Consider the following 72089-nt stretch of genomic DNA (forward strand, 5'->3'; position numbering starts at 1 on the left):
AACTTATAGCAGTGAGATAAGTTGGGCTTTGGGCCTTAATGGGAGATGAGAGTAGACCACTAGAGTATTTCTTACAGTTTACCACCCCCCTTATGTTGCTCAGATCCACTTGCTACTTTTGTAATAAGTTCACTCAGTACCCAGCAGTTCCAGGGTTTCTGTTGGTTTTACTACTTGAGAACACTTAAGTTAGAGGGGAAACTAGTTGTTGCAGCTCCAGTGGATTGTCCCCCTTCTCCAGCACCCATGTTTGTCTAGGAGAATTGCCTAATGGAGTGACTCCAATTCTCATAGTCCCTGGTTACCATGGCTACACCAGGCATAGCTTCTGTCCCTGACTGTTTACTATTAAAACTGAGCATAAGCATTAAGAGATACCCACAATGAATCATGTGTGACAGACTCTCCTCACTGCTTTCTCTAACGGCATTACTAACTACTACTAACCAGTGTCTCTGCTGGTAACAGTCATTGCTTTCCTGCTGGTCTCTCGGCATGAGGAGACCTAAGACTGAATGGAAGCTGCAGTGTAAAGTACCATTGTACCATTATACTTGACCAGTGTCCCATTGGACACTGTCCACTGGTGAGGTATTACTTCCTGGGAACCCAGACTTCTTGACTCACAGAATCTAAAGTTTGAGGGACAAGAAACACAACTTTTTCCTAATGTACCACCGGAAATGACAGTAAGCAGGGCCTCTGGCCAGCCCATGTTTTCTAGACCCATGTACTCTACCTATTTGCCACGTAATTGTCACTGGCTTAGGATAGCTTTCAACCTGTGAAGTATTTCCAAGCTGGAGTCTCAGATGAATGGATGCATGATAAGACCATTGGGCTCTGGTTCAAGGCAGTGTTTTATGGGACCTATGGCAGTGGACAAACATTCTTAAGTCTCTGGGTCATGGTGTTGGATGAAGATTTGTGGATAGGAAAGGCCAATCTATATCCCAGCAAACAGCAGTCTCATTCAAGATGAATTCCTGGTCCTTGCACGAGAGAAGTCCTCTGCGATGCACTTCCTTCCAAATGGTTTATTGGACTCCTTGAGGGATGGTCCTCTATTAAGGAGTCGGTTCTAGTGTATTTTACTGACAGGTTAGACATTTGATGGTACCAGTAGCTGGATCATCCATGGTGAATGGAAGTCTATGCTGCCATCTCTGCCATTCTGGATGTTCACATGCCCACTGTGCCAGCACTATCATAACCCATGAGAGAGGCCAGCTGACATTCATAGCTGAGTGATGAATGTGCTTTGTACTATTTTGGTAGTGGATACTCAAAGGGGATTAACATGGCACAGAAAGTTCTCAGACACTGTATGTGTGTATACCTTTTCCCTTCTAGATCCTGACAAAAGTGCTACCTTGTTTATCATTGCCCATGGGTCGTCCTTTCCACAGAAGCTAGATGATCAGATACCTTGCCAGGAACTTGGCCAAATTGGAAGATTTCTCCTCGCTTCTTTTTCTTCTTATTTTTTTTTATTTTGGGGGGTTGAACTCAGGGCCTAACACTTGAGTGCTGGTGGAAAGTGTTCTCTCGCTAAGTCATGCTCCAGCCCTTTTGTCATTTTGTTATTTTTCAATAGAGTCTTGCGTTTCTTCCCATACCAGCCTGGACTGCAATTCTATTTATACTTTGCACATAGCTAAGAAGACAGGCATATACCACCACACCAAGCTTATTGGTTGAGAAGGGGTCTTGAGAATTTTTGCTTAGGATAGCCTCAAATGGTGACCCAGTTTCTCATCAGTCCACCAAGCCTGACTCTCACCCCTTTCTTTAAATGTCACCCTAAGAGGCATATACTGTTTTGGGCTTGGACTCTTATGCTGGGTCATGTGATTTATGGGGGGGAAAATGGTGGTCTTTTCCCTCCTCCATCATCTGGCTCTAGAAGCTTCCCCCACATGGCCATTGTTGAGTTAGGAGTACAACATTCAGATCTTTACCACAAACTGGTACAGATTACATGTGTGCTTTTTCCCTGTGGACACAGTAGCTGTACCAGTTGGGACCTGGTCCTGTATCTGCCACTTGAATTTTACAATGGATTATTGCTAGACTTCTGACTGAGTAGTCAGAAGGCTTTGACAGATCACTGTTTCATATCCTATTAGCATATATTCCATCCCAATCGGTGCACAGTAAAATACAAGAACTTCTCTTAGTTGTTTGCTCTCGATGGTAGGGGTCTTGCCCCAGAATCTTAGGAGTCGAGGCTGAGACTCTTCTACAGAGATTCTCAGTAACTCTTCCTGGACTCCTTTCTCCCTCATATCCTTCTGTTCCCATCTGGTATGCTGAGTGATACAGCAGGGTTCCTTGTACCAGGATGTAAAACCAGCTGCAGAGCTCTGTCACCTGGCAATTGGGTAGAACAATCATCTGAAATGCTAAGGAAGCAACTACTGAATACACCTGCTGAGGTGTTTCAGGCTCTGTCCTGAGACAACCCCACTCTCCTTCAGACAATGGGATCCAGGTCCAAGAACTGATCCAGGTCTGGAAACTGGAGTAGTGATTCACTTGGTTTCTTTTTCAGTAGTGGAACTGGAAAGGAGAGCCTGGTATCTTCTTGGCAAGTCCTCTGCCACTTGAGCCATGCCTCCAGCCTTGTGTTTTGTTTTTGAGATAGGGTCTCATTAACTTTGCCTGATCTGGCCTAGAACTCAAGATCCTCCTGTCTCTCCCTCCTGAGTGGCTGGGATTACAAGATTGACCCACCATGTCCAGTTGAATGGCTTTCTACTAGAGCAGTTACCCTCAAGCCTCCAAACTATCCATTCTCGATTCCTTGTCATATTACAAAATTGATATGTATTAAGATATGAAGATGGCCTTTATCCTGCCTCTAGGAACATTGTTATATTTCTGTGGATTTGGTCCCTGAATATCACCACAGACTTGCTCCTTATTGTGATAATTATGTTCACCTTGCTTCTGACAATTATTACTCTGTATTATCAGGACCTTATCATCTTATTTATGAAGCCCAATGGGTCCTCTGAAACAACCCCCAGACCACAGTTGGCTGGTGGGTGTTCTGTCTCTATGTAGTGTGCATACAGCAGCATGCCCATCGCTCTAGGAAGTTTGATACACCTGTGATGGAAACTGTAACATTTCCACTTCACTTAGCATGGGCTATTGCTTCTACCAGGTTTCCAGGAGCCATCCTAGTACCTAGGTCCCTGTTAGGACAGTAAATCTTGTATTCTGGAGTAAGTCCTCCCATTACCAACAAACTCTCCTTTCTGTGTTAGCTAGTCTTCTCCATGACTGTAGTGCTAGGTATGAAAATGAGCCAGTATTTTTTCTTTATGTGTGCAAAAGTTTGCTGTAATCATTCTCTTCCCTTCAATAAAGGATTACCTAGCTGGAATACAGGGTCACCTGTTATATCCCAAGTCAGATTCTGAGGTAGAGGTGAATGGCAATACCACTGTCTTCCAGAAACCTGCCATCTATAATAATCTATTGTATTATTTTTGGTCTAACTTTAAAGATCAATATAAAAAAGCTCCATGTATTTTTTCAAGGCATGGTTTGTTTTCAATACATCAAATATGTCCCCTAATTTGGTCTTGCATTTAGTGTTCATAAATGCCAAGATTGATGGCTTAGTATTTGTGCTAACTTAAAACTGTAGGTTTTATTGTGAAACACATTCAGTAGGGGAGGCAGGAGGTAGGAAGAGTACATGTTTCTAGTCTCCATAACAAAATGATGATAATGTTGATATTGTTGTTTCTTATTTTTCTAAGTGAATTTCTTTCTGTAAAAACCTTATTTACCTGGGCTTCTTCTCCAAATGCTGTTTACCAAAGTGAGACAGAGGGTAGCAAAGGTAACCTATGAAGCACGTATATGCTCAGCTGGGGGTGTAGTGTATTCCACAAGGGCACCAGTTCTTCTTAGTACCATAGTATACATGTTAAGCATCATGGATTTGCATATTTACAAAGGGAATTTTCCAGTAGATGGCAGTAAAGTGTCTTCCTTTATCAAAACAAGACTATTACAACAATTATTTGCCAGATAGAAATAACATGTCTTAGGACTGGGCACCATTTTTGATTCACTCAATGGTACCATGGAGACAAATGGTGACACTGCTTCCTGGATGTCATGTCCTATGCTCACTCATTGCCATTTAATCTTTAGGACCCTGTGAAGTGGGTGCTGGTAGGAACTTGACCAAGGCTACTGACTCTGGCTATAGGAGTTTGGCGATTCCAAAGTTGTCTGTCTCTTTTAATGCTAGTTTCTTTCCTTCTACACTCCACCCTGATGGTTCAGAAAACTAAGGAGTAGATACTTGAAGTGACTTGACCATGGTGACCAACGCAAGTCAGCTGCGCATCTGAGAGCCTGACTCCAGCCAGCCTGCACTATTTTTACAATATATACTAGATCCACCGCCATGCTGGGTGACACTGGTGACTGAAGAGAACAGCACACATTTTACTCATCTAAGAAAAACGTGACTTTTGAGTTAGCAAACAACAGCAACAACACCTGGGAAAATAATGACTTTCCTCTTGACCTTTTAGAAATAATATTTGAGCTCAGCACTGGTAGCTCACACCTATAATCCTAACTACTTAGGAGGCTGAGATATGAGAATTGCAACTCAAAGCCAGCTCAAAAAAGCTAGAAGTAAAACTGGCTCAAGCGACCCTTGAGGTTCAATCAAGCCCAGGACTGGCGCGTGCGCACAAGCGCACACACGCGCACACGCGCACGCACACACACACACACACACACACACACACACACACACCAAAGTTACAGCATCAAAAATCTAATTTTAAATGTTAAAAGTTTTTCCAGGCACCAGTGGCTCATTCCTAGCTACTCACTAGGCTGAGATCGGAAAAGAGCAATTCAAAGCCAGCCCTAACAGGAAAGTTTGTGAAACCCTGATCTCCAATTAACCACCAAAAATCCAGAAGTGGAGCTGTGGCCAGGCCCTGAGTTCAAGCTCCAGTAGTGGCAAAAACAAAAACAAACTTTTGATAAACAGGTAAATGTAATAGTTGTAGATAAGAATGCCACTTGATCCTTTTAATCTCTGAAGCAAAATAACTGCAAATCAGCATTTCCTAAATGGCCAAATAAAAGCCTCAACATTTGCTAGCACCTACCTTAATCAAATTGTTGTATATCTGAAAATAGGGAAAAATTCATCCTTCCAAGGTTTCTAAACTTGGCATCATAAAAATGGCCTCTTCATGTTTAGGAACAAGCAAACCTTTCATTCTTTTTTTTCTTTTTTCTTTTTGTGTTTTTGTTTTTTCCCCGTGCTGGGTCTTGAACTCAGGCCTGAGTGCTGTTCCTGAGCCTCTGTGTGCTCTAGGTTGGCATTCTACCACTTGAGCCATAGTGTCACTTCCAGCTTTTTCTGAACAGTTTATTGGAGATAAAAGAGTCTCATGGACTTTTCTGCCCAGGTTGGCTTCATTCTTTCTTTAAAGAAAAGGCTTTCTTGGGCTGGGAAACTGGCTCAGTGGTTGAATGTTTGCCTCGCACACATGAGGCCCTGAGTTCAATTCCTCAGCACCACATAAGCAGAAAAAACTGCAAGTAGCGCTGTGGCTCAAGTGGTAGAGCGCTAGCCTTGAGCTGAAGAGCTGAGGGATGGCGCCTAGACCCAGAGTTCAGGCCCCATGACTGACAAAAAAAAAAAAGGCTTCCTTTTGAAAGGGCTAACAGATCAATGTCCTATAAATATGAGGTTGTCATTTGTTTTTATGGGCTAAATTAAATTTGTGCACTGTGTACAGTCTTGTGGCCATTCTACTCCATGTCTGAGAAAATGTGTATTAAAAAGCGCCATGAGGACAGGAAATAGTTTTGCTTTACCAGAAATCATCTAAACTCCACTCATCTAAGAGGGGGAAGCCTGGGGGTTACTATACAATTGCTGTCCACAATGTGTAAGCTGTCCTTGATGATCCTATTTCCTCCAAGTCCTACCAGGTTTGTGTAGAATGGAGTTCACTGGTACATGCACCATGCAGGCCATGTTCCTAAGCATGTTACGAGTACATGAGCAAGCTTTATCACCTTAACTACTTAACAAAGTAGTGACTGGGCACAGGTTTCATCATTCCATTCTGAAAGACATTCATTTTACCATATTTCATTCCGACCACAGTTATACTGATGGCATCTGTTACAAAAGGTCCAACCAATACTATCCCTGAAATGAAGCTTAACAGCAGTTGTTCACTTAAGTCAGGGATCTTTATAAGAGTTAAATAAGTGGTATGGGTCAGGTGCAGGGGAACAGAGGTTTGTTTGCACTGAGAAATGGGGTTGACAAAATTCAAACCAGGAGTGAAAATACCAGAGGGATATTACCAATGACACTATTTTGCTCTCTGAACAGGTTTTTTTTTTTTTTCTTAAAAGAATCTCACATAGGCCTTTCAGAAATAAAGTAGTAACCTCTCCCAGTGCTCAAGAGGTAGAAACTGGGAGGTTGTAAGACTCCCAATCTCAAAATGCTGGGCGTGGTGGTGTGTGCCTGCCATCCCAGATGCATGAGAGGTGTAAAATGAAGTATCACATGCCAGGCCAGCCTGAACAAAAACTTTGAGGCTCTATTTGAAAATTAACTAAAGCCAAAAGGGCTAGGGGGTATGGTTCAAGTAATAGCTCACTTGCCTAGCAAGCTCCAAGACCTGCCATAAAATAAAAAAGGAAAAGAAACATTTGTAGCAGATATATTTAGCACATACATGACCAAATTATGCCCAGCTATCTCAGCCTCCTGAGTAGCTAGAATTACAGGCGGTGAGATACTAGCGCCCAGCATACAAAAAGGTTTTATGATGAAAATTTTAAAGATGCAGCAAAGCTATGTACTATTGGGAAATAGTGATGACAGAGAAGTCCAGAAAATTGCCAAAAGGTAAGTTTCCTTTTGAGGGGGGGAAAAAGTGCAAGAAGGAAATGTGCAAACAAAGCCCACTGAGCTGACCATGGCCTAGGGGTTCTTCAGCTGCTCCTGCTCCTCCTCCCCAGGAACATCCAAAACACACCGGACGGAAAGGACAAGCCGAAAGCTGTTTTAAAACTTTATTGAAATCCATTTTTACTTACAGCTTCTTTTTATTTTATTTCATTACAACTTCTTAATAGGAAAGTGTTTGTAAAGCCTGAGCCAGGTGATATCTTCTCAATATTTTTTTCCTTAAATTCCTGAAAATGTGACTTTTGAAGTTTGGGGAAGGTAAAGTTTGGTCAAAGGAATACTGAGGACTCGCTTAACATGCCTGCTTCCTTAGACAAGAGACTTTCCATGAAAATGCAGAACAGTGTTGCAAGGTACAGTGTTCAATACTGAACTGTGACATCCTCCAGCCAAGAAAGATCAGGTAGGGTGAGAAGAAAGAAAGTCTCAAAAATCTGGTGGTGAAGAGGAGAACCTTCCTAAGTTAGGAAAACCTGACAAGTTATCCCCAGGCTCTGTGTTTCTTAATGTGTGTATGTGATCAGCCTTAAGAGCTCTTTCTAGAACACTGAATTTATGTCATCACTTTCCTCTTTCATCTCTTCCTCTTCTACATCCTGCTGTGTAATAGCTAAGGCCTATGCATATTTCCTAATTGGCCAAAATAAGGGTTTCTAAACACCATCATTTACCTATTGAAGGGGAGGGGTGTATTGTGTATTTGACTGTGGTCTCAGTAGAAAATAACATGTACCTTAAACCCCATTAGTGTCTTTAAATCTATCTTTAGAGCAAACCCTATACATGCAAATGATTATGAATGGTTCCTTATGTATTCAAGTTACTAATTTCTAAAGCATCACAAAAACTTCATATATTATCTAAAGGTATTTCACGTTGAATGAAACTGGTATGTACTTAATTCAGATACTTCGAACTTTAACGATTGTTATTCATTCTCTGTTGTAAATATGAGTATAAAAATACAACTTTGTTTAATTAATAATTGGTTGATAGCTGTCCACCCTCTGCAGAAGTGTATCTGAATATCCAGGGGAATAGTACCTGAAAAAGAAAATTTGCTATTAGGTACTTAATGGAAAGATTTTGCACCGTGAGCATAAAAGATTCTATATAAGGAATATATTGAAGTAATTTTCTAAATGAAGCCTCACTTATACATGTATGATTATGTTATAATGCTTTATGCATAAAGGTAGAAACTAGAGGAACTAATAACACTACTAGAGAAGCAGCAGAATATCTTAAGGGCATGTTTTCCAAGCAGGAACCTCAATCCAGTGGCAACATTTAATTACAGAGACACTTTATTATATCAAGTGACTATGTTACTATAAAGACCATAGCTGATTTTTTTAGATAGTGCAAACTATCATTGCTGATCAACTTCTGCATTCTGGTTGTCTTAAAAAATCATTTGTATATTTGTTTCTGTTTTTGCACTACCAGGGTTCGGATTCAGGTACTGGAGCTTAGGTGCTCTTATTGCTATGGCACACCTCTAGCCCTGATTTTGTGTGTGTGTATGTGTGTGTGTGTGCTAATCATTTTTGAGGTTGTGTCTCATTTCCTGCCTGGGCACATGCATGGGCATGATCTCTGCCTTTTTAGGCTTCAGGGCAGCTAGGTTAACAGGCCTGATCCAACACAGCCAGCTCAATGTTGAGAAGAGTTCATGAACCTCTCTGCCTGGGCTAGCCTCAGACCTCCTAAGCAGCTATGCATTAGCCACTAGCACCTGGCTAAAAATCATTTCTCTTTTCTTTCTTTTTCCCCCCTACTACTGCCTTTTGAACTGTGGGCCTCCTACTCACTTTACTTTCTTGCTATATTGCTGTTCTGCCATTTGAGCTACACCTCCAGCTCAACTTTGTGCTTTGGAGATAGACTTTTCTATCCAGGGTGACTTCAAACCATGATCCTCCAGATCTCAGCCTCCTGAGTAGCTAAGATCACAGATATGAGCCACCAATGACCTGTCAGTCGTAGGGCTTGAACTCTGGGATTGGGCGTGTCCCTCAGCTCTTCAGCTCAAGGCTAGTGCTCTACCACTTGAATCAAAGTGTCACTTCCAGTTTTCTGGTGGTTTATTGGAGATAAGAGTCTCACGGATTTTCCTGCCCAGGCTGGCTTTGAACCATGATCCTCAGATCCCAGCCTCCAGAGTAGCTAGGATTACAGGTGTGAGCCGCTGGCAGCTGCCTACCCATCATTTCTTTCTTTCCTTCTTTTTTTTTGGGGGGTCCGGTTGCGGGGCCTGAACTCTGGGCCTGGGCACTGTCCCTCAGCTCTTCAGCTCAAGGCTAGCGCTCTACCACTTGAGCCACAGCGCCACTTCCGGCTCTTTTCTTTTTGCTTATGTGGTGCTGAGGAATCGAACCCAGGGCCTCATGCATGCAAGGCAAGTGCTCTACCACTGAGCCACCTTCCCAGCCCTCTTTCCTTCTTTTTTAAATTCAGTTTATTCACAGTCCAAACTAAAGTATGGAAGTACTGTACCCCGGGATTTTCACTGTACCTTTGGCAGTTTTAAGAGCAAGGAGGACAGTACAGGTTAATTTTTTTTTCTTTTCTTGGTCAGTCATGGGGCCTGAACTCTGGGCCTGGGTGCTGTCCCTCAGCTCTTCAGCTCAAGGCTAGTGTTCTACCACTTGAGCCACGGTGCCACTTCCAGCTTTTTCTGCTTATGTGGTGCTGAGGAATTGAACCCAAGGCCTCAAGCATGCAAGGCAAGCACTCTACCAACTGAGCCACTTTCCCCGCCCTAGTAATAATTTCTTAATATCTGGTTTAACCAGATCTGACCACCCCCAAAGGAACAAAAAAATTTGGAGAAATATAGTTAACATTGAAAAATTATTTTATAAATGGTTTATAAATATCCCTATCATAAAAACATAAAAATCTAATCATTTCATTGGTTCTTTAGCTTATATAGTGCTATACATGTACATAAAATAGTTTTAAAGTAGTAGGTATGTTGATTAACAATTATGAGATGCTTGATATGCCAAGCATACATATTAAAAGTATGCCAAATAAATTTGTCGTACCCACTTATTGATAAGTTTCTTTGAGGATTTGTTTTTTGAGGGGGGCAGTTAATTTTTTTAGCTTTAAGTATATTTTTAGTTATGAGGCCCTTGCCAGATATATAGCTAGCAAAGACCTTCTCCCAATATGTGTGCTTTCTATTTATTCTGGTAACTATGTTCCTTGCCATGCAGAAACTCGCAAGTTAATGCAATCCCCTTTATCCAGACTTTCTTTGACTTATTGTGTTTCTGGATCTTTACTTAGGAATTTTTGACCTGTGCCAAGAAGCCCTAGGGTTTCCCCTAGCCATTTTTGTAATATTTTCAGGGTATCTGGTCTTCCTTTGAAGTCTTTGATTAAAAAGAAAATTGCTATGCAATCTAGAATATAATAGATTTTAAAAATAAAAAGAATGTAATATTTTTTTTTTTTTTTGGTCAGCTCAAAGCAAGTGTTCTACCACTTGAGCCACAGCACCACTTCTGGTTTTCTGGTAGTTAATTGGAGATAAGAGTCTCACAGACTTTCCTGCTGCTGGGGCTGGCTTTGAACTGTGATCTCAGTCTCCTGAGTAGCTAGGATTACAGGTGTGAGCCACCAGTGCCTGGCTCAGATGAGTTTCTCAGTGAAGAATTCCACAGTGCAATAGTTTGGGTGGGAACCCAGAAAACTTTCATGTATCTCTGAGTTCTGTGTCACCCACCTTACTTAACAAATATGGAAGAAGTTGGTATGAGGCAGATTAGGAAAGAATATAGGCCTGGGTAAAGGTAACTTTAAAAAGGCAAATTATCACCCTAACATTAGGTTTTATCTAGAGGAAAACTTTCAAAGACTTTACTTTGTATAGTGTTTGGAAAATTTAAAAATTACAATTGTAGCTGAGTGCCAGTGGCTCACGCCTGTAATCCTAGCTACTCAGGAGGCTGAGATCTGAGGATCGTGGTTCAAAGCCAGCCTGGGTAGGAAAATCCATTAGATTCTTATCTCTAATAAAGACCACCAGAAAACCTGAAGTGGCACTGTGGCTCAAGTGGTAGAGCACGCACCTTGAGTTGAAGAGCGGAGGAACAGCGCCTAGGCCCAGAGTTCAAGCCCCACGACCGACAAAAAAAAAAAAAATTCATCTGAGTTAGTCATAAATGTGAAAGCTAGCCTCACCATCCAAAGCTCCTCAGAAGGTAGCTATTATAAAATATCTACCTTAGTGTATGAGATATTAAAAAATCTTTGGGCTGGGAAGGTGGCTCAGTGGTAGAGTGCATGTCTTGCATGCCAGAGGCCCTGGGTTCGATTCCTCAGCACCACATAAGCAAAAAAGAAAAAAGCCGGAAGTGGCACTGTGGCTCAAGTGGTAGAGCGCTAGCCTTGACCTGAAGAGCTGAGGGACAGCGCCCAGGCCCAGAGTTCAGGCCCCATGACCGGACCAAAAAAATAAATAAAATAAAAAATCTTTAAAGCTGGGCACCCGTGGCTCACGCCTGTAATCCTAGCTATTCATGAGGCTGAGATCTGAGGATCATGGTTCAAAGCCAGCCCAGCCAGGAAAGTCCGTGAAACTCTTATCTCCAATAAACCACCAGAAAACTGGAAGTGGTGCTGTAGCTAAAGTGGTAGAGCACTAGGCTTGAGCAGAAGAGTTGAGGGACAGTGCTCAGGCCCAGAGTTCAAGACCCACAACCAAAAAAAAAAAAAAATCTTTAAAATTTATACTGCTGAATATGGTACTAATTACATGTGACCCCCAGAAATGTGACTAGCATGTTGAAGGACTAGATTTCTATTTTTTTAATAATTTTTATATTTCATTTATCTCAAATTTTAAAACACTTCAATTATTAGAAAACACGGATAAATTGGAATAAGTTAAGAGTCTGCTTTTATATAGGTTTTATATAATCTAAATATAGGTCAAATATTTCCAATGAAACTTACCATCTGAAATAAAACATATTTAGATTGATAAAATGTTATAAAATATAGAATATAAATTTTAAAATAGAAGTGTAAAATATGATAACGTACTATAAAATGTAAACTAACTCATTCTAATTGTTATATTTGTTGCAAGTGGAAATTACAATGCTTGGATATATTAGATTAACAAAAGCATACCATCCAAAATGTGCTTAGCTTGGTTCATTTTTTTGTTCTTAAATGTGGCAATTGGAAAATTTGAAAGTTATGTATATGGGTCACATTATTATTACTTGTTTTATTTTATTCTTTAGTTTGATTTAGAGACTGGACTTGTTCTTTAGCCTACGTTGGCCTCCAACTATGAACCTCCTGCCTTGGCCTCCTGAATGCTGAGGTTACAATACCACTATATCCAGCAATTTTTTTCTTTTCTTACAAATGGACCTCAGTTCTTGTACATGCTAGGGAAGGACTAAGCTACATTCTCAGATTCACCATATTTCTATTATACATTATCGCTCATTTCCATGCCAACTGCTATTACCATTTCCCAAAGATCTCAGCGATTTCTCTGGCATATTGCAAGTGTTAGTCAAGCAGTTCTTATGTTTCCCAAAATATACTTACTATTCAATACTAAGATACCTGAATGTCATAAACATTAACATAATTTTTCATATTTAGGTAAGAACTTTCTTTTGTTACTAAATTTCTCTTATGATACATCCATTAATATAATATGAACTATGTAAAAGTAATATACAGGAAACTATGAAAATTAGAATTTAGGCTGAGTTCCAGTGACTCAAGCCTATAATCCTAGCTACTCAAGAGGCAGAGATCTGGAAAATCATGATTCAAGGCCAGCCCAGGCAAAACAGTCTATGTGACTCCAAGTGCAAAATATCCAGCAAAAAGCCAGCAAGAAGCATGGCTCAAACAATAGAGTACCAGCTGAGCAAAAAGAGCAAGTGCAAACCCCTATACCATCAAAAAACAACCAAAAAAAGATTAAATAAAATAATTAGGATTTATAGGCCTCTTCTAAATAGAGCAATCACAATTTTAAAACTATCAGGTTAATTTGAATTATGTTTTGGGGCATTCTTCAGTAAAGCGTTAATGTTGAATTTATATAGAAATATCTTAAATGACATTCCAGACTGATTTGGAAATGTCTGTGTCAATGGAAACATCAACACTAGCCGGGCGCCAGTGCTCACACCTGTAATCCTAGCTACTCAGGAGGCTGAGATCTGAGGATTGTGGTTCAAAGCCAGCCCAGGCGGGAAAGTTCATGAGACACTTATCTCCAATAAACCACTCAGAAAACCTGAAGTGGCGCAGTGGCTCAAGTAGCAGAGTGCTAGCCTTGAACTGAAGAGCTGAGGGACAGCATTCGGTCAGGCCCAGAGTTCAGGCCCCATGACTGACAAAAAAAAAGAAAATCATCACTTAATTTGTACCAGGAAAAAGAAATCAAGAAGAAGTGAGAATACGCACTGGCCAGTACTATGTCAAAGTGCACCTTCTGACACAGTAAGATTAATCTCCATTTGAAAACCAAAAGGCTTCACAAAAGTCCATTTTCCCTACCTTACTATTTCCTCTGGGTAGCAATTGTTAATACTGTTGATGTATTCCTGAAGGATAGAACCTGGTTCTGCTTTTATCTCTTGAACCTTCTTAAGTCCACCACTTGTCACAAAAAGTCGCCGAGCTTTGCTATCATGTGGAAGCACCTAGAATCATGAAGCACATGAGAAAGTCAGCACACGTTAGATTACTGTGATTGCAAAGTACCCAGCCTCCTCAATAGCCACCAATCTACACCCTCAGTTTTGTTTAAATAACATCAGAGCATGCAAGTGGTGCCATTCCTGGCCTTTCTCTTGCTGTTTCCTCTTATTAGAATGCTCATCCATGAGACCCCCCCACTAACACTTCCCCACCCTGTTTTGCCTGATTCTTATTCCTTATTTAAAACACAGCTCAACGATGATCTCCTTTAAGAAATCTTTCAGGCTGAACCAGCCTGGCCTCCTGCCAACTCCAGAGATCCAGTGCCTGGCGTTCTAAAACCTGCCAAGCTCTGGGTCATAGATCACATGAATCCAAAGCTCACACAGGAACAGTTAGAAACCTATGGGTAGCAGGAAGGCTGGGAAATGTAGGTTTTAGATTCTACATAGTGAAGGCGATAGTCACAATGTAGGTTTGGACAGCCACAGATAACATCTTCCCAACACGATGTATATGATGTATATACTCTATAGCTCTGTCGATACTGATATCTGACACAGGAGATGAGTAGATCAAGATCCCCCTTTAAGACTGGGGAATACTGCCCTTGAAGACAAAGACTAACAGTTCTTGGCAATAAGCTTGCTTTTGACAACGTTCTAGGGCAATGCTACCCCAAGTATTGTCCTAGGCCAGGGTAGGTGAATGCATTATCAGTCCTCAACCACGCCAGCACAGAAATGGAATATGCTTTTAGAAACATGGATACAAATTGACAAAGTAACCTTATATCCTTTAACCCCAATAATTAAACATAGGGAGCCAGGCCTGGTAACGCATGCCTGTAATACTAGCCCTTGGGTGACTGAGGTAGAAGGATCTTGAGTTCTAGGCCAGCATAGGCTGCATAATGGCAAGATCATGTCTCAGGGAAGAAAAATAACCCGTGCGTTGATGGCTCACACCTGTAATCCTAACTACTCAGGTGGCTGAGATCTAAGGATCATGGTTTAAATCCAATCTGGGCAGGAAAGTCCGTGAGACTCTTAATTCCAATAAACTACTCAGAAAAACCTGGAAGTGTGGCTCAAGTGGTAGAGAGCTAGCCTTAAGCACAAAGAGGCTTGGACAGTGCCCCAGGCCCTGCGTTCAAGCCCTAGGACAGGCAAAAAGAAAAAAGAAAAAGAATAAAACTGGGTGAGGGCAAGCCTTGAAGAAAATAAGGTCGGGCATGATCCATGAGGCAGAGGGGAAAGGAACGTGAGTTCTAGGTTGGCCTGGACTACATAGCAAGTTCCAGGCCAGATTGAGCTATGTAGTGAGACTCTGTCTCAAAAACTCAGGGGCTGAAGCCAGTGGGTCATGCTTATAATCCTAGCTACTCAGAAGTTCAAAGCCAAGCTGGGCAGGAAAGTTTATGGGACTCTTCATTAAACAATCAAAAAGCTCTAAGTAGAGCTATGGCTCAAGTGATAGAGCATCATCCTTGTACTCAGTGTCCAGCCCTAAATTCAAGCCTCAGGACTGGCAAAACAAACAAAAGGCTATAAGTATAGCTAAATGGCTGATTGCTCATCTAGTAAGCACAAGGCCCTAGGTTTGGTTTGATGCCCAATACTTGGGAGTGTGGGAGCTTGAAGGACATAGAAATGGTGCCTAAGATAAATATTGCCAAAGGCATATTTACAGGATATATGATATGACATACTGTCTTCAGTTAGTTGACCTTGACTTTTTTATTTGCCTGTTTTGAACTTTTAGCATTGGTTAGTGCTCATTTTCATAATTAGTCCGATAAAATTGGAATATCTTGCTTAAACCTAAGATGATTACACTACAAATGAAACTGTTGGAAATAATGTCACTTACCCAATTTTAAGAGTCAGGCACTGGAGGCTCACACCTGTACCCTTAGCTACTCAGAAGGCTATGATCTGAGGATTGCAGTTTAAAGCCAGCTGGGGGAAGGAAAGGCCATGATATTCTTATCTAAAATTAACCATCATAAAGCTGGAATTGGAGCTGTGGCTCAAAGTGATAGACCCCTAGCCTTGAGTGAAAAAAAACTCAGGAACAGTACCCAGACCCTGAGTCAAGACCCCATGACCAACCAAAGGAGGGGAAAAAAAGTTGATGATTCAATCTAGGTGATCTATTAGCCCCTGTTACTCCTTTTTAGATGATCAAATTAGCCAGTTTCTTCCTTAGCACCCAAAAGCAAACCTATGTAAAGAAACGGATCAATTTTCCCTTTCCATGAGTTTGTCTTTTCCCTGCATTATTAGTTGGTTTTGTCCAGGAGCAGACCATATATCTGCATGTCCCATGTAACTGAAAGGAAAGGAAATTTGGTTGATTTCTTGAAAGGAAGGAGACACAGCATACGTGTCTGTTACACAGAATATTGTCTTCAGGGGTCAACAATAGAAAACTTCTATTTTCCAGTAACTGTGGTGCTTGAGGCTGAGCCAAGCTGTTGGAGACAATGAGGGAAAGTCCAGAGAACAAAGCTGTGAGTAGTTCTTTTAGATGAATACTCAGAAACTTCCAGCTTAACTGGAGGGACATCTTTTTCAAATTAATATATGTGAGAACTCAGGTTCCATCTCTAGCACCCAAAAGAAATTTTTTAGGAAAAAAAAACAACAAAGAATTACAGCTATTAAGCAGGAAATCCAAGCCCTCCAACTTATGAGCCTATACACACAATGTGATATACACACAACTTGTAGAGACACCACTTTCCTAAGTCAAATATACAAAACAGCATTTAAGCAGTTCCTGATAGCATGATGTCACCATCCTGACCATGGGTGACTATGTCATCTGTCATTGCACCCCTTGCTGCCAAGTCCCCAGCCCCACAGGCTAGGCCCCGCTTCACCTTTCTGCCTTCCTACCACTTGCATCCACTCCTCTCTGAGAGAGTGGACAGCTACATTTGTTAAAGTTGCTCTGAAAAGGAGTCAGTGTTCTAAATGACTACTGAGACTTTGTGAGTACATGTCGGTGGCTCAGAGACCCCTGTCCTTTCTTTATAAGATCTTTGCTGTATTCCCCAGGTGAGTGAGACTAAGAGACCCTGGGAAAATTACTGAAAGACACTTATGGATACAAATTATCCATATCATGACTTTTTTTTTCACATGTTGACGTTCTGTTTACTTTCTGAGAATTAAAAAAAATCAGGGTGGGGGCTGAGAGAAACGTGAAGAAAGAAGAAGTGTTTCATTTACTGCCGCACTTAATTCACCTTTGCTACCACTGTCAGTGTAGACTGGGGAGAGTTTGGTTATAAAACATGAGCTCCAGCTTACAGAAGAAAATGGGAGAAACAAGTTAGCAGATCATTTTCATGCTGTCCCCTCTCACAGGCTCCAGGGGCATGGCCTACCTTACTGAACTGCCCAACTACATGCTTCAGAATATTGGGCGGAGCATCATACAGGAATGGTTCGAGGGCTGGTAGGTAGGTGCACTTCTGCAGGATATTCTTGATGGCTTTTTTACTCTATGGGAATACAAAGCAAAATGCATAAAAACTGGATAGGAGTGAATTGTGCAGCTCTTAAAATATCTAAAAATATAAATTAAAATCTAAATGAAAACAAGTGTAGACCATAAAACTATCTATTATATATTATATAATAGTTATAGATTACAAATTTATATATAATAACATTTTCTCTATATGAAGTAGATAACTATTACATCTTATTGCTTCCAGTTAATAGTTATGTGAAGATAACTTACTGGTGAATATTTTTATTAGGAATTATATATACCTGTATATACAATACAGATGTACACACATATGTAATGTACATATACATACATATATAGGGTATTTTAAATATTTATACTTTTTTTTGTAGTACCAAACTTTGAGTACAGGGCCTCACATTTGCTAGGTAGGTGCTCTACCATGTAAACCATTCCCAGCCCTTTTTTGTTTTTGCTATTTCTTTCATAGAGTCTTCATTTTCCCCAAGGCCAGCATCAGACTGTGAAGCCTATACCTCCCACATAGTTAAGAGGACAAGTGTGCACCACGACCCTTAACTTGTTGGTTAAGGTAGGGGAGGTCTTATTAACTTTTTCCCCTGGCTATGATTCTCCTGATCTCCTCCCTAATAGCTCATTGCAGATTTGAACCACCATTCCCGGTTTTCTCTAAAAGATTTCATGCCTCATAGTATGAAGACAGAAATGTCTAATGTGTGCATGAATCAATAGCATTTGCAGAGATGCTTCTAGGGCTTATGAGTGGAAATTTTCCCATTCATCCCCTTCATGAATAGGACATACTCAACTACTGGGAGAAGACTGCCCTCATTCCATCTCCATCTCAGCAGTGTCAAGCCAGCTTAGCAAGTAATAGGCCTTGAATTCAAACCCAGTACCAAAAATAATAATAACTAATGACTCAATTTTAATGTGGACAAGGCTGGGGAATGTAGCTAGTAATAGAGTGCTTGCCTAGCTTGTAGAACGTCCTGGGTTTGATCCCCAGCACCACCAAAAAATAATAATTAAAATGTAATAAAATGGTCAAAGGATCTGAATAGATATTTCTCCAAAGACAGTAGAAAAATGACTGATAAGTATATGAAAATATTAACCATATGTAAATCAAAATCATGAGATACCAATTCCTACCCACCAGATGGTAAACAAAAATAAAGATATTAACAAGAGTCAGCAAGGTTTACAGAAAATTGGAACCCTCCTGTGTTGCTCATAGGAATGAAGAACAGCAGCTACACTGGCTGGAAAATGGTTTGCAGCCTCTTGAAATGTTAAGTAGAGATATTAATGATCCAGCAATTCTAGCAATATGCCCCCAAGAAGTGAACCCCTGTAGCCACACAAAAACTTGTACAGTCATGTTCATTGCCACATTATTCAAATAGTCCGAGAGTGGAAATGATCCAATATCCATCAACTGGTAAATGGATAAACAGCATAGCATATCAATACAATAGGATGTTATTTGTCAATAAAAAAGGAACAAAATATTGACATATGCACATGGAGGCATCTTGAAACTCAGACTAAATAGTAAAGAAATCAGGCAATAAAAGCCACATGTTTATATGGTTCCACTTAAATGAAATATCCAGAAGAGACAAACAAATCCACAGGGATAGAAAGTAAATTGAGGGTTGCTGGGGCTAGCAGAGGAGAAGTGAAATGACTGCAAATGGGTAAGACATTTGTGGAAAGTAAAAATGTTCTAGGATTAGTTTGTGGTAATGGTTTTGCAATTTTGTAAATACACTAAAAACTACTGAATTGTATGGTTTTCTTGTTTTGTTTTGTTTTGTGGTAGTTGTAGGGACTTCTTATTTCCTTTATGGTGCTGGGGATCAAACCTAGGGCCTTTCTAAGTACTCTACCACTAAGCAGCCCTTATTCTTCAGAAACAGGGTCGTGCTATGTAGCTTGTCTAGCCCTGAAATCTGATCCTCCTGCTTCAGTCTCCTGAGTGTGGGGATTATAGGTGTTTGCCACCATGCCAATCTGAATTGTATATTTTTAATAGATAAATTATATAGCATATAAATTATATCTCAATAAATAACATTTTACATCTACTAAAAAATAAAGGGCAACAATCATGACCCCAAGAGCACAACATCTACCTCAAGTAACTACTTACTTAGAAACAATTTCATAACTAAACTGTTTCAAATGCTAAACTAAGAAAAAAATGTTTCAATAGGATGTCTCTAAATCAAAACAAATGAAAATGCACAAATATTTTCATAATATATGAGTACATTTATCACATAAAAGCCACATTTTTTCCATTTTATTTATTAAGATGCTTGGAAAAACACAGGCCTTTAAAAAGGCAGGGGGGCTAAAAGTATTAGGGTTATGTGACATCATGGGAGAGGCTGCTCACTGGTTCTCCCAGATTGGAACCAATTAGAGTACTCACTAAAAATGGCGTGCTTTTGGAATGAAGTAAACTTCAACATGGCCTTATAATGTGAGAGCTGCCATGAGTAACATGAAAAATAGCACCAGACAGCTCTGGGTGGTCTCAAATATACTCTCCCCACAAATAGAGACAAATCAAACAGACTTTACTGTATTTCATTCTGAAGCCTTTGAAGCAACAGCTGATAGATTCTAGGAGTTCTTGGGGGAAAAAAAAGAAGGATCAAATCCCTATAGTAAGAAAATATTTACATGGGCCTGGAGGCATGGCATGGCTAAAGTGGTAGAGTACAACTTCCAGTACCTTGGGGGGGCGGGGGGAGAAGGAGAGGAGGGGGAACTTAAAAAGTTTTGAAGAATGCTGCCAGGGCAATTCAATACCCAGTATTGTTCCTGGAAATAAATATTGAATCAAATATAGGCAGAAGAAATTTAATGTTTTCATTAACCTAATAAAACCACCTTTCATAAAGGAAAACACAGTAATAGTTGTTATTTTCCCCCCATCAGTCCTCAGTTTTGAACTCAGGGCCTGGGAACTGTCCCTGAGCTTTTTCACTCAAGACTAGGGCTCCATCACTTTAAGCCACAGTGTCACTTCCAATAATTCTTATTTTAAAATTTATTATTTAAAAAAATTATTATTTCTTGGGGCTGGGAAGGTGGCTCAGTGGTAGAGCGCTTGCCTTGCATGCTTGAGGCCCTGGGTTCGATTCCTCAGCACCTATAAGCAAAAAAAAAAAAAAAAAAAAAAAGCCAGAAGTGGCACTGTGGCTCAAGTGGTAGAGCGCTAGCCTTGAGCTAAAGAGCTGAGGGGCAGCGCCCAGGCTCAGAGTTCAGGCCCATGACCGGACCCCCCCCCAAAAATTATTATTTCTTTTACTCTAGTGATATTTATACACCACCACAATAATTCATTTAAAAACAGTTATAGGAGCTGAGGGTGTTTGCTACAGAGTTCTCTGTCATATGTGAGGCTGTAGGTTTAATCTCCAGCACCACACACACAAAAATAATAATTATATAAACACTGTCGTGCATTAAAAATGTATAGTGCTACCGAATTTACTATTTCTCAAGGTATAATTTGCGTATATTTCACTAGTAATCATTCATGTTCTAACTCCTATCTTTATTGCTGCTGCTGCTGCTGTTTTGTGTTTTGAGATAGGATCTCACTGTATATAGCTTAGGCTGGCCTTGATTTTCCTGCTTCAGTCTCCCAAATTTGGAGATTGCATGTGAGTTCTACCGTGCCTTAGCCTTCTAGATCATGTGTTCTACTTTTGTTCTAAAACTTAAAGGAAAGTGAAAGTTGCTGAATGTAGGTATCTGAAAGGATGAAGATTATTTTAAATTTAATAATTTATCAATGATCTCTAAACTGTTAGACTCTGGGCACAGCTTGGAGATAGAAGGAGTGAGAAGTGGAGAGAGGTGAGGAAAGAGAAAGAAGGACAAAAAGAAGAGAAAAAAGAATAGTTCAAAGAAACATGAAGTCAAAAAAGATGATATATAAGTTATATAAATATATATATCTTATATATATATATAAGATATATATATGTGCAATTATATATATTTTGTCCAGGAGAAAAATCAAAACTGGAAATGGAGCTGTAGGTTCTTACCAGAAGGTGAAAGAATCAGAGACCTGTTAAATTAGAAAAGACCTTAGAGAATGTACTGTTAATCTCTCTCTCTATCAAGAATTGCCCATCAGTGGAGCCTGAGAGGGAAGCCCTACTAAATCATTGCTTTGATCTGGAAGGTCTTACAAAATGTTTTTTTTTAATGCTGATTTGAGAAAACAACTTTCCTCAATGAATTTGTAGGAAAAAAAAATGTAAACATAACCAAGTGAACATAAATTCGCTTTTATAAGATATATAAGTCTGGGGATGGGAAGGTGACTCAGTGGTAGAGTGCTTGCCTCGCATGCATGAGGCCCTGGGTTCAATTCCTCAGCACCACATAAGCAGAAAAAGCCAGAAGTAGCACTGTGACTCAAGTTGTAGAGAATGATAGCCTTGAGCTGAAGAGCTGAGGGACAGCGCCCAGGCCCAGGGTTCAGGCCCCATAACCGACAAAGATAAATAATTAATTAAAAATTAAAAATTAAATTTTATAAATCAAATAAATGATTTACTATAAACATTACACTCAGAGCCACTAAATAAGTATATTTTATATCTCATTCTACGATCAAAAGTTGTATTTCAGGAAACATATTTTCTTATTTGGTAGTTTACTGTTTTAATTAAAATTCAGTGTACAACTCCTTTGTACAACTACTTAAGTTAATTTTAAAAATAAAAATATTAGTGTAATTTGCTGCTGTTAATTTTATTTTGAATTACTGTCTTTTCTATGAGCTCCCCTCAGTCTATGTCAATTCAGAAAGTTACATATCTTCCTGGTAGGTATTGTTCAGAAAGCAGTTTTATTTTAAAGAAAATACAACATTATTGAACTACTCACTCTACTTTATATTCATATTTTGTGAATCACATTAGTAGCCAGTAATGATTTTCATAAAACCTGACCTTTTAAAAAATTCATAATTTAAAAACTTAGTGAATATTTTTAAAGGAAATAACACAAGACAAGCAATTGAAATTTTAAGCAGCCTTGAAGTAAGAAATGAATTACAAACGGAGGAATACTCTATAACTACTTTATATCTTTGAAACAAATATTAAATTCTTTTGGACTCAATTTTTTAATGTAAGATGGAAAAAATTCTCACCAGTAAATTCCAGCTAAAAAATTCTATTACTCTTTATTTCCTATTTTGGGGAGAAATGTCTGCCAGAATACAGGATGCAAAAACCAGAAATTCATTTCGCAAATACCACTATACCTACAGAGAAGGCTCTTTAAGACATATTACTTATTTTTATTTTGAGAGACAAGAATAATTTATTTTCAAAAAACAGTGCCATCAATTCTTCTGTAAATTTGTATTTCTTGATTTGTGAATGTAATAGTGTCTGTCCATCAGGAAAAATAAAATATTTTAAGTCACAAATCTAACAGATCTTCCTACGACCTTTAAGAATGAAGCACTTACTTTCACTTGCAGATCCTCAGAGCTCTCTGATGACATGTACAAGGAAAGGAGAACTGGCAAAGTGTTTGTGACAGCAACAGCCCGTGCATGTTCGGGAGTGTGTCTCCCAATCTGTCCTAAGGCCCACGCTGCAGCAGCCTTAATATGATCTTCCGGTTCTTCTGACAGGCAGATTGACAACTGGGGTACACCCTGCAGCCGTGATCAAAAGAGCAACTGCTATAAATCTAGAGTGGGATTAAAGAGGCTTCGGTGTCTCTCAAACATTAGAAGAAATCATTTCAACCTTGATCCTTTTTTTTCCTAAATGGTTCAATAAATGAGCACATCACAGGCGCTGTCATTTCTTAAGTCAATAAAATGACCAGAACTAAATGACCTTCATTATCTGTAACAGTCCAACTTAGAAAATCTCTACGAGCCTCCCCCATACCCCAAGTACACAGACATTTAACCAAACAACAGATGCCACAGATTAGGCCAAACCAGAGTCTACTGTGACAAACTAAAAATGGTTAGGATCTAAAAGCTTTGCTTTGCATCTGTTAAATAAGGACTGGAGCTGTAACCCCAGAGCTTATGCCTAGCCTAGTACTTACCTAGCATTCACAAGGCATCCTGAGAACCACAACAAGTAAACAAAAACAAAATAGTAATCTCTTTTATAAAAGAAACAACTTTTTAACAAGTATAATAAATCTGAGGAGAAAGTACTATGGCCTCAAAATCAAATGAATAGTAAGTACATTTTACATGGGATACATTACACTAATATCTTTCCTGAAATACATAATTTTCCATTGATTTTGGACAATTTTTAAATTACAGTTTTGTTCCTTTTAACATGATTACACATCAAATAGACACCTGTGTGGCTCGTTACACAGATCAGTGCATGCTTGCACTTTGCAACTCAGCTTCCATCTCATTTGAACAATGAAAACTGCTAACTAGAGGGCCTCGAATATATCACAATTTGTACTCCTAAGAAAGTATCAAATAATCAAATACTACTTCCAGAATCCATATTGGTGTGATTTTCCAACTAATTTGGAGTCATGGTGATAATACCCCAACAGCTTCTGAGCTGTTATTAAGATCAGTTTTCTGAAAAGCCTTGCCATATTTCCCCATTGCCTCCCTTCCTACAGACTAAAAATGTATGTCTGCCAATATGAAAGGTCAGACCTGTCTTCAGAATGAAGTCACTTTCTCAAAAGCTCATGCTTCTAGAATATAACAAGCCTGAGGAAGAGAAGAAAAAGTAGACAGTCCCTCCTCCCATCCCAAGATTCAGCCTTCCTGGGCCCTGTTGTTTCAAATGGACAGAGGAGACAGGAACATGAATCCCTTCCAAAGTGATGCCATTAGACATGAGGTTCTGTCATCACGGATTCTTATCACCCTACATGCGAAATGGAGGGAATGCTACTACAGTGCTATGTGCTTTAACCAAGACTGCTGCTCCCACCTGGATCAAATAACTGAAAAACAAACCAGGTGGGAAAGGCTGGCAGCCCAAAGAAACCAGGAGAGGCTCCTGGTTACTTGAGGATGACATGTCACAAGCACAAGCAACTGCTGCTGCTTTCAGCATTCTCGCTCTATGGGAGCTCTGTGGTTACCCACAGAGGAGGCAAGGATCAAAAATCCTAGTGCTGTCCTTGGGGTGGCCCTTCCCAAAGCATTACTTACTGCTCCGGTCACTGTCACAGTCTGTGGTCAGAGAAGAACAAAAGGAAAGCAGCAAGATAAAACGGAGCAAAGAATTATCATAAAGTAGGCAGAAAATAAAGATCTGAAACTCCTTTACATTCCAAGGATTAACAAAGGATTTTAAAAAATCCACATTTCTATTTAACATACAGCAGCTGGTTTTCTACACTGACAAGAAATCTACATCTGAGGGTTGCCACACACGCTGTAAGCAGACAACCTATGAAGTACTCTTCAGATCAATATTTATGCATTTTGTGAGCACCTACTATATGCTAACACTGCGCGATATGGTGAGTTTATATAAAATTGAACATGGAGATAAGACAAAATCCCTAGAGCAAGAACATATGCACTCATGTTCACACACACACACACACACACACACACACACACAACACTGCTATCTACTGTATGCTCTGATTGCCTAGATCTAAGAAGAGAAATTAGTTTATGATATCTGACTGAGAAAAAGTGTTGAGAAGATGTTCTAACCACTGCCGTCTCCAACCTGAATAACCTCTGAAAAGAGTGGAAATGACTTCTGGGCATGTCATTCAAAATAGCTGTTTGTAAGGAAAATGTGCTATCAGTGTTTGCAACTGTGCACAATGAATCCTCCAAGATACACACATACTTAATATTTAAATACAGATAACAGCCGTATTCAAAAGAGTTTATATTCTGTTAATACACTAAGTAAAACATCTCCAGGAACCTCAACCTTTCTTCAAGGATCACTTTGAGAAACCTACTAATAATCAACATTGAAATAAGCGTTGAAACCACTGAATATACTTTCAGGTAATTCTTTTGCACTGGCCGGTTGCACTTCCTAGAATGTCACCATGTGCTTCTATCTTAGGGACATGTGCTGATTAGAAGAAACAAGCAATCACGCACCTTGGAAATGATCACTGCCATTGCCAGGTTCTCAGAATGAGCGGCCACATAGCCGAGCATCATGATGCCGGGCAGCCGGATGTTCCCCTTGCAGGACCCAATACAGTCGATCACAGCAGCAACGCCTCCTGCATTAACGATCAGCTGCGAAAGCTGGGAGAAAAGACAAGAGCCAGGAGGCATAAGATGGTCTTTCAATATGGGTTTAATATGGCCATACTCAGTTTAAGATTTAAAAACAACTGAGAAAATTGAAGTAGCATTTAGATAAATTATTTATTCTATTCATCCTGTTTTCGATGTATCACTGGGAACAGCTTTGTTTTGTGTTCAATTTGTCATGTACTAATCACACAACTTTTATCCTTATTATAATGAATGTCAAAAATTCTCACCTAGACACTAAGCCTAGGGCTAGTTCATAACTAGATAACTACTAAACCTTCAATCACAATGCACAAGGATGAAGCAGATATTAATCCCTGACTGCCAAAAGACAATGTCAGACATAGAGAGCGTAGCCTCATCATTCCCCTTTGCTAGAATGATTACTCTCTAAGTATACTTCAATTTAATATTTAAAAAACTTCAGCCAAATAAAAATGTTCAATGATACAAGAAATGAAGACTTGTAATGTGTCATGAAATAAAAATCAACTCATCAAAATACATGCAGAAACTGCTTTAGCTCTATTTCCTTTCACATCTAAGGACTCGGAGCAGGGAAGTCACTGTGGAAGTGCAGTTATTAGAGTAGGCACGCTAAACCAGGGGATCTGTGTGGTGTCCCAGCCTAGAGACATAATATCATTCTCACTGCTCCGGCTGACATAAAATGTCGAGGATGACCGAGGGCCACAGCCCCCACAATCTAGAAATGGAAAGCTCAAACTCCACTAATACAATTCAGGGGTTCTCAACTTGGGGCAGTTTTGTACCTTAGGGGATATCTGGCAATTCTATGGAGCCTGTTTTTGATTGTCACTCCCTAGGGGGTAGAAGGGTTACTGGCATCTAGTAATGAGAAGCTAAGGAACACGGGTGAACACCTACTCTACAATGTATAGTCCAGCTCACCACAACAAATAACCTAGTTCAAAATGTCAGTAAAGCCCAGGATGAGAAGCTCTTATGTGCTAGTTCAACCCTTGGGCACTATAAACAATTGGTGTTTTATTTTAAAACTGCATTGTTGCATCTCGTAGCTTTCTTTTTCTTTTACCTCAGGTGTATGCTTTGCAATTTCTCTAATTAAAGTAGAAGCATTTTTCTTCACATATTCATCTTTGTCCTTCAGACAGGTGAGTACAACTGGGAAAATCTCTGCTTCGACAACCATTTCTGCCAGATCCACAGAATGTTTTGCGATCTGACTGAGAGCTGAAAGGACCTGACGCTGTTAAGCAAAAAACAGACAATAACAGTGCATGACAACATTCCCATGTAACCTCAACAGCCTCATCCAAAGTCAAATTCCTTTCCAAAATGAAACCAATTACATAGCAATGTAACTAAAATTTCTGAGTCTTGAAACTTTCACATCCTTTTCTTACACTTAGGTTTTTGTTTTTGTTTTTTAATTCCCTAGTCTCTGAATTCATTCTCCATTATTTATTTATAGCAGATGATTAAAGAAGATGACCTTTGGATGAAGACCAATTTCTTAATGATGCAATGCTTAAATCGTTAATTAATGTTACATGCTACATTCAATATAAAAACAACTAAGTAGAAATAACATTGTTTTGGCATGATGTTAATACCATGTCAAAAGCGTTCCCTTTGTTTTGCTAATGATTTTAAAACTTTATATGCAAGTATAACTGTAATCAGATTTTAGAAAATTACAAGGACCAATATAAATACAACAATTTTCAGAAGAAACTAACTACAGTGGTGGGCTAGAAAATCTTCAGGTCCTTTCCAACCCTAAGATTCAATTCTGTACTTTAACTATTCACATTAACGCTGAGGTTACATCTAACTTGTAGTACATTTTGTGTGACCCTTGCAGCACTGTTTTCACATCTTAAAAGACCCAGTATTTACTATATTTGTGCTTGTTTCCAGTGATAATTTAAGAAGTTTTTAGGTATAATAGCAAGCTGTGCGTATTTCTATTTTTGTAGGTTATTAAACGATAGAGTTGTTGTCTCATAAACTCATTTTTAAATACCTTCAACTTAGCGTCAGGGTTGAGGATCATCTGGGCTAAGTGGGCCACAGCTCCTGCATCCACTACTGTCTGTGCTAACTCTGGAGAATGCTTTGAAATATCACTGAGGGCCGAAGCAGCAATCCTTTTCAAAGCAATTTCTGGCTCCTGGATACAGAGTACTAAAAGAGGAACAGCTCCTGCGTCCACCACAGCTTGTGACAGTTCTGTGGGTCCAAGAAAAGTAATTAAGTGAGTATGGGTGACTGACCCTTGTGCAAGCCATTTTTCACCCTGACAGATACAGCAAAGAAAAAAGGGGAGGGTGTACTTCACTCTCCCGACATCTGCATTTCAAATCAGCCTTCCTGGTTTCATAAACCATGTGGACCAATCCTGAACTGAAAAGAACACAGGTCAATAGATGGACCTCCATTTACATGAACACATTTGAGGTAGATTAGGCTGAAATGGCTTGTTATTCTTTTTTTTTTTTAAGAGAGTAAGCAGATGTCAGCTGTTTAAGCGCTGACAATTCTGCACTTCTCAATAGGCAAGCATTTTATGCATGGTTTACAATAACAGAGAAAATTAAAGTACCAAAAATTTACCAACCACACTAATTAGGCAGCATTTTGTGCTATTTACGTAAGTAAACATTAGCATGAATCTAGTGTCAATAGTGTTGATTTTCAAATTCCTTTTATTTCATAATATTTCGAGGACTCTTTTAAGATAAAACGCTGTGTTCTGTGTATTAAAAATACTTTCAAAACTGAGATTTGCAAATGATCAATATGTATGTATAGATGATCATATATGAGAGCAAGATATATAAATGTCAATTTTTAGATAAAAGGATAAATCTACCTTAGTCATGATTCATGTCAGAACTCATGTAGATATCTTTTGAGCACACATGTTGATTTACTTGTATGAGCAAAATAAGAAGTATAAAAAAATAGCACAGCTTATGAAAAATGGGAGACAACTAGACAGGCTCATATGTGTGCCCAAAAAACGTATATTTTCAAGAGCATGAAGTATAATTATAGATTCTACTTGTACCACATCATGGCCTCTCTCACTGAATCACACAACTCATTTCTATAATTTCTTCCTTCCAAATATGTCCTTATTTTTCCAGATCTGTAGTGTCTTAGAAATGTATGCCTTGTCAAGCTGAAATAGTTACTTATGCTAGGCACCAGCACCAGGGGCTCACAGCTATAATCCTAGCTACTCACAAGGCTGAGATCTGAGGATCACAGTTCAAAGCCAGTTTGAACAGAAAAGTCTGTTAGACCCTTATCTCAAATTAATCACCAAAACGCATGGTCCAAGTGGTAGAGCAACAAGGTTGTTACCTTGAGCACAAAAGCTTAGAAACAGCTCCCAGGGCTTGAGTTTAAGCCCCAAGACTGGCAAAAGAAAAAAAAAAAAAAACCTACTTACCATCTCCCCTCAAGTAACCTTTAATTTGAAGAAAATACAAGGTTTAATTTTTCAAATTGGTAATGTTACATCTTCGTAAAAAATGTCAACAAAGGGCTGGGAAGATGGCTCAGTGGTAGAGCGCTTGCCTTGCATGCCTGAGGCCCTGGGTTCAATTCCTTAGCACCACATAAGAAAAAAGCCAGAAGTGGTGCTGTGGCTCAAGTGGTAGAGCACTAGCCTTGAGCTGAAGAGCTGAGTGACAGTGCCCAGGCCCAGAGTTCAGGTCCCACGACCAGACCCCAAAAAAAATGTCAACAAATATAGATTCAAATCTTAAATTGCAGTTATCTTCAAAGTCTCAGTATTGTATAAATGGTTTCTACATGCCAGATTCATCCAGCTCTGGTGCTGGTGACACACTTCTGCAAATTAACACTATAGTCATTAGTAAATATGTTTTCATTTTTAAAATCTGGTGGGAAAACCAGAAGTGGAGCTGTGGTTCAAGTGGTAGAGTACTAGCCTTGAGCCCCAAAACTCAAGAACAATGCTCACGCCTTGAGTTCAAGCCCAAGGACTGGCACATACACCCACACACACAAAAATCTGATGATAAATATGGTATAAAATAGGAAGTTAATATGTAACCTCAAGAACCAAAGGGAGATACAAGGAAAATATATATATATATATATATATATTTTTTTTTTTTTTTTAAAGACAACAGCAGAGAAGCATAACAGGTTTCTCAGAATGAACCTCCAGGCAACTGCTGCATAGCACAAAGACTTACAGCACAGCAAGTAAAAGTGATGCACTGTTTCCTCTCAGATATAGATAAACAGACAGACAGACAGACAGATAGATAGATAGGTAGATAGATGGTCAAGAATGGTGGCTCATGTCTATAATCTCAACTACATGGGAAGCATAAGAGAATCAAGATCCAATACTAACCTGGACCAAAAAAAAAGCATGAAAAAAATAACTAACACAAAAAGGGGCTAAAAATGTGTCTCAGGAAGTAGAGCACCTGCCTGACAAGCACTGTTCATATCCTTAACCAGACAGGTATAGTCCCACAAAGGTGCAATCTGCTCCTGAGTGGCTTGCACTGTCCCTTCTCCTGCGTATGAGATCTAAGCTGGTTCATATACAGGGACGAATGCAATAGCCTGGGGAGTGGGCAACAAAAACTTCATATTCTGCAGCCTTGCCTTTCCGACCCCTCTCCACTGGCACATCTTTCTGCTGTTTCTGTTCCAGTGACTGTTAATGTCTCCCAGAAATCCTTGCCAGCTGGTGTGTCCTTTGTGAACCAGCCTGGCCACCGGGACCCAGGAGAAGTCATCTGGAGGGATCTGTGCAGGGCATTTTGCTCCTGAAATTCACACCTCCTCCTTTTCGTTGGTCATCGCTATTTGTACAAATGACATCTGGAACTCCTATATCCGCGTGCCACTCTAGCCAAAGGAATCTCTACCATGCCAAGGAGGCTGAGTACAAAAATGAAAAACATCTGGATCCTCCATGACATTCTCTGCCACAGCCAACCTAGGAACTCTCCGGATGCTCAACTCTTGTCGTGTGAATTTTTTTTTAATGTCTTTATTGCGGAAGCCACTTGTAGTTTAATATCTGTAACTTACAACTGAAAACATCCTGATATAATTCTTTCCTCTTTCATGCTTGGGATATGTATATATTTTCCTCTCTTCTTTCACTCATCAGGTGTTGATTAAGAGCTTCATACCTGTTGGAAACTTTTTTTTTTTTTTTTTTTGGTCGTGGGGCTTGAACTCTGGGCCTGGGCACTGTCCCACAGCTCTTCCGCTCAAGGTGAGCGCTCTACCACTTGAGCCACAGCACCACTTCCGGTTTTCTGGTGGTTTATTGGAGATAAGAGTCTCACGGTCTCTCCTGCCCAGGCTGGCTTTGAACCATGATCCTCAATCTCAGCCTTCTGAGTAGCTAGAATTACAGGCGTGAGCCACCGGCGCCTGACTCCTGCTGAAAATTTAAAGCAGAATCGAGTAAAAAGATATTCTGTACTGGAAACCACTGCTCATGGGGAATATCACCACTGTTCCTGTGCCATATTGGGACTTGAACTCAGGACTTCACATTCTCCCTTGGCTTTTTTGCTCAAAGCTGGTACTTGAACCTCACCTCCAGTTCTGAGAACTTAACTGTGAACTCTGATTTAGAAATAAGCTTTTAGAGGTTCAATGAATTAACATGTTTATTATATCAACTATTGATAGAGACACTTTGATGCTCATTGAAATCTGACCAAAAATCCAGTGAGTAATATAAAACATATTAAAAAATGCAGTAAGCGCCGGGCGCTGCTGGCTCACGCCTGTAATCCTAGCTACTCAGGAGGCTGAGATCTGAGGATCGCGGTTCAAAGCCAGCCCGGGAAGGAGAGACCGTGAGACTCCTATCTCCAATAAACCACCAGAAAACCAGAAGTGGCACTGTAGCTCAAGTGGTAGCGTGCTCGCCTTGAACTGAAGAGCTGAGGGACAGTGCCCAGGCCCAGAGTTCAAGCCCCACGACCGACCAAAAAAAAAAAAAAAAATTCAGTAAGCCAGGAAATATATCTTTAGTATGTGAAAACATACTTTAGTGCTCAAAGTTAAATTAAGAATATATCTATCCTATTATTCAATATAATGTGACACAATCACATGTTTTCTCTCATAAGCATACTAAATAACACACAGTGAGACCAAAGGTGGATACTCTTAGGAGAGGAACAGAAAGGCACAATGCCTGTGTGCATTAGATGATACACAATAGTATTTATCAAAATGGACTCTAGGAAATGGAAACAAGTTTTTTTTTTCTTTTTTGCTGTTTTGTTTTCATTTTTTTTTGTTCTGTTTGTTCATATATATGTCTTTGGGAGTCTAAGGGGAGGCGCAAAAATGGAGGGATAAGGGGGGACAAATGCAGCAATGGGACTCACTGCATACTATGTTGAAATGAATTATACCACTTGTGAGTGGGTATGAGAGGGAAAAACTGGATGAGGGAGCGAGGGAAGGGGTGGCATTGTCCAAAAAGAAATGTATTATTTACCTGACTTATGTAACTGTAACCCCTCTGTACATCACCTTTATAATAACAAGATTTTTAAGTGTGACACAATCTTACATCATTAAATAACAAGATTAAAATATAGCTAGAGCTATGCTTAAAAATACAAAGGGAAAGAAGCCGGTGCCAGTGGCTCACGCCTGTAATCCTAGGTACTCAGGAGGCTGAGATCTGAGGATCGCGGTTCAAAGCCAGCCCAGGCAGGAAAGTCCGTGAGACTCTTATCTGGAATAAAACACTAGAATTCTAAACCAGAAGTGGCGCTGTGGCTCAAGCAGTAGAGCACTCTCCTTGAGCTGAAGAGCGCAGGGACAGTGCCCAAGCCCAGACGACCCACAATACAAAGGGAAAGCTAGAGCTGTACCCAATGGTGCGGCACTTGCCTGGCATGTGTTAAGGCCTAGGGTTCCATCTTTAGCATCAGGGAAAAAAAGAAAAAAGGCTACATGTGATGCCAACATACTAACAGCATTTATTGGGTCAATTGTGATATAGGTGATATATTTCTTCTCTACTTGCCAACTTTTCTCAATGTGGCTTTTTAAAATATATACACATCTCTGTTCACACATACATCTGGTGGGACTAACTCCACAAAGGAAAATGCAGGTAAAACGGGGTTTTCTCAATAAAATAGAAGGTTCCTTATTTTTTTTTTTAATGGTGAGATTGCATCACCTTGAAACAAAATACTCGGAAAGACTGTGTAATTCTTTTCAGGAATTTCTATGTGCTAGAAAATTCATTTACTTTTTCACACTTCAACTGCTACCTTTATTTGTGTCTTTATTACATTTCAGTTAAAATGCTAATCTTTCAGTGTTAGAAGGTATTTATTTTTAACCATATTTTTAGACTGCAAATTGTCAGAGAATAAATCATCCAATAGTATTTCCCTTATCCACATTTAGCATTTTTAGCATACACAACTGAGTGTGGCCTGCAGATTTGGTCATCTGCTGTTTTCGTACAAGACTCACTCCTCAGGAGCAGCTCATTAAGAGCAAAGGCACCAAGGCACTCTCTGTGCTATGGAGGCTGTGAAGACACAGGGAGATATCACCTTGTCACACTCTTTGCCTCCCTCACTTTTCCTATAATTCTTTTTTTTTTTGGGGGGGGGGGGGTCCGGTCATGGGGCCTGACCTCTGGGTCTGGGCGCTGTCCCTCAGCTCTTCAGCTCAAGGCTAGCGCTCTACCACTTGAGCCACAGCGCCACTTCCGGCTTTTTTTTCCTGCTTATGTGGTGCTGAGGAATCGAACCCAGGGCCTCATGCATGCAAGGCAAGCGCTCTACCACTGAGACACCTTCCCAGCCCCTCTTTTTGCTTTTCTTGCAGTGCTGGGGATGGAATCCAGAGCCTTCTGCACAGAAGGCAAGTGCTCTACCACCAGCTACATCCCCAGCCCCTTAACCTTTCTTCTCAATTATGTCATGTCTAGTTGTCTCTTTAGACAGGTTTCAGGCAAGTAACTAAGTGAAGTCAGAGGAGGAAAGAAAAATAGGGTTTGGAGGAGCAGTGGGAGAACGGGAATGTCAAGTCCAGACCACTTCTCAGTCTCAGCCCCAGGTGGCCATGTAGGAATAAGGGCCTATTCTTGTTAGAACATTTTGTAATGTAAATTGTTGGGCTACTTTTTAAGTGTTGGCAACTTTATTTTTTAAATAACTATGTGAGACAGTTATAGTGTAAGCCAAATAAAACACATCATTTTGTGTGCCAGCTCCAGCTTCAATTAACGTTTTACAATATCAGAATTTAATCTACACCTTCTTAAAATGACCTGTGGGTAGGCTTTCTAGATAAGGAAAAGTTCTTTCTACTTTTAACTGTTGAAATCATGCTTTGATGTCATAAAGGAAGAACCACATTTTGATTATATATTTAAAAAAAAATCAGAAAAGAATTCCAGGAAATCAATTAAAACCTAAACATTAGCCAGCTAAAGCGCAAGAAAGAGAGAAAAAAAGAGAAACTCAACTTTCTTTCTGCTCACAAGAAAGTTGATGAGGCTCCTATCTCCAATTAAGCACCAGAAAACTAAAGTGGAGCTGTGGCTCAAAGTAGCAGAGCAAAAAGAGCTCAGGGACAGCACCTAGGCCCTGACTTCAACCGACAAAAAGTAAAATGAAATAAAAATAACCACACATTCTTTTGTAATCAAGTGGACTTACTTCACTTTAAAGATATGTTAGTTTTTGCATCTGGCCGTAAGACTATTATGATAAAGATCATATGACTTTCAATGTATTACTTTAACACCTTTTTGAAATAAATCAGGTTAAAAATCACATTTCAAATTTCATTGTCACTTTAATCTTAAATTAATCTGTCATACCATTTAGCCAGGTTTTTTCATGATTTGTGAAATTATAATAAAAACAAAGAGTGTGCTCCAGTAGCCTAAACTGGTTATTAATTGTATGCTTTTAGTTATAGCACTTCTAAAGTTTTTTGGTGTTATCCAGCTGTTCACAATTGATGTGGTTATCTACTGCTCTGTAATAAAATCACAACTAACTTAGAAACTTAAAACATTTACTCCTTCCGGGTTCTGTGGGCAAGGAATCTGGGAGTGGCTTCACTGTCAGCTCAGCTGTGTGAACTCTCAACAGGCTACAGTCAAGGCCTGAGCTGTGCCAGCAGTGGTCTGAGGCCCCACTACTAGCATACTCAGGAGTGTTGGAAGGAATCTTAGTTTGTCACCATCCGGGCCTCTCTAAGACTGTTCATGGTGAGGCTACTCCCAAGATGAGTGATTTAAACGAGGACTCAGGACAATAAGCTACGGTCTTTAACCTTGGACATTATATAGTATCACTGCTGCTAGACTTCACTGCTATACTGGAGAAGAAGACTTGAATTCCCTGACTTCAAGAAACAAGCTGGGTGGAGAAGGTCAGATGGTCAAAGGGTCCAAGGTTTCGTGGAATTCTCTGAATGATAGAGGCCTTCAGAGAGGCTGGCGACCCCAGAAACCTTTACACCTCGCCACCTCGCCAACACATTGGAGAGAAGCAACATCCACAGCAACCATAACAAAATCATTCTGTCTCCTTTAAGAAAAAAATCAAGGCTGGGAATGTGGCTTAGTGGAAGAGTGCTTGCCTAGCATACACGAAGCCCTAGGTTCGAATCCTCAGTACCACATAAACAGAAAAGGCCGGGAGTGGTGCTATGGCTCAAGAGGTAGAGTGCTAGCCTTGAGCAAAAGCAGCTCAGGGACAGTGCCCAGGCCCTGAGTTCAAGCCCCAGGACTGGCAAAATAATAAATTCAAATTTAAGTCAAATATGCTATTGTTCTGTAGATAATGGGCTTTAGTTTAAAATGATAGTTATCTGGGATGGATGGACAGTGCTTCTAGGGTTCAAGTATAAAAAAGCAGCTTCAAACCTGGTTAGGAAAAGTCACCAAGTAGAACCCAGAGGAAGTGGGAAAAGATAAACTTGGGTACAGCCTTGAATGGCAATAGGTGGGAGAAAATGTAAAGAGCTCTTCCTCCATTTCTCCCTCTCTCCCTCTCTCCGTATATGAAAGTTTGAACTTAGTTCTTTGTGCTTGCTAGGCAAGTGCCCTACCACCTGAACCACACCTCTAGGCCCCTTAGCATCTGACTTTTAACAACTGAAACTAGGCTGAAAAAGCAAAGCTACAGATAGATTCAGAATCAGACTTCATAAAATATACTTTTCATATCCAGAATTTTTTCCACTTGTTTTACATAGCCTTGCAACTGTAATTTAGTTTTACTCTACCTCCAGATTCGCACCACACACATACACACACACACACACACACACACACAATATGGGAAGTACACTGTTTATTACTGATAATCATTTTTGCTCCAACCCAGTACTAGTTAGGAAGGTCTCTGACTTCAAGAAACAGTTGGAAGACTGGATGGTCTTCTCATGGACTTCTCTGTAAGAACTGGCAAAGGAGAGGGGAAACAAAAACAAAACACTGAGGTTAAAACTCACATTGGGCTGGGTGCCAGCAGCTCACACCCATAATCAGGGCTACTCGGGAGGCTGAGATGTGTGGACTGAAATTCAAAGCCAGCAGGGGCAGGAAAGTCCCTGAGACATGTGTCTCCAATTAACTACCAAAAATGATGGAAATGGAGCTGTGGCTCAAGTGGTAGAGTGCTAGCCTTCAGCAAAAAAAGTTCAGGGGCAGTGCCCAGGCCTAGGATCTACATACATATCTAGAATATGACACATATCAGTAATGTACTCCTTTTTGCCAGATTTGCTATCAACCAGTGTACTACCAGCTAAGGTTCCCAAGACAAACAACTTTTGAGCCCAAATGTGGAAAAGTCATTTGCATAGAACACTTCATTCAGGCACTTGATTCCACCCCAGTCCCTCCTCCTAATTGTGGCCAGCACCTGTCCTGAAAGCCACTGGCAGCCATTGGTGCTGCTTCAGACCTGGGACAGGCTGCCGAGAGGGAACAGGGAAGGAGGGCTTGTGGACTCCTGAAGCTCCTCCCTGTGCACCTGCCAGGGCAGTGCCAGCAGCAAAGAAGCCCCACAGTCTCACAATTCTTCTGTCCACTATACCTCGCTCCATAACCTTGGAAAGCTTCAGCTCTTGGAAACAGTGTGAGATTTGACTTCGGTTAGGTAAATAGATACATCAACAGAATAATTATGCAGATTTGCAAGAGTAGCAGGGAGACAACCAATCTGAGGTTTCTACCCTAGCCTTCAGTAAGAGCAGGGAAAAATACAAAGAAATAGCTTACTTCTCTTCAAAATGAGAGGTAAATAATATGTGCATTCAGTAACTGGTTATTCAACCATAAAAATTTAATGATATAATTTGTAGACATCTCTGTGTCTACAAACAAACACCATTTCTAGTTGTCAGCACCCTTTCCCTATGATTGATGGTAAATGTATGAAATCTATATGTAGAAGCAACTTGTAGAAATTGTAGTTTTCAAATAAGCAACTATCAAATAGTGCCAGTTTGTCTCTCTTTTCTGCTATCGGGAGCTCATTTTACTTTTTACTTTCCATAATTCCTTTGATTACCTTTCCTTTGATTACCATTAAATATTGTTTAAAGGCAATAGATTTATGATGTAAACATTTAAGATCTAAACATTTCTGGGCTGGGAAGGTGGCTCAGTGGTAGAGTGCTTGCTTTGCATGCATGAGACCACCCTAGGTTCAATTCCTCGGTATCACATAAGAGTAAAAGCTGGAAGTGGCTCTGTGGCTCAAGTGGTAGAGCACTAGCCTTGAGCTGAAAAGTTGAGGTACAGCACCCAGGCTCAGAGTTCAAGCCCCATAACCGACAAAAAAAAATCTAAACATTTCTGAAGGTAATAATCATTATATCACTAATATTAAAAAAACTGAATGTCTTCCTGTTAACCAATAGATGGATGGATGGATGGATAGATAGATAGATACATACATACATACATACATACATAGATACATAGATAGATCTTAGATAGATATATAGATAGATACATAGATAGGTAGATACATAGATACATAGATAGATACATAGATAGATATAGATAGATAGATATCACTTTTAGGAAATCATTGAGAACTAAATTGGGTTATTTGGAGGTAAATTCTGTTCTTGCACTGGTTTGCATGAGAATGAGGACTTCTCAGGCCTGCTCCAAATCAATTCCCTTTCTTTCTGAGAAATCTATGCAGTAATCTCTTCTGGGAACTTCTGAGTCCCAGGCCCCTAACTGCTGTGAAATATTGAAGTTACACTGGGAATTCCATGTGGGAGTTAGATTATAGTAAGAAATTGGAATGAGACCCCTACGTCAGATCCTACTTATGAACTATCATAATTTCAAGGTGGGGGAATTAAATGGCTATCTGGGGGCAGCTGCCTGATATACTTATCTGTACTGCTGTCCCTCAAAGCTTTTTTGCATCACTCTGAAATACTCACGTCACAGTCTGTAACATGTCCCTCTGACCTACCAAAACCTTAACTAAATCCACTCAGGTAGACACCTAGCTTCTAACTTAAAACACTGCCTTAGATTTCTCCCTCAGCATGGGTTGACAAAATGTCTTAAAGTGAACCTATGTGAAAAGGAAACTAGACATAATGGAATTTTAACATACTCATTTTGAATCAGAAGTCCTGTCACAGTTTTCTTTCCCAGCTTAGTTTCCTATTGCTTTATTTCTATTTTGGCACAATTTTAAGAAAAAAAATTAAATATACCTATGGCAGAGCTTCTCCCTGTTTCTGTGTGTAAGGTTTTCTTGCATATTCTTTCAGGAAGCATTTAGTGGGGCAGTAAGGAATAGGAGCTAATCTGAGCTTGGGAGTCAGACAGATTTAGACTCAAATTCTGATTCTAAGATTTATGCAACTTTAGTCATTCTAAGTTACCCTTTCTTCTTCATTCTTGAAAGAATAATACCCAAGGGTAACTGCAATCAAAATTAGATAATGCATCTGAAACACATTACACATTCACAAATTCAGACACATAATAATTACTCAATACACAGTAGCTATAATTTTATGCACCAAAAAATATGGAAGTGAAGGAAAATATCTTTTAGTTTAGTACCTTAGTAATACAAATATGTTTTACTTTCTAATTTATGTCCACATAAAAACTCATTAGAGCATAACCGTAATATACAATTTATCCTTTTTAACATTATAATTACCTTTCCATGTTACCACATAGGGATCATAATTACCCTTTTGCTTTGCTGCATGAGATTCTATTAAGTGGATTACTATAATTTAACCAGTAAATTTACATCACATATTTAAGGTGTTTTAATATTAAAACATTACAGTGACATTTTCATTCTGTGAGATTTTTTTTTCCTTAGGATGAATTTCCAAGGCAGCCTTTTTAAGACAAGCGTAAGCTTTTCCATGACTTACATTAGTTTCGTCAAACTCCTTTCTATGTGTTTATATAATTTGTAGTTCATCCTCCAATGTAAAAAATATTATTTTATTTTACTATTATTTGAGATAGGGCATTATTATATTGTCTAGGAGGGCCTCAAACTCATGATCCTGCCACTTCTATAGTAATGATTACAGGCCACAACTCCAGCCAAATACTTTTAATATTCAGTACTATATTAATACCTTACATTTACTGAGTATTTGCTAAGTACTGTACATATATTACTTCATTATCCTCACAACAAATCTCTGAAGTAACTACTATCAACCCTCTTGCAGATGAGAAGATGACAGTTCGAAAAGTTCAAAACCCCTGTCCAGAGTGTCTCAGCTGCTAAGTGGTAGTATATGGACTCAAACTCAAATCCTGCCGAAAGCCACCGCAGTCTAAACCACATGGCCACAGTGCTGCTTTGTTCCTCCTCCCCTCCAATCAGCAGATGGAGGAAGACCCTCCAAATGTTTTCAATGTGCTATTTGTTTACTACTAGCAAAGTTGGTCATTTATATTTGCCAAACACTGTGTTTTCATTGTATGTCACTTGATCTTAAGAACGTCTACCAAGTGGTAGTGACTACACAGCTCCCTGTGTATGGTTTATCAAGCAAATGTGTTCACACAGATTTCTTCCAAGAGGCCCTGGCCATCCTTGATTGCGACGAACGCCTTCTCGGCCAGCGAGGAAGAACGACCACCACACCAGGAGTCTTCTCAGATCACACTTTACTGGAGAGCCTTTTAGTTGAAGGGAGAGCTTGAGTGCAAGAGAGCGTGCACAAAAAACATGGCCGCTTATATAGGGAATAGGGACACGTGTCGTTCTATCATTGGTCGTCCGCCTTTCACCGTCACCAAGTGCCACGGGATTGGCTGGGGACTTTACGTGTCTCGGGCATGCGCAAAGCCCAGGACCCACCGTCCCGCCAAGCACTGCCTAATATGGAATTGTTTACCTCAAAGCAACAAGGGAGCGGGCGGCGTCTAATTGCGTTCGCCCTGGCTCCCCACACTTGATGACTTACTTTATACTAAGAAGTCAGGCTGTAGGAGAAGGTAACTCCTATTGATTTACTTCCTCCTCCCTCCTTTCTTTCCAACATGCGCTGAATACAAACATTTTCTACCAAGTCACGTCCATTTCTTTTCCCTCCACCAGTCTCACTCACGTGGCATGGCTCCTGACTTGGCACACCCTATCATGAATGACAGGGAGAACCCAGTGGCCCTTTCAACCACAATAAATTTCATTAAGTCTGTTTGTTGGCATTGACTGTTTGTCTGTGACAGGAACTCTATGAGGCCCAAGCTGGCCACATATTATGATCCCCCTGCTTCCGATTCCTGAGTGCTAGGATTACAATGCCACCATGCCTGGCCAGCAAGGCCTTTGAGAACCAACCCAACTCCCCGTCTCCCTCCTCAAACTTCCCTTGGCTAAGATAAAAATTGGCATGTAAAAATATTTTGCAAATATGCAATGCAAACAACTTGGCTGACATTCAAAACTAATCTCTTACAATCTATAGAACCCCCAACCCATGATGTATCAGGCAAACATCTGACAGCTAATGAATCGAAGCTTGAATCATCCTCTTTTTCAAATATGCTCCAGTACCTGCATTATGTCTTGCAATGTATCCCAGGGCCCAGGCCGCAGCCTCTTTGACTCCGGGGTCGAAATCTTCCAGGCAGATCACCAGAGTGTCCAGCGCTCCGCAGTCCACGATGGCCTGCGCCAGCTGAGGCGAGTGCTTGCCAACTGCTCGCAGCACAAAGGCCGCTGCTTTCTTGTAGAAACGCTGCCAGGGCAAAGAGAACAAACCCAGAGTGAGCTGCGCACTTACTCACATATTCAAAACCTAAAATACACCAAGAGCAACGTTAAAATGATCTTAATATTATATATATAATATAACACAAAGGATGAAAACTATGCTGCAAAACCATTATGTCTACTTGAAAGGGTCCCAACTACAGTGCACACAAGATTGTTTTAAATTGTACTTCAAATGTTTTATGCTGAAGCTTGCATTCAGAAATTGTTCGAAATGTAAACACTGTACTTTGCAAATTCATGACATGAGATGTATCTACATTCCACTGAACAGTATTGGTTTACCCATGGGAACTCTCAGATCATGTCTAACTAAACTCTCTGTCAACTGACTACTTCATTTCCTTTTCTGGCCCCCAGCCTCGAAGCATGATTGGCCTTTCACCACCTCAACTAATCTTTCTGATGTCCTCAGGTAACCTGAAATAACAACCACATTCCAAGATGTACTTACAATCAGCATGTAAACAGAAAGCAAATCCCTCATTATGTATTTACATGGTAAATAAGTAAGCCAAACAATAGCACAGAGGTTATTTGTCCTCTCTAGAAATGTTTTTATAAAAGAATAAGGGCGAATTGCTATGATGTGAATTTTAAATACTGCCTCGTATTTATTTTTCCTATATAAAAGTCTTATCTGATTTTGGAATGAGAAACAGAAAGCGAAACACAAGCCCTAGCCTGTTTCTCTGTATTGCTAGGAAAATGATTAGAAACATTGTTAAGTGGTGACAAATGATACAGTAATGGTCTCACAACTTCCTTTCATTAATAAAATCCAATTCATCTCCTACTTGACACTCTGAGTTTCCTTTTCTTGCAGTGACTACTGAGATATAACCAGGTGACTACAACACCTGCTTTGAGAGCTTTCTATTTACTTAGGCTAAAATTCTGGCACAATAAAAATTATAGCAAGAAGAGAAAGTAAATCAAGTGTATTTTAATAAAATGTTATATCTAAGAAGTGGATATATATTGCTAATATAAGAAACTAGTACTGATGTGTTGATGTGACTTATTTTCCTTAGTTTCCTGATATGTCAATAATTCAATTAGTATAGAATCCTAAAATAGTTTTACATGAGAGTGCTTTTCTTCTAATTGTGGAAAACGAATAGTGAGCCATTTCTTGTACAGCACATTAATGTGTTAAATTAATTAATTTCTTGGACATACATCACCTTAGGCTCATTAAGGTAATGAGCATAACTGTTCTTCATAGCTGTTAAATTTACAGTTTATGGGTACCACCAGAGACAACTAACTACAGTGCTCAGAATTCATACCTTCTGATCAAAGTCTTTCTCCTACTTTTTATTTTACCCAAATTCCTTATGTTCATTTGTCCTTTTCCTCACCAAAAGATTTGCCTTTAGGGGGAAAAAAGGCAAAGCAAAACCACAGGACTTTGTACCTCATAAAGAGGAGATTAAATCTCCTGTGAGAAATTACTTAAAGGCTGGGAGGGGAAGGAGAGGGGCTTGTGAATACTGCTTTGTGTGCTCACTGCCTCCAAAATTTGCTGCCTCATATTTTTTTGTCTCTTGACAACTAATATAGCACTCATTCGTACTTAGAAAACCTTGACTGGAACTTTTTATGTGAGATACAAAAACACACAGGAAAGGGTGCCAGTCCAAGAGGAAGCATGTCTAACAGTATTTAAGAAAGAAGGAACATCCCTGAGAAAAATAAGCTTTCCTTATAGAAGCATTAGTAGATGACACTCGAGTCAATAAGAATACAATATTTTGCACAATGAAGACTTTTTGAAATTCTGGTAAAAATTTATATATCATAAAATGTTTCACTATAGTCATTGTAAAACATACAATTCAATGGCATCTAGTATATTTGCAGTGTGCACAGCTATCACCGCTCTCTAGCTCCAAAACCTTTCCATCATCCCAATAAGAAAGGCCAGTAAACTAAGTAGCCATCCTCTAACACCCACCTTCTTCCTCACCCCTGCTGTGTCTGTGGATTTGCATATTAAGAATGGTTCAAATAAATGGGCTCATACAATAGGTAACCTTTTGTGTCTAGCATCTTTGACTTGTCATATTTTTAAGAATCAGCCATGTTGTACCATTCACCAGTACTTTGCTCCTTTTTGTGACAGAATAATAGTCCATTGTATGAACATACAATATTTTGCTTATCCATTCATCTGTTGTTGGTGGACTTGGGCTGCTTCCACCGTTTGGCTATTGTGAGTGCTGTCACTCTGAACATCTCTGTGGACTTTTGTTTGAGCTGGGTTTCATTCCTCCTGGGTACACGACTAGGAGGTGAACTGCAGAGTCAGGTGGTAACACCAGGTAATTTGCGGCCAGCTGGCCAGCCTGCCAAATGGTTTTCACAGCAGTTGTACCATTTAAATTCCTGCCAGCCCTATGTGAGGATTCCGGTTTCTCCACATCTTCCCAACACTGATTTTCTGGGTGTTTTTTGTTTTGTTTTACTTTTTATTATGGCCACCCAAGTAGGTATGAATTAAGATTGTGGTTTTTATATGCATTTCTTACTGGCTAATGCCATTAACTTTTTGTATGCTTCCTGACCATTTGTAGAGAGTCTTTAGAGAAATATCTATTCAATTCATTTGTCTGTTTTTCAAATTATGTTTTTTAATACATAAATAAAGGAAGACATATGCCTTCATTATGAAAAACTAGCTGAAGAGAATAGCTTTCCATAGCAATTGTAGAAACGAAACAGGGAGCACTGTATAAACTACAGACTAGCACTAGATAGAGAGAAAATTGGGGGCATTTTACACAGTACTTAAAAAAGTTGGCATTTGCCCAATGCCTGTGGCTCACACCTGTAATTTTAGCTACTCAGGAAACTGAGATCTGAGGATGACAGTGAAAGCCAGACGGGCAGAAAAGTCCAAGAGACCCATCTCCAATTAACAAAAAAAAAGCGGGGGGAGGCTGGAAATGGAGCTGTGGACTCAAGAGCAGCTTTGAATGGAAAAAGCCAAGTGAGGGCACCAGGCCCTGTACCATGCTTGTTTATTAATACTAAATGCTTTCTCAAACTTTCCATTGAACACATTCCCTCCTTTTGGCTGTTTCTTTACCCCTTGCTTCAAGGCTGTCTTACTCTCCTTACTAACCACATTTCATCTGGATATAATGATTGCTGAAAGCAACTGTTTATTTTCCTCAAGGCCCTGCAATCTTCTTTAAGATAGATACTATAACTTTGTTTAAAACTTACAGATTTCCCTTTAAAACATTCAATAGGCTGTCTTGTTCATCGGCAAATCATCCCTGCAGCAAAAATACTCTAAAAGATATTATTATGCACAGTTCAGAGAAATTGAGGTTGTATTATATCCTAATCATTCTAATGCCTACAGGCTTTGCAGCTGGGCCCAAACTTTTTAAAAATCTAAAACCAAAAAGTCACATTACTTTTTTTTCTTTTTAAAGAATTCTTACATTCTGTTCTGCCAATGAATAGACAAGCTGCGGAAGAATGTCTCCCTTTACAACTGCTTCTGCTAAATCATCGTTATAATTGGCCAGTCTCCCGAGAGCCAAAGCTGCAGTCTGTTGAATTGTAGGGACCACATCCAGAAGAAGAGGTCTCAATAAAGACATCACACCTGGGTTAAATCAGGAAAAGCAGAAGTCAGGAAAATTTAAATTTGAAAGCAGACATACAATCCACCATAAATATACAGGTGAGAAAATTAGGAATTAGAAAATCAGTACACACACACACACACACACACACACAGAGGGCAATGTGACACACTCCTTTAATCTCAGTACTAGGGAAGTGAGTCAGGTGGATAGAGAGTTAAGAAGCCAGTCAGATACACAGTAAAACTAAACCCAAAATCGAATGGGATATTTAGGAAGCATTTAACTGGCCAAGACACGAAAATCATATAAGCTATAATATTAAATCAGCAGCATAACATAAAAATAAAAAGGCTTCAGTTAGATCAAAATATAAAATTTTCATTCCGCAATAACTATGTCACAATGAGGCTGTCATGTGGAATGTAGATAAGTTGCAGGCTTCCCTCGGCCTTTGTAAATCTTGTCTTTTAAGCCTCATTTCAGGTGTTCTCAAAGAAATCTTCTTACACTTCAGTTTAGAAATTTTATTAGGATTTCTCCCAGAGCTGAGAAAGCGAGAATGGCTCTGCTAGGAACTCCTATGCATGAATATTATCTCCAAATAAACTTCCTTGAGATAAAGAAGTTCAATGTCTTACGAACTCTCATATTTGTTCTAGGATTGAAAACAGAGTAAGTATATCACTATCACCACCACCACAATACAGCAGCTTATATTGATCAAGTTGTCCACGACTACTAAATGGTAGAGAAATGTTAGAACTCAGCATTCTAATGATGTCTGGATTCTTGACAATTATTAAATTAAAAATATGCATTAAAAATTGAAGAGTAGCAGCAGGAAGACATAATAATTGCATTGTAGTTATTTTTACTGGAGATTCCAACTCTATATCAAATTTTGACTTACTATTAATGTACGCAAAAGAGCCAATTGCTATTTCTGCTTTAATAATACAGTGGGAATCTAGGGTGACAGGACAGGTAATGACAGATTTCCAACTGGAACAAAGTGCCCCTTAACTTTCTAGACTTTACCCAATTTACCCCAGTTTATTAAGCATGGTGTCATCACATCCTTTTTTTAAAAACATATCCTGGTCATACATAAAAGCAAACATTACCAATAGTCTTTTATCACTAAATCTAGAAATATATAAACCTACTTCTTACCTGAAAAAAAAGAAAAAAAGTATAATATTTGAAATTAGACCAAAATAAGAGCAATACTACTACCAAATAATATAAAGCAGAAAATACTTATGCTTATCACAGATACATTTAACAATGTGATTATTTAGTGCTCAGTTTTATGCTTGCACTGGCTTGCTCCTTCCATCTTCTATAGGCCACTTTATGGGGTGTGGGGCCATAGCCCATGCTCATCTCATGTTCACAGACTCTGATTACTTTATCATCTAGACTTTTTGATGGAGATAACTGAAGTCTCACAACAAAGAGATTAAGGCACAGAACAAGGTATTCGAGTATCTACCAAAACACAGATGTTTCTGGAAAGTTGGGTTTCAAGCAATTTGTTGGTCTCCTCTTTGCATTTTGCTATTTTGCTGTGATGAAACATGAGAAACACAAAAGTTGCCCTTTTAACCTTTTTTTAAATGTACAATTCAGTTCCATAAACTCCCAACTACAGTGTTATATATGAAGGCCTTCAAACTGTTTTTTGTGCTCAAAGTTTGCATTCAATCGCTTGAACCACAGCTCCTCTTTTGAATTTTTGGTGTTTAATTGGAGATAATAGTCTCATGGACTTTCCTGTCTTGGCCAGCTTCAAATCATGATCCTCAGATCTCAGCTTCCTGAGTAGCTAGAGTTTACAGGCTGTGGGCCACTGGCACCCAGCTATTTTCCAAAAAAAAAAAAGACAGGTTCTCCATGAATGTGAAGTAATGTTCCATTGTGGTTTTTATTTGTATTTCCTTTTTTTTTAGTTTAATTTTTTTTAATTGTGAAAATACCATACAGAGGGGTTACAATTACATGGGCAAGATAATGAGTACATTTCTTATCAAGCATTGTTGCCTCCTCCTTTGCTTACCCTTCCCATCCCTTCCCATCTCCTCCCCCCCTCCGTGTGTCCCCCCTCCCTCTCCCCTTTATTTGAATTTCCTTAATGTTAAAAAGGTTGAGCATCTTCTCATGTGCTCACTTGGACATGGTATGTCATTTTTGGAGAAAAGTATGTTCAAGTCTTTTGTGCCTTTTTTAGTAAGGTTTTATTTTTGCCAATTTTGTCAAGTATTATTTATTATCATAATGAACATGCACCACTTTCATTAAGATAGAACAATACTAAAGAATAAAGCTAAATGTGTTATCATATATTAAAAGTGTCATAATAAATGTGCTACTGAGGCTAAAAAATAGAAAATATGCTTAAAATAGCTTTTCTTCCCCACTTGCTACTTTTATGAGAAAGCATAAATTGGGAAATCAGTCTATAAAGGGTTTTTTTATATGGGATATTTACAATTAAACCTCTGAACTATTATGTTAAGAATTTTTTAATGAGTTAATATATTTAGGGTTGTAAAAATAGTTAACTTACATGCTTATGAGTTGCAGAATTTAGCTAATCTACCACAAAGCTCTGAGTTTACAATTCAGTTTACAATTTAGAAAATATTTGTCCCTTCAGAATGATATTTTACTCATCTATATAGTCAAATTGTATGTTTTCTGGTATTTTTACTGTATTTTCCTCCTATTCCTGTGTCCAATATTAAACAAGTTTTTTGCTCTATCACAATTCTCCAATATTTAGTTCAGGCAATAGTAGCACCAAGCAAATTCTGAAAATTAAAAAAAAAAAGTTCTGGGGAGGATGGGAAGGGATAGGAAGGGGAAACAAAGTTGGAGGCTACAATGCTTGATAAGAAATGTACTCATTATCTTGCCCATGTAATTGTAACCCCTCTATACAGTATTTTCACAATAAAAATAATAATAATAAAAATTTTTTAAAGTTCTAAACTTAAAAGATGAAATGTTCCTTTGAAATACATTTGTTTGAATAATCTTATTGCTTTAAATAAGGTCCTTTTTACTTTAGAAAAAAAAAACTTTTCAAAAATATTTCCCCAAACATTTAGTTCCTAAATTGCTACCTCTTATATACAGTGAGCATGGACACTATGATTTTTTTTTATGGGCTTTTTGTTGTTTTTGTTGTTGTTGCTTGTGCCAGTACTAAGGCTTGAATTTAGGGCTTGGGCATCATCCCTTAGCTTTTTTGCTCAACATTAGCACTCTAGCACTTGAGTCATACCTCTGCTTCTGGCTTTCTAGTGATTAATTGGAGTTTGTCTGCCCAGGCTGGCTGTGAACTGTGAGCCTCAGATTTCAGACTTGTAAGTAGCTAGGATTATACAAATGAGCCACCAACAGCTGGCTGATATTTTGTTATTCTAATTGTATTTATAGGGGTAATGATGGAGCCCAGTGGTAGAGAACTTGCCTAGCATGTCCTATACCTGGGTTTGATTCCCAGTCCCACAATCAACTAACCAATCAGTAAACAGCTTGTCTTGAATATACAAAAATGTAAGGAAGATTGTATAAAAACTAACTAAATGAAGAGAGAGAGGAAATGAATAAAGGAAAAAAGGAAGGGCAAGAGCAGTAAAGAGAGAAAATACAGAAATATATATGACATAAAACAAAATTCCTTTCTGCCTGTTCACTAAGAATCCACTAAGAGTCCATAGATAACATGACGTGTATGCTGGTTTAGGCCTCTAAATGAGTTCATGACAGCACTGGGTTTTCTTCTGAAGGGCCAACATGCACTATCTGACAACACATTAAGAACAAAAATGAGGCTCAGGATGTGGCTCAATGGTCAGAGCACAGGTTCAATTTCTAGCATTGCAAAAATAAATAAATAAATAAAGTACTGGTAACTTACACTCTTAATCCTAGTTACTCAGCAGACCGAGATCTGAGAAGCAAGGTTCGAAGCCAGTCTGGTTATACAAACCCTTGAGACTTTTTCAACTAACCACCACCAACAAGCAGCCAGAAATGGAGATGTGGTTGAAGTGGTTAAAAAAAAAAAAAAAAATAGCAGCTGTGAGCAAAAAAGCTAAGCAGGAGCACAGCTCTTTTCCAATAGGATCCTAAAGCAAAAAATCCTGATCTTGTTTAAACTTTTCCAAATGATTTACATTACTGCTAAAGTCATCTTTCTAAAGTGCAAAATGGCTCTAATTCTTTTCTTTAATAACCCTTCAAAGGCTTTGCATTTATTTAAAAAGAAGTTCCACCTTCTTCTGAAGGCCTTGAGGATTAGGACCTCCAGTTGATGTTCTTCTACCCCTCAAAGCCTCGGTGCTTTTCCACATCATGTCCTCTTGGTTGGAATGCACTTCCATCTGGCTAACTCGGAGTAAATTAAGTAATACCTACTCCTCTATGTGCTCTTGAACAGCACCCCTCATCCTGAAGTGGCTGACCTTCGTGCCACCAGTAATTTACTCATCTATCTCTCTCCAGGAACACTTAAGCCACTTCAGCCCAGGGACTATTCCTTTTAGATGCGTGATCAGCGTCTAAGCTTTATACAGCACTTGGACACATTTAACAAATGTCCATTGAATAATGAATGAACCAACTGTGAAAATTAATGTGCAATTTTCTCTCTTTTCACATCTGTTTTAGTTAAAAAACAACACAGATACTATCACATTCACAGTTATTTTCTCTTTGGGTATAAAGTATAAGGAATATGAATGGCACTATTTTAAGTTCATAAGCTGTAAGAAATTCAAAAAGAACATGTAAACCATTCTTTCACCTAAAACCACCCCCATGCAGACATAATTCTATTTTAATTCGAAAGGCTCAATTTCTTTTTCATGATACTGGGAATTATGCCCAAGGCCTCCACTTGAGCTATGTCTCAGCCCTTTTGTTTTGGGTTTGCATTTACTTGTGTGTGTGTGTGTGTGTGTGTGTGTGTGTGTGTGTGTGTGTGTGTGTGTGTGTGTGTGATGGGGCTTGAACTTGGGGCCTGGGCACTCTCCCTGAGCTCTTTCACTCAAGGCTAGTGCTCTACCACTTTGAGCTACAGCTTCCCTCCAGGTTTTCTGGTGGTTAATTGGAGGTAAATCTCAGGGACATTTTTGCCTGGGCTGGCTTTAAACTGCACTACTCAGATCTCAGCCTCCTGAGTATCTAGGATCACAAACGTGAGCCACCGGTTCCTGGCTAATTTTTTGTTTGTTTGTTTGTTTGTTTGTTGTTTTGTTGGTTATGAGGCTTAAACTCTGGGCCTGGGTGCTGTCCCTGAGCTCTTCAGCTCAAGGCAAGTGCTCTACCACTTGAGACATAGCACTAGTTCTGGTTTTCTGGTGGTTAATTGGAGATAAGAGTCTCACAGACTTTCCTGCCCAGGCTGGCTTTGAACCGCAATCCTCAAATCTCAGCCTCCTGAGTAGCTAGGATTATAGGTGTGAGCCACTGGTACCCGGCTTTGCTTTCATTTTTGAAACAGAGTTTCACTTACTTTGCCTGGGCAGAGATCCTCAAGATCCTCAGATACAACAGCTGAACTTTTCTAAATTAGTATTGTCTTGTACTAAAGTCCTGCCTACCACACTCATCTGACTGCAGGTGATTAGAACATCTAGGAAGAAGGTAGCACAGAGAAATAAGACAATACTACAAGTACCTGCACCATGAATTTTCACGGGTCACATTTGAATAGGAAAATATTTGGAAGGCAATTAATTTTTTTTAACTCTGTCACAGGGCCTTGGGTTCAGTCTTTAGGACCAAACCAAAAATCTGTCTACCTTTGTGCCAACTGAATCTCTTATACATACTTCACCTACTTAAAAGATTTTTGAGGTAATTAATATTTATACATGGTGTAGCACATGGTTAGCATGTCAGAGGTCCCGGGTTCAGTCCCCCAGCACATGTGCCTGCACACAGACACACATGAAAACACAACATGGATGAAGAGATAACAATTAATAGGCATGTATTGTGGAAGGAGATGTATAATTATATCGAATCATAGGTTATGGATATTACCATAACTGAGCTCTGAAACACTGAACTTCCTGGAAATAAAGGACAAAGAGAAACAAATAAAAGGAAATAGGAACAAATACTTTTACCTAAAATGGCATACTTTGCAGCTACATGGAGATATAATAGTAAATACTCATGGAATAAATAACACCTTTACAGAAAAGAACAGGATCCCATATCTTCATTTATAGACTTAAGGAAGCTGTGGGAAAAGTGAAGGGTCTCTTTTTAAAAATAATCCCTCAATTAAAAAAAATACTAAGCATGGTGGCACACATCTGTAAACCCAACCTAGACCACAGAAAGAGGCTGTGTCTGAAAACAAACACCATATTAAAGTAAGTCTGAAATACTTCTATGGAAAAAAATAATATAGTCTACTTCAAGAATGATTTACTTAAAACAGGTATAAAACTTAAAATATTTAGAAAAGTGGGTAGACACAATTTCCTTTGTACACACACATGTTCATGCACTACACACACACACACACACACACACACACACACACACACACACACACACACACACACACACTAAATATCACTTGTTTTCAACTAAACTTTAAAAGAGCCAGAATAAAAAATATTTAATATTGAGCCAACTATACTAGAAAGCATGAAGCATGGAAATAGCAAAAACAACAATTCACTTTAAATACTGAAAAGCTGGGCTTGTAATCACCAGGACCAGCCCAGTCACCACAGCAAGGCCAGATTTCTCAGAATGTGACCCAGAACACATTTCCTAGGGCCACCAAGACTACACAGTGAAACCCAGTGCTGCCTGCACTGGACAAGGAAAAGTACTTCTGACCAAGCATGCATGAATAAAAACCAAGGAGGGGAGAGACTTCCGCTGGCCAACCAACAAAACTCAAGGGTTCTAAAAAACCAGTGGATGTTGGAACATCTTCATATATACTAGTACTGGAGTCCCTTAAGTAGAATTTTTTTTTCATTTCTTATTTTCACAAATAAATCAAGGTTATTGTGTAAAAAAAGAAAAGAAAAACTCAAGGGTTCTTAGTAATGTGCTCCCAGGGCAAACTGATCACTCAGGGCTCAGAATTCGTCTCTCTAGACTTGTCTCTGCTAGATCCAGGTGGGTTATCAGTAGGACAACTCGTTGAAGTAGTATCTTGGTTCTCAACTCCCAGCTGATTACAGGTCCTGTCCCACCCCAAGTGCTTTTAAAAAGCTCCAGGTTTGCCAAGCACTAGTGGCTCACATCTGTAATCCTAGCTATTCAGGAGGCTGAGATCTGAGGATGGCAGTTCAAAGCCAGCCCAGGCAGGAAAGTCTATGAAAAGCTTATCTCCAACTGACTACCAAAATGCAGGAAGTAGAGCTGTGGCTCCAGTGGCAGAGTGCTAGCCTTGAGCAAGGAAGCTCAGACACAGCACTCAGAGCCTGTCCCTGAGTTCAAGCCCCAGGATCAACACAACAAAGAACAACAAAACCCTCCTGGTTTGGTAAGATTTTTCTTGTGATCTAGAGAAGTCTAAAGAGCCTCTAGGGCTCTGAGACCAGCTTAAACTCTGAAGACCACTCCTACTCACTTATACCTCCAGGATGTACCAGTTAAAGTTCTTCAAAGCTGGCTCCCCTCAAATCCCCATTATCCTTCTCAAGGAGAGCTCAAAAGTCACCACGTTTCACAACTTTTGGATAACCACTGCTACTGAAAAGCCTAACCAGGGGATTTGTTAATATCAAAGTTCATTAGGAACTTCTAGAACCATCTAGAAATAATTTTCTAATAATTTTCATGAAAAGAGAACAAGATCAGATAGAAATTCAGAAACTAGTTCTGGAATGACTGACCAAGAGGATGGCAGCTTGAGGGCAAAAGGTCTTAATAAGCTAGACATAGTGATGTACGCCTGTGATCCCAGTCACATAAGGAGCCTAGAGGTAGGATGATTCCTTGTTTGAGGCTAGCCCTGGGCAAAATGTGGAACCGTACCTGAAAAAAAAAAAAAACCTAGAGCAAAAACAGGATGAGATTTGACTCCAATAATAGAGCACCTGTCTAGCAATTCCTGGAATTCAAACCCCAATATGGCAAGGCAAGGCAAGGAAAGGAAAAGAAAATAAAAAGAGCTATTAAGTTACTTTACCATAAATGCACTTCTCTAACCTTCTTTGGGCTAAAGTAGTGTTCTACTGCACTTGCTTGCCTAAGCCGTTATAACAATTTCAATTTATTTTCCTTTCTTTGCCTTTTTGAGACAGTGTCTTCACTATGCAGCCCAAGCCAGCCCAAGCTGGCGTTCTTTTTGCCTGAGCTCCTGAGGGTTGGGATTTCACTACCAAACTTGTATAATCTTAAATTTGTAATACAAATGACTACTCTGTCCTTCACTACTAAATATTTACTAATAAGAATTGTGCTAGGCCTGGGATGCATGCTGAGTGAGGAAATGAGAAACTAAATGCTTATCATTGTGCTAAACACTGTGAAAGAGAAGCAGTAGTAGAAAGAGCATCACTCAGGCTCAGAGGAGGCTTTTCCATTTCAGTATTCTGAGGAACTAAACAATGTGAAGATTTGGATTTGTTTGCTCCAGACATATGATTTTAAATCATTTTATACCAACAACACTTATTATTTTCTTGAACCCTAGACACATAACATTACCTAAATCAGCACCATGGTTTCATACAGATACATAATAAAAGGACTGTGTCAACTTCATAATTCTACTTCTGGAAATGTGCTTAAGTACTGATTTGCCATGTTTTACTGCATTTTTAGGTAAAATGTTATAGAACAAATATAAATAGTTAAGAAAAGGGTGTTTTATGCAATCTGAACAGTTTAAAAATAGTTTTGAGTGTTTGTTAATTTGCTTTAGATTTCCTAAACAGGCCTAAGAGTGGCCTAGTATCCAGTGTACCGCAAAACATGTTTCTTATATTTAATAAGTAACTATCTCCAATTGCTGGAAATATATAATTGGTAAAGGTAACAACGCATTATCTATCTTTACTATTACAGCCATATGTGGTTTATTATTCTGAGAGGGGAAGTATCAAAATTCATTTTTAAATTACTGCAAGATGTAATGTTTGAAATACATATAGTTTGAGGGCACTCATTAGATGTTTTAATGTTTTCATATGTTCTTTTTACTCAGGAGGAATCAAACCACAACTTAAAACCTAAGGTTACACAGTTTTCTCTAGCAATCATTTTGATTAAAAATTAAACTTATTATTTTCCAACTACTTTAAAGAAGAGGTTTCAATACTTTCTTTTGCTTTAGCAGTGATTTTGGACATATTCAGTCAGGTAGATTTTCTCATTAGCACATCAAAAACATAATGAGAAACTTCAGAAAATGAAAATACAATAAAATTCCATTGATAATCTTCATTTCCCTTCACATGAAATGATTCAAATTTCATAACAAGAGAATTACCATTTATCATGGTTTTCTATATTGAAAATGTTCTTCATATTATTCTAGACTATAAAACTTATTTAAACTGTTAGAAACCTCTGCAAAATCTTCTCAGATATGTAGACAATGAGTCAAAATCAAGAGTAAAATGCACTAGCAACTTACATTACCAAAATGAAGGCACTTGTCTGAGAAAAATTTGGTTGCAATACATAATTGATACACACTTACTGTGGCTACATAACAAAACAATATTTTACAGGGACAAGATGTTAGAAATAGATGATTATTTTTGGTCACTTTCAGGAATAGCAGGAGGTAGTGCTTTTACAATGATGGCTATGATATATAATGGAATATAAAATTATACACACTGAAACACAAGTATAACAGGGGAAATTTTAATAAGATCAATGAAATCTTACTGATATTAACATCCTGTTTGTGACATTGTACTCAATTGCAAGATACTAAAAGTACCAGACTCTCTCCTATTACTCCTTACAACTACACATTAATCTACAATTACCTCAAAATGTAAAAGAATTTTAAAGATAAATACTTTTTCCATTCTAAATGTTTCTTCCACTTCTACCAATGAAAACACTCAATGAATAATCTCAGTGACAAAAAAATTACCACATAAATGCAGTAATAATTCCCCTCAAAGAAACCCAGAGTAAACATTAAGTTTAGCTATTCTTGCTTCGAGTATATTCTCCATTTATTTTGGTGGTATGTAAATTAGTGACAAAGATCTTATCCTACAAGCTGAAGGTTTATTTTTACACCATATATATATATATATATATGTATAAAACATGACATTGTAATAAATACATATATAAACTAATTGCAACCATTTCATTCTGATTCTTTGAGTGAATTCCCTCTTAAAATATATGCACTTCCTCGGTACAATTTTAAAACTATATCGTTGTATTACACAGCAGTTACCCCTGACACATTTTTCAAAATGCAATGTAAGTGGAAATCTTCATGGGTTTTTGTTCTGGAATTTTCCATATATAGCTCTATACAATATTATATAGCATCTATCTATATCTCTCTCTTGAGTTAATGTACATATTGTGGGGGGGGGGGTTCACTGTGGTATTTGCATATGTGCACACAGCGTACTCTGAACAAATTCACCTCCCTCCACCATATTCTAAATTGAAGATTTCTCAAGATAGTATTGATAGCTCCCTTACAATGGGAGTGGTAGAATCATCCTAATCCAAAAGGGGAGGATGGGCTGACTCCCCTCTCCCGCTTTCTTTTCTCCCTTCTTTCTTCCTTCCTCCCTCCCTCCTTCCCTCCCCACCCGCCTCCCCTCTCTTTTCCCTGAGTGGAAGGAAGAGAACCACTAGGCTTTTTCACACAGCCGGGTCTTTACCCTGCTCGGAATCCCCTGGCCCAGACTCCAGCACACCATCCGCGTTTCCCTAACCAGCCCAACACGTCTGGGATTTCTTTGCTGTGAGGAAGTCGAAGGTGATCCAAGACGGCGTGACAGGCCGAGGCACCCAGACAAAACGGCTCTCGTCAGGGTGGCTTCCATCCATCCACGTAAAATGACCTCCAGGCAGTCATTTCGCGTGGCCTTGATTTTCAGCCAGACAGTGAAGGCAGGAAGGACGGGGACCTGGGGCCACTCAGCCCCGGGGCCCATCCCGCGAAGACCCGAATGCTTGCACCCGCAGGCTGGGCGGTGGGTTGGAGGCACTTAAGCGAGACTCCCTTCTCGGGGGGTCCCCATCCCGCAGCTGGCCGGGAGCGGGGAGGCCGGGATCAGGGGCCAGGGGCGGGCCCGGGGGCCCGGGGACCCGGGACGCGGGGCCGGGGCGCCGCGAGGCGCGGGTGGAGGAGAGGCGGGGCTGAGGGCGCGGGAGTGCGGGGCTGGGGGGGCTGCGCGTCGGGACGCGTGCGGGCTCACCCGCGTTCTGCAGGGTCTCGATGTTTTGGGGTCTGGTCGCCAGCTCCGCCACCATCTGCACGAAGTGTGTGCGAGCCTTTTGGTACTGCTCGAACACTGGGGGAGGGGGGAGGAGAGAGAGGGTCAGTGGGGGGGGGGGTCTGCCCGTCGAGGGGGCGCCCCGCCGCCAGCTCCGCTGCCCCGTCGGGGGGGGGGGGCCCGGCCCGCCGCGCCCCTACCTTGCAGCACCTGCCTCTGACTCATGGCGCCCGCGATCGCTGTCCGCCCCGCACCTCCCGGCGGCAACGAGGTGCGGCGACGCGGCTGGGCGGCGGGTCGGCGGGGGAGGCGACCGCCGCCACAACGCCGGGTCTCAGACGGGAGCCGTTCCTCTGTGTACCCGCGTCTCCCAGGCAACCGACCGGAACCGGAACGCCGCCGTCTCGCGGCAACGGCCAGGGCCGGGCGTGACGTCACGGCCGCGGTCCCGGGGCCGCCCGCGCGGGGGGCGGCGCCCGCATGGCCAGACTCCCCGCCCCCGGGAGGCGAGGGGAGGTCAGGGGGAGGGAAGCGGGGGTGACTCCGCCGCCGGGGGTTCCCCCCGCGCATCACCCCAGCCAGACGCCCGTGAAGGTCACGCTCCGTCGAATGTCACTCCCCGAGGGCCGCGCGCGGGGCCCCGGCATCCTCCAGGGGGGACCGCGTTCTGCACAAAGTGACCCCAGACCCGCGCGGTGCCCTGGCTGCGAGGCCCAGGGCCGGGGTGCAGGGACGGCCGCGCTCCCGGGGCCTCCACGAAGCGCGCTCGTGACCACGGATCACTGGATCCTGGGTGATTGTCAGTGCAGCCCTCAAGTCCAAGTTTCTACTCTGGCCTCTCTTATTTCAGGGTTCCTGCAAGGTCACTTCCATGCTCATGCGCTTCGTGACACTAGTGACACGTGGGCACTTGTAGAGATTCAGTGGGAAAGCAGAGGAGGAGATAGTATGATAAATACCCTATTTTTGCTGTCTCCACATTTTCACGTGATGTCTAAAACACCTTTTACCTTGATCCTTCATCTTAGTGCTGAGTGATACTTCCCCAAAGAAAGGGAGAGTCTACCTGGAAACCCAGGTTGCCCTCGTTCATATAATCTGAATTCTGTACCTAGTTACTTTTGACAAAATGTCGGTGCCCAGCCTACTACTTGTGCCCTCTCCAGTCTTTGGAAAACTCATACCAAATGTTACAATGATAACCATCAGCACAAATATTTCTTCATCACAAACTACTAATTTCACTAGGTGGCAAACACCACTGTTTACCAGATAGCCACAGCTGTTGTGAAGTAATGCCAAAGCAGGAAATCTTTGGTAGCTCTTATTTAAGAGAAGAGGGCATGCAGAGTTAGTTGGTTTTCATATTTGGAGTCAGTCTTCTATAAGAGTTTTTGAGATCTCATTTTGTCTAAAACCTCTGATGGAGTCTTGATATTTTGTGGAGCCCCAAATAGTTGGGGAATGAATGGACTAACAATCCAAGAAAGGAAGGTATGTACAATGGGTTCCTTGACACCCCCCCAGAGCCAGAGTATTCATCTTTTACTCTGCAATTTAGAAGCCATTGGCATTCACAATCCCTCGACTTAACTATGCTATAAATTTCACAGAAATCTCTATATTTCCCTAACAAGTCTTTTTAAAAAGTTGTAGACTTCCATTGGAGATGTAGTTGCATTGAGTCAATAATTAAAATTGTAAATTAACTGCCCTAATTTTATTTTCGGTTCCTTTGTTGCATTATGAAAAAAATCCCCTTAAAACTAAAAGGTTTATATTTAGTGCCAGTCTTTAAACAATTTAAGCTCCTAAACAACTATATCTGCCATGTTTAATAACTTCTTTACTATATATACTCCACTTTAAAAGTGTGAAGAACACATCAGTGAGGAAAATATCAAAATCTATCAATACAACACAATCTACTGATGGAATGCCACAAAGTTTGAAAACTTAAATTCAAATGGCATACAAAGACTTTAGAGAGTCTGAGGGTCAATGCCTGTGTTTTAAAGTATTGTATTAATTGTCCCTGGCAAAAAACTAGTATAGCATGCCTACTTCATATCCCAATAGTTAGATCTTTGCTTCTTTCTTTTAGCTTTTTTTTTTTGAAAAGTGTTTAAATTTTTATGAAAAATGTAATAGAATGATAAGATACATGTAAATGAAAATGGTATTATTTGAATATAAAATGTCAGAGATTACTTTCTCTGTCAAGAAAAACAATCTACATTTTCTGACCCACTTCTCAACTTTCTAACTTTAAAATAAAGTATCTCTCTATTTTACACAGTTAAATGTGTATTCTGTGATCACACACACACACCTTTAGACTAACAGTTAAACAGTGGAAAAGAAAACTACTTAGAGATACTCTTTTAAAGAAGTGTTATTAAACCAAGATCAGTGTTCTTAAAATACCAGCTGAATTTAGAGATTCATAATGTAGTTTGGACATACAACTGTATGTTTGATTTGAGACTAAAGTATTTGAAGAACTTTCTAAAGCCTTGCAGCAGTGAAAAGTTTGGAAGCCTTTGGCTCCTTTTGGGAAAAGCTAATTTTAATACTATATATCATATATAACTTCAAAACCATTTTTTTTTCACTTGGTTTCTTACAGAGAGGGGCTGGAAACCCAACCAAATAAAGCTAGTTTCAAAAATCTTCTTTTGTTTATCTTTACAAATGTCCTTTAAGAATTCAGAAAATCCCATCACCATAGAAATGTACAGTACATGCACCTAAAAGAACTTTTTTTCTAATTTTAACATAGATGTAATCTTTCAACTCCTAGCTGAATTTAACAGTTAAAGTTTTATATATACTAACTAGATATTAAGATCTACACTTTAAAATTCTGTTAAAGTGTCTGAAGTGTGCATCTTTCTATCTATCTATCTATCTATCTATATTCCTCTACCAATCCAAACAGCAATGTGTGCCAAACACTATATGAGGCAATATGTTCATGACATACTGTCTTCTGGGGCATGAAGTTTCATAAGCAGCAACTGAAGCCTGTATTAACTCTGCAAACTTAAACCCACTACTGCTTAGACTCTCATTGATCTAACATGCTGTAAATACTTTTGGAGCAAAAGACGATATGCTTAGGGTGGAGTAGGGAAAGAGTCTAAGTATTTAAAACATTTAAGTTATGTCCTTAAAAAAAATATTTATCTTCAAGTCGTACAAAGGAATCATTTGATGAATACAATGCATCTTGACCAGTTGTTGTCTTCTCTCTAAATCATGTCTTATTTTTAACAAAAATTAGATGTTGTGTCTAGATGTGAAATCTTCTCAAAAGAAGATAGCACTATGATACTTTAAAAGAGATTCACTTGATAAGTGCCCATAACTGTTGAAGTTATGAACACACAATAATCACACAACCATCATTTTGCCAACACCAAATCTAAACTTACTGGCATGCCTTCATATTTACATGGTTGAACAGAAAAATCAAAGCATTGCATACTCCACAATCAAGTTAGTAGACCCTAAATATTATCTACAATGATGAAAGCAAATATAGGGCTATCCTAAATGTTGCAGAGCCCCCAGTTTGGGAAAAATCTAGATTTTACATTTATGTGTGAGCAGATCATCCAATTGTGCCTTCAAAGTTGTTACCAGAGCAGAAGGTATTTGAACATTTCTTTTTGGGGGGCAGAGGAAAGAGAAGAGAAAAGGATGAACATGTCTATATATGCTTCTTTATTCTTTACTTTTTGAATCTTTTAGAACCATTGCCATGATTCTGAAACTTTAAAGTTCTTCTCTTTCTATTTAGTGATGAGGCCAGGAGACTGTCAGGTTAACAGTGATTCAGCTAGACCTGGATATACCTGAACATGGTTCCTTTATAGTATTTGAGTGGATCTATATGGCTCTTTTCCAGCACTTCAGTGGATAAGATTTATGTCATCCTTTCCACTTCCCCAAATAAACCACTTAGGAGGATTTATTTTTCCAAAAAAGGTAACTCCTGGCATAGGAATTGATACTAAAGGGGGGGGGGGGGAAGGATGCTTTTAATGTAGGTGTAAAATACAATGTAACATTTCCCAGAACAATACCATGCACGGATGGGGGAGGGGGGCTATTGCTGCTTAGGGTGTGTGTATTCCTTAAAAAGAAAGAGAGAAAGCAAAACAGTACTTTCTGAGGTGCGTTTTGATTAAAAATTGTACCCAAGCCAGTGTCGCCAAAAAGAAAACCCTAAGAGCTCTGTCAGTCTTCTAGATTGGCAGCTACTCTCTCAATTTCCCACCCTTTCTAAATCTTGGAGTTGTTGGACTTGTCTTAGAAATTGTAGGTATGATTGCTCTCAACATTATATATATATATATATATACATATATATACGTGTGTGATTCCTATAGTAGTAATAATTATTGTTACTAATTTTGCACATCTTTCAAGAGACAGGGAAGGTGTTGCACAGAAAAGAAAGGATCCTCAGAGCCCACTCAGCTGGCGTCGGGGACGCAGCCCACGCGTGCCTCGGGTGTGAGTCCCTCCAGGGCCGAGTCGCGGCTGCCCCCGTCCCCACACCTAACCCTTAAACGGGACACCTTCGGGTCTCCGTGCTCCGTGGGCGTAGGGTCCCACGCACGATGACACTGCCCCGACAGGCAGCCGTCGCGTGGGTCGTCGAGCCGTCGGGCTGAGAGAAAGGGCTCTGACTGCATCTGCTTTTGCCTTTCATCTAAAGTTTCTCCAACTTCCAGGAGCGGCTTCACCGTCTCCACAACGTGTCTCCCAAAGAAGGGGGAGCCGGGGATCGCCTGGAGCTGCGCCTCCAAAACTGGGTTGTGGGTCGTCCGGGGGCCAGGCGGCAGCGGTGGCTTAGGAGCCCGGCGGGGTGCGCGGGCGGCAGGGGAGGAAGGGGCCGGGGCGCCCGGGCCGCGGGCGCGTGTGCGGAAGGACGTGGCGGCTGAGCTGGGGCCTTGGGTGCGTTTGGGGCGCAGGGTGGTCCCTCCCCGACCCCGCCTCGGCACCCTCGTAGTGCTGCGGGAGGGAGGAGGCCGGAGATCGAGGGGGGAGGGACGGCGGGGCACGAGGGAAATGGAGACGGCCTTTCCTTTCGCTTTGGTCCCCAGGCCAGGCCTCCCACTTGAAATGCAAAGCTGCGCGGGCCCGGGGCGGAGGTGTGGGACGGGGGCCTCCCCTCCTCGCCCCGCCGCGCGGCTGCCCCGCCAGGCCTAAGCAAAGTGCAGCCAAGGGGCCCGGACGACCGCGGAGCACCGAGGCCGCAGCCCTGGCGCAGCAAAGCGTCCGCGCCGCGCTCGGATCGGCCTGCTCTGCCCTGCTCTGCCCTGCTCTGCCCTGCTCTGCCCTGCTCTGCCCTGCTCAGCTCCCGGATCCGTCCGAGTGCTCTTTAAAGTTGGAGGATCGGAGGGAAGGGCTTCGGGATCCCCCTTGCCAGGAGCGGGGTGGGAGATTCCAGCACCAGATTACAGCAGCCAGCGCCCCTAAAACCCGCAGCGCAGGCCAGATCCCGCCGGGGCGAGACGCGGAGAGCTTATTTAGAAAAAGGGGATGGGGGGGGGCGGGGAGAGTAACGAGCCGCTACTCACTGCGCATGTGCAAGCCTTTTTTTTTTTTTTTTTAAGTTTTGCGGTCATTTCGCTTTGCCAACTCCCAGGGCGCATTGATTATTTTGAAGGATAATTGAGTGTATGCTTTCACGCCTGGATATCACTGCAAAAGTACAGAGTTTTTAAAATTTCTCAAACCTTGGAAATAATATTTTAAAAAAAAATCCTTTTAACCACTGTGCAGGTACTTTCCCCTCCCAGAGATCATCCGAGCAGAGTGTGCGTCGCTAAAATATGGACTCACTTCCAGGACACCATAACACTAACCTTTCAATCTTTCAGAAGAGATGCTTGTGCTGCAATTTCCACTCCGTTTTGTCCAGAAGAAACATTTGAATATTGCTAAATCTGAATTTTTAAAATTAGCCGTCTACTTTAATTATACCCTATTTTCAAGTGAGAAAATCAAGGTTTTCATATAAACAAAATCACCAATTAGCCACCCATATGGAGAAAATACTAGTACCTTTCCCATTATAAGAAATATTTTGTCTTAAGGAAATTAATTTTAAATGCTTTTCTATTTATTCTGGGAGCGTTTCCCCCCTCCCCTTCCTGGTGAAATAAAATTCAGTTACTATAACTTTATTTATAAGCCAAGGGTAAAGGGTGGGGAAGTTTATAATTAAAGTTGTATGTATACAACTAACTACATTATGTTTCTGTACACATCTCCAAGAGAAACAGCTTATTAATTAACTTCTGTCAAAACTAAGGACACATAATGGCTAAAGAGAGGTTAAGGACTTCTTGTAGCACGATTGTATAGAAAAGACATTGCATTTTTTAAGAACATGATGATTATATATAATGCTGTAAATACATGCCAAAAGTTATTAAAAAAAAAAAAAGAATACCAAAATACCGAATACCATGATCTTTCTAGGAAAGGATGTCCTCAGGACCCATTTTAGAACATAACAGTATGTGCTGCCCTAGTATGTATGTAAGAGAGATTATGTACTTTGGGTATATTAAAGATCATGAAAGTACATTTTCCTCAGTCTACATTAAAAGTTGCTTACCCAGTGGGCAAACTTATTTTATTGTAATGAAATTCCTAAGAAATAATGTCCAAAGTGGTGTGAACATTTTTTAAAGTGATCTTTTTGGGCAAAATGATCATTCAGTAAAACTAAGTCGATTCTATTAAATCTGGCAGCCTCTTGCTCCTCAGAAAGTGACAGGAGAGTGTAAAGAAAACCCAAGTAAAATACTTGAAGAAAATTGTCATGAGCATATTTAGAAACAGCTGCTAAACACAGTTTCCTAAGCTTACTCTGACTGGATTCTTCAATTACACTACAAAACAAACTGTAATGAATCATGTTCAAAGCAAGACACTCTCGAACTAATTACTGAAAAGACTAATTTGTCTGATTCCTGAACAGCTAAAAGGTTTCCAAACTGGGTCTTCCCACTATATTTCACTCATAAGCATTTTGTAAATGTATTTGCTGAATTTAAGAGTTTTGTTGAGAAGTTTGGAAGAGAGTCAAAAATAGTTAAAATTTAGTAAAAAAAAAAAAAAAAAAAAAAGCAAGCAAGAAAGAAAATTGGGTGAGACAGAAATGTCTTAATTGCTTACTTTTTGAGTCCATAGGAAAGAAATTCTACCGTCTTAGAGATGTAGTCTCAAAAGTAGCTCATTTCTGATTGCAATTTAAATAAGCCAATGAAATCTATCATTATTTCACTCAATAGCAATAATTTACATGAATATGAATCACTTGATCTTATCCTTCACTGAAAGACACAGTTGTAATAGGGGAAAGGAGGGGGGGGATAATCTCTTTAACTGGATCTAAAACAACTTGTTGGAGCTTTTCTTTCTTGAAAGACCATAGAAAGAAACTTCAGGAAAGCCTTGCTTTCCCATTTTCAAGGTGATGCTAGAGGTAGTAGGGCAAGCTACAGGTTATGCTGCCTGTAGGAATCAAGTTGTACTAACTTTCTGTTTTGAAGTAAACTGTTTTACTTAATGAAGTTGACATTTTATAAAGCTTAAAGATGAACCCCTTTTATAATGCATCCAAGGGACATTTTAGGAAGAACTCTTACTTTGAGGTTAGCATCATTTATGGTTAAGAAATACTAAGCATTTTGTGATATTTAAAAGCTTATTTAAATGAAGTAGGATATTTCAAAATGCATTGTCTCAGTAGATTTGCAAGATCTAATACTAGCCCACAAAGCATGCCTGTAAAAATAGTTACTGTCATGTTTATGGTATAAGAAGTATGAAATCCACTTTAAAATCTTAACCTAGTAATGGTTCCTTACCATTTTTTTTAGACTTTTGGTGGGAGATGAGCAAAGTTACAAGTTCTTATATATCATTTGTCATTCTCAGAATCCTGAAAGCTATCTTAGTCTACCACACTTGAAATACAATTATTAGAATATGCATAAGTGAGCATATCAAAGTAATGTCACCAGCTTGAAAACTATTTTGCATTTCATTGAGTTTATCAAACATATCCAAACTTTGTGGTCATAAGTAGTTTGGTGTTTGGGTTTTGGGGTTTTTTTGCTAATGAAAGTCATTGAGACTTCTGGAGTCTTCTGGAAAAGGGGCAAGTATTTGTTGCGTTATATCGCAAGGACCCCAAGGCTCACAAAGGAATTTAAATAAGACAGGCGACTGTCTTAGGCAAGGTTAGTCTTAGAAATCTCAGCACATTTGTGATTTACATGAAATCTCAATCCATGAGAGCAACTGAAAGAACAATTAAGAGCAAAGAAAGTTGGCAATGCATATCTCCTAGTTAAATAAAATACTTAGCAGAATATAACAGTTCTTCTTTTTTAAAAAAATGTTAAAGCAGTTTTCTAGAACCATTGAAAGGGCGGACTTCCTAAGGACTGTTATCAAAGGCTTCACGCATAAGACCTTAATCTACATCGCTGTGGGCTGATTCCGAACGTCAGCTTAAATGGGGATAGAAGCTGGGTGCTCCATCTTGAACAAGAACCAAGTACGTGGATGTCACGTGTGAGTCAATGCAAGTGATTGCATTTTGGATTTCGGGCAAAATACCCGAGGTAGACAAAGAAAAGAAGAGTTGAGACTGCAGGAGTGCTCTAACCCACAGGAGCTCTAACCCATAGGAAAGCCACCCTTCCCCAGAGCAGAAATGGTCCTTAAGCTCTTCTTTGTGTCGCCGGGAGCAATAAGGGAGTGAACACCTTCACGTCTTTCTTTGCCTCTAGCCTTGTTTACAAGGTGAACAAAAGCTTTCTAATTGGTCATTGAAAAGCCATTTCAGGTCAAGTTGGAGAAGAGGGTTAGCTGAGACTGAGGGAAGCGTCTCTATTTTGGGGTGGGGGTGGGGGGGGGGAGACTCAGGTGCTAGTTCCATTCATTGTGCTCCCAGCCGCTCCCATTGTCTTGGGGGGGGGGGCAGGGCCAAGCCAGGGGAGTTCTGGCCTTTGCGTGGGGTCTGAGGATCTGATCCGGACTGAGGGCGGTATAGATTCCCTAAGGCATCCCCAAGGTTTCAACTGCTCCAGCCCCAAGGCGTAGGGAAAAGACAGCGGCATCAGAGGCGGCGGTGGCAGCCTGGGCTGCAAATCGCCGTCGTGTGGTTGCTACTGGCAACCGAGCCTCTGCCGAGCGCGCAGCCCGCAGCCCCTGGAAGGAAGGTGGCGAGGGGAAGTGGCTGCGGCGCGGCGCGGCGGGGCGGCCGCCCACAGGGCTCGTGCTGCCGCCAGCACCGGGCCGGCCCTGTGGGCTTTTACCGCAGCCGTGCCGCGCGGGGGGGGGACCCCAAAGATTCTCGGGTTAGGGGCATCGCTGACTCGGAAGCGTCAAAAATACAGGCGGCCCTCTGTGAATGCAACAAGGCAGCGCGGATTTGAAGCTCGGAATCCCTCTGTCTGCTCGCGAGGTGTCAGGGGTGGGTGGGTACCCACAAACCCCGCAGAGCGCAGGTTCTCAGGGCGGGGAGTCAGCCCGGCCCGCACCCCTCGCCAGCCGGGCGGAGGAAGACGCCGAGAGGCCGCGCGCGCCGCCCTCACCTCCCGGCCCTTTGTTCTCTACTCGGGCGCCACGTCACGCTATTGGGGGGTGGGGGGTTATGGCCATCCTCGAAGACTGGGGCAACTCCGGGAAGCACTGCAGACTCGGGCATGCCACTGAAAGGACTGCCTGGCTCCGATCCCCAGGGTGGGACTGGGGGCGTCTGGGCACCGTGGAGGGCCAGGTGCGGGGTGCGAGTTGGACACTCCCAGCGGAGCCGCCTGTCGTCGGGTCAGCGATTTCCCACCAGGCCTCCGATCGGCTGTGGTTATCCTTTCTTTGCATCCGTAAGGTGTGAGGCCAGAGACCAGAGGAGGGACCCGGCAGGGCCAAGGAAGTAATCATCAGTTTAATGGAGAGGAAAGAAAGAAAGAAAGAAAAATAAAGCCGTGACTTGTGAATCGTCCTAGTCCCAACAAACGAGGTGCAAAATGCCCTTTCAAAAGGTCCTCTCGGGGTCCCATTCCCCAGCACACAGGCGGTTGCGTACAGGTGTCGGCTGGAACCCGAGGGACAGGTCCCCAAACCGAGGGACCTCCCAAGCCATCACCCGGAGATCCCAAGGGGAAATTCTAGGCACCCAAAGGAGGAAAGGTGTGTGCATTGGGTGGTGGTTGGGGGGGGGGGGGATTCGGCAAAACAGCGGTTTAAAAATGACTGTGCCACGTAGACAAGCCAGTTGTGCCGAACAGCACAACGTGCTACTGAAATACCGAAATCCGCCACCAAATGGCGGCTCCTGGCAGTCTGCAGCACTGATAAAAAGAGGACTCGCCCGGCGTCGCCCATTTTAGGCCACTTTCACTTCTTCATGGCTCTCCCGACCCCTCTCCAACCCCAGATCTTCCTTCCTCTCCTGGTTTTAGGGCGCACGTGGGACCCCCGGGTCAGAGCCGCGGGTATGCTGGGGGGGGGGGGGGCGCAGTGGACGCCTCGGCCTCGTGCGCGCGCGCGCACCGGCTCGGTGTGGCCAGCGGGACGAAGGCAGCTGGACGCCCAGATTCCTCCGGCCCCGGGGACCTGTTTAGGCGTCATCTTTGGGGCTCAAATTGCGATCTTTTGCCCAGATCTCGGGATTCCTGCCTGCTCTGCCACAAAGCCTTCACGACCCCATCCCCGTCAAGGGTCCCAGCTGAGCCATGAATGCGCTCAGCCGCAGGGTGCTGCCCCTTCGCCCTTTCCACGTCACCTGTGTACCTTGGCAGCTTTGGATTTGTTCGTCAGTTATTTCAGATCTACACGACAACACCTCCAAAGTTCAGTGACACCTTAAGTAAGGGGAAAAAAGGACTTCGGATTGGAAGCGAGTGGAGACAAGGAGACAAAAAGAGGCGACAATCGGGCACGACACCCACTAGAACGCGAGTCGACAGACTGCCAGCTATACCCCGCCTGGTGGAGCTGGGGTCCGGTCCCTGTCCAAGCAGGGTGCGGGGTTTCGAGGCTCCTTCCCGGGCCTTGGCTGCTGAGCGTCTCCGCTCCGACAGGAAGGGAATCGCCTCGAGAGGGGACGCGAAGTGAGGCCGTGCCCATCCCGGGCTCCGATCCTGCAAGAGCTACGCGGTTCCCGGGCCTCTCCAGCCCTACGGGGCCTGACAAGCTGGAGTTCAAATTTGGCGGGAAGCGCGCACGGCGAGCTGAGGGCGGCGCCAAGGCGAGCGGCGCACGCGCAAAATGGCCTCCGGTTTCCTCGCGGTCTGGGCTCAGCGGGGCTTGGCTGGGCCGGGTGGTGAGGGACAGAGGGGGAGATGGGAGGTCGTAGCGCTTCCCACTCCTCGGGGAGCTGCCTGTTCCGAAGTCAGGAAAAGGATTGGGAACATCTCCTCTTGAACGTGGCCTTTGGGTTACAGGCCTTCTGGCCCGGAAGGCCCGCGCTACTAGAAAAGCGAGGTCATTTCCTCCAGGCTGGGAGTCTTAGCGTCTGGTTCTCCAAGAACCTAAGAAACGATTCCCTTCTCCTCTCCTCCCCCTCTCCCCTCCCCTCTCCTCCCCTCCCCTCCTCCCCTTCCCTTCCCTTCCCTCCCCTTTCTTCCTTGGACAATTAAGGTGCTTCCCATCTTGACCATCTGGGTCCCCTCGGCTTCATCTTTGGCTCCCTACACTGCGTCTTTGTTGGGGCCACCTTGCTCTTCTCGACCCGCAGCTTCTAGACCTGACGCTGGCTCCCGCGCGCCGACGCACCGGCCCGCATCTGTTCTCCTCTCAGTCCCTTTGGGCCACGTTCGCGTGCATTCCTTCCACTCCATCTTCCTTGACTCACCCTCACCGTTCGCCTGACAGGTTGTCCCCTCCCTCAGGCTGGGTGCTAGCTAAAGGAGAGTTGGCAATCTGCAGGCAATCTGCGAGAACCTTGAAGTCGCCTTTCCTCGGGTGAAGTTTTGGGTTTTAGGGCGACCCAGCAATCCGAGGGAGAAGGGAGGAGGAGTAGAGGTGACGGAGGGGGAGCCTCACCTGCTAATTTGGAAAAGTGTTTCTGATCATCTCTGTAAGGAATACTTTTTAGGCCAGGATGTGTTGTTTCACTCATTGAGTGGCAGGTTTTACTGAGCTGGTAACTGTTTAGAGGGCTCCGTGAGATTGCGGGATGAGTTTTCCCACTTGAACTTCAAAGAACCCACAAGGATCTTAGAGTAACCTTGCCTATGCTGCCTAACTTTTGATGTGCTCAATGACTTGAGGAAGACAGTTGGTAGAGAAGTTCATGTGAGGAAGACCTCCACAAATCGCACACTAAGAAAAAGAAACTGGTGCAAATAAAGGAAATCCGTTTCAAGAACCAAAAGAAGAAAAACGTTTAAAAAAATTAACTGCGGAAACAGGAAACACTCGACTGTGTAAACATTTTCAGAGACTTTCAAAACCAAAAGTCTGAGTGATCTTGAGATTCGCAGAGGTGGGCTGCTCCAGGTCTCCGCGGGACTACTTCCCAAGTCAGATTTACTGCGAAGTTTGAATGTGGAATGCCTTCTCTTTCTTCTATGGAACCTATCTCTTACTTTCCTAGTTTGAAGTTTTCTTCCCACCACCCCGCCTTTGGCTTTTTGTATTTCTTTCAGTGGTAGTGTGTGTGTGTGTGGGGGGGGGTCAAGTTTAGAAAATCACTGTTGTAGGGTTCATTTTATACAGGAAGAAATAGCCCTTGTGAAATGTTTCTAACCCTAGACTGAATATTGGAGTTGGGTTCTGTGCTGTTCATACATTAAAGACATGTAAGATTTCTGAAAGGGGTGTAATTAATATCTTGTTAGAAGCAGCCCAAACCTAACCCAATTTGATCAAGTGGTTTTATTTTTTTGTGGGGGGAATGAAGACCATGTTTCAAAAATAGAAGAGCCTCTATTTCATCTGACTACTTAAGACTGTCATTCCCTGTGCAATGGTTACAGAAGATTTGAGATATTTATCAAGACTTTAAGATACAGAGAGGAAAAACAAACAAACAAACCTAATACTTTTGTTTTTCACCCAAGAATCCTAAGATTGGGTCCCAGGTGCCGTGTTTTTGAAACACCATCTTCCTCACAGATTATAATAAAAACTATTTGAACATATCAAACTCCTTTCTTGATGGTCAATGCAAGTGACATTTCATGTGAGTATTTAAGTTCCATTAAGGTTCCAGAACAAAACCTCAAGAGGCCTACCCAAATGAAGTGTAATTCCAAACGCTGGAGAAAGAATTATGAAAGAAAGCTCCCATCAGTTTTGTTCTAGTTGCATTTTACCTCTTGAAATCCTAACATTTAAGGAAATGGAAACATAGTACTGTGGCTAACTGGTTAAGTCAACTGAAGGGTAACTTTTTTTCAACTCAGTGCAATTAACGGCCGGCAATTTAAAAAGCAAAAAGGATTTGTAGGTGGTATGCATGTGTAAAGCAAGACAGATCACTATTTACACAACAGCAGCCAGCTGCATTTTCCTTTTTACATTTAAACTAAAAACTCTGTGAAATCAATTTAGGCATTTGCTGTAGAATATCTTGTTAGCACCAACTTTTTGCTATAGGAGCCTGGAATACTTTGAGAAGCAAAAGTCAAACTTGAAAGCTGACTTTTACAAGTATCCTGCTTTGATAAGTTAGAAGCTTTGATAGAGGTTTTCTTAAGGGTTAAGAATTTAAAAGTGGTAATTTCGCAAAAGTTTTAAATCCTGTCACAACTGTAATGGTTATTTACAAATGCAAACCATGGTATTCTCTCCTGTTTTATTTGAAGACAGATACAATTTAGCTGAAATACCTTTTAAACTTAAGCACTTTTCAAATTGACCAGGGGTAAAAATAAATCCTGTCCCAAATACAATAAATGGAAATGTTTTCAAGTGTGATGAAAAGGGGGTCACAGAAGCTATAAATCTGATGTTTTAATAAGTAATTTAAAAATAAGTCTACTGTAAAAAGTTGAGCTGTCTTGTGCCCTTCATTAAACTTCAACCTAGAAAAATGAGTTAAATTCACCAAAATTAGCAAACATTGGTAATTTTTACTTCAAAGATTGTAAATAAACAGATACATCTTTCACTGGGCTCTCAATACACAGCAAACCATGTACGTTTTAGGAACATCTGTAAGACAGTAATATATTCCCTTCAGCTTTCACCTGTTATAATCCAATAGTTTCCAAAACTTCCGCACATTATAGTTTCCAAAACTTCCGCACATTGTGCTTTTCATATCAAATTTTTATTAAAGATCTTAGCTATTTTCTAAATGAATATTTTATTGGATTTTTTCCCAATTACAAATGAAATTTCATTTTACATCTATAATTAGAAACAACACATACAATGGGGCTGTACAAATTTAGGTCAAAATAAAAATATATGTATTTTGTGGCTTCATAAAACATCATTTACTGAGTCTTCAAGGAAAGCAGAAGTAACAGCAATATATGTAAAAGTAATGATTTAATGACTATAAGCAAGACAAAGCAATAGAATTGTGCTTCTTTTGCATACTGGGGGACAATGAAATGTTTAGCTACAATTTCCCATACAAACATGAAACAATAATCATATAGAATAAACATCCTCACAAATATCTGATGAGGGATGAACAAACACCAAGTCCGACCAAAGCAAAACACAAACTGAAACTGATGGGATTTTTTTTTTTAATTTTGACATGTTTACTTGATTTAAAAATACCTGTAGAAGCTATGATAAATTGCTTCTAACTTCCAGACAAAAGAGCAGGCAAATTCCATTAACTGTTAAAACAACCCTTAATTGGAAATTACTAGATCACATATTAAAATAATTTTAGATAAAATGCCTTCTTCCAGGAATTAAAATGGTTTATTTAAAAATTTTAGAATTACAGTGCTAAAATGCATTTAAAAAACACATTCATCCCATCATAACCAATGGAAAATTAAGACACTCTATAAGCCTTAGCTAAAATTTTCTTTACTGAAAATTAATTTGAAAAGTAAACATTACTGGAGGAAAGTCAGACTTATGATGACCTGGCAATTGCTTCCAATGGAACAGAATTTAGAATTAGACTTCCACATTACATTTAGTCTATGCTGGTAAGGCTCATCATAGTGTACATGGACAGGTGTCTGCAAAGGTCGAACCAGTTGGGAGAATTTAAACAACCAGTTTCTGAATGCATGAAACACAATATTTTCTTTATAGTATTTATAAATATATCATACAATACTGTTTCCTGTTATGTCATATACCAATATGGCATTGTACAACAAGCATAATGCCATCTGATTCTTACAAAAGCGAATCATTTAAACAAGTCAGTAAAATAAACGGTTGTACCCGCTTTTAGGCATACAGATTGTAAAACAAGTTTACTTTCCTTTGATCGGTTTTGCGTAGCAACAGAGAAGTAAAAATCAAACAGGAATTAAAATGGCTAAATATGCAAGAAATTGTTATTCACAGTGACATGGCTACATAGAATGCATTATTCTATGCTTATTCTTTCTGTTTGTTGAATTTCAAGATAAAAAGCACTTGTTTTCTACAGGTTCACAAAACAGCATAATAACAAACAACAATCAAGGAAAATGTAATGTAGGTATTAACTGACATTAACAAACTATGGCCCAAATGCTTCAATCCACTGCAGAGTATTTCCAAATCCAAACAATGGTTACTGAAACCACTTCACTTCTTTCCTGACACACAGGAAGATCTTGCCTGCCTTCCCAGAATTCAATTCTTTACAGAAACAATCTTTCTTTTCCATTAACGTCCACATGAGTATCACATCTAGTCCATCTTTTATAGCCAAACTCAATGTCACTACAAAAGAAAGCAAATTGGACGATAGTCACATGTATTAGCATCTATAAAGCTGTAATGGCATGAAGATATCTATATAAATGGGGGTTTTAAAATTATTTCCCTCAGTCTCAGGAATCAGCCAGATGAAGTTGCTGATGACCCATTTACTGACGATTTTCGAGGTCTATTGGCAAAGGAAGATTGGTGGTTACCACTGGGGCTGTTGCTGGTTCCATTCATAGTGCTGGAGATGTGAGGGAACTGAGGATGAGGAGACTGTACTGGAGTGCTGGGGCTAGGCAAACAGGAAGAGGTGGAGGGAATACCTCCTGCTGGGCTGTTGGCCTTGTCACTCCCAGAGTC

General features: G+C 40.6%; 2 protein-coding genes across 3 annotated transcripts in view; both read right to left on the bottom strand.

The window, feature by feature from the left end:
- Positions 1 to 7116: 7116 nt before the first annotated feature.
- Spag6 (sperm associated antigen 6) lies at positions 7117 to 56155 on the bottom strand. The gene is made up of 11 exons (XM_042686084.1): positions 56042 to 56155; positions 55824 to 55919; positions 44266 to 44432; positions 40589 to 40772; positions 27511 to 27716; positions 26557 to 26730; positions 25335 to 25487; positions 22716 to 22907; positions 17088 to 17204; positions 13547 to 13692; positions 7117 to 8038 (listed from the first exon to the last, which is right to left on the bottom strand). The coding sequence occupies exons 1-11, from the start codon at positions 56064 to 56066 to the stop codon at positions 7969 to 7971; spliced, it is 1530 nt and encodes a 509-aa protein (XP_042542018.1). The 5' UTR covers positions 56067 to 56155; the 3' UTR covers positions 7117 to 7968.
- Positions 56156 to 69941: 13786 nt separating this feature from the next.
- The window catches only part of Bmi1 (BMI1 proto-oncogene, polycomb ring finger), a 9869-nt gene continuing 7721 nt past the window's right edge, over positions 69942 to 72089 (bottom strand). For both annotated transcript variants that reach the window (XM_042685929.1, XM_042685930.1), the window contains exon 10: positions 69942 to 72089. This exon is cut by the window's right edge and continues 102 nt beyond it. In XM_042685929.1, coding sequence (XP_042541863.1) covers positions 71862 to 72089 — 228 coding nt within the window. In that variant the 3' untranslated portion in view covers positions 69942 to 71861.

The sequence above is a fragment of the Dipodomys spectabilis genome, unplaced genomic scaffold, assembly GCF_019054845.1.
Source record: "Dipodomys spectabilis isolate Male_0828 unplaced genomic scaffold, ASM1905484v1 ptg000096l, whole genome shotgun sequence".
NCBI classification, from domain to species: Eukaryota; Metazoa; Chordata; class Mammalia; order Rodentia; family Heteromyidae; genus Dipodomys; species Dipodomys spectabilis.

Bases quoted from the DNA above. Each gene is read 5' to 3' on its own strand.
- Spag6 (XM_042686084.1), bottom strand. From the start codon at position 56,066: ATGAGTCAGAGGCAGGTGCTGCAAG. The intron at 26,731-27,510 runs GTATTTAAAAAT...TTTGCTTAACAG, and splicing joins ACCCTGACGCTAAGTTGAAG to CGTCAGGTCCTTTCAGCTCT. The intron at 22,908-25,334 runs GTGCGTGATTGC...TCACGGCTGCAG, and splicing joins TGGCAGTGATCATTTCCAAG to GGTGTACCCCAGTTGTCAAT.